Below are 72,089 nucleotides of genomic sequence, written 5' to 3'. Positions count from 1 at the left end.
ATCAGATGTGTTACCGAATTCATAAGGTGATGTATAGTATAAAACTTACATTTAAAATTCCTCTGTGCTGTTACCTTAAGAGACTTTGTATGTGGCGAGACATTTGGTTACCTTGAGAGAGAGTTCCAAAGTGAGAAAACGTCCTGTGACTGTGGTAGATCTTAGCACTCGGCCATGTGCCAAAAATGAGTTTAATATTCTAGTCCTGTGATGCATGACGTGACAGATACACAAAGATATTTTTCTAGTTGGTGAAAGAATACTTAAAGAGAATATCGTCTATACCATGGGTTTCCAACCAAATTTTCTCGAGGACCTCTCATCGAGCTTGAATGGTATCTTGTCATATCACAGTATCAACTACCTAAAAATGCCAAATTAAGAGTCTTTGTATACGTTTTCTATTTTTGGTACTTAGAAAAAACATTGACATATTCATTATTGTCTTTGTTAGCTGCAAAGAGGCAGCGCGCGAAATCTAACGGCATACAGCAGAACTATTTGCCTCTAACTAATTCTAGTTTTTGCGCAAGAGTGTGCTAGTTGGCTCTAGGAAGACGCTAGGCGCAGAAGTTTGCTAAAGCTCTTCTCATGCAGGAAGCGGCCAAAATAAAAATTCTGTTATGATACGAAATATATTTAATATATTTTTTTATTCTAATAGCATCTTGCGGAACCCTCTGGCATAGCTCGCGGACACCTGGGGCTCCGCGGACCACCTGTTGGGAACCACTAGTCTATACCATAATTCTGCACAGGATTTTCAATGCAAGTAACGATACTTTAGCGACATGAAAACGAGTGTATTGTCAGATTTCTTCTATCTTCGAAATAACTCGTATAAACGCCAAGAATCTACATTTCGCCTGAGAAATCCGACATGTATGGTCAACAACATCGCTGCCTCGGATTGGGTAAAGTAGATTTTTTAAACTGGCGGGTCTATGTGGGGGTGGATTATTCAGAAATACTGTATATATCCAAGTTGCACATGCTTGTTTCGCAGTGCACTGAAGTTACCTGCAAGGGCGGTCACAAGGAGTCGGCAATCGGAAGTACCCTATTAGCTCAGACATTGATGTGTACAAGAGACGCGTCTAGCTGTCTGATCCTGTCGGCGGTAGTAAGGGTTGACGAAGTGGCCAGTGTGTTGCGTCAGTGTGACAAAATGGTTCAAATGACTCTGAGCACTATGGGACTTAACTTCTGAGTTCCCCTAGAACTTAGAACTACTTTAACCTAACTAACCTAAGGACATCACACACATCCATGCCCGAGGCAGGATCCGAACCCGCGACCGCAACGGTCGCGCAGTTCCAGACTGTAGCGCCTAGAACCGCTCGGCCACTCCGGCCGGCAGTGAGTGCGACAGAAATGGACCTGTGTGCGTTATGTGAGACAAGATTCAAAATGTTGGACTTCTGCACTGGACGTTTTGATAACATCCATATTCCTACCGTTGAAATCATCCCAGGATGTCCTCCATGGCCTGGGGTGGTGCACTCTGGTGTACACACGTATCCATGACTGCGACTGGCGCTGGCGATGTACTTAGGGCGGGGGGCGCCGTGTGTGGCCCTTGGGACAGGAGGATGTGAGGATGTGCTAGTGTTTCCAGCTGTCTCTGACATCTAGCTTTCACAGCTTATTACTACGTACTGGATCGTGGTTTAAGTGTGTTGCATTTAGTGCTTCTCAATACAACGCAGTGAACTCTGTCTTGCAGGCTTGTAGAGAACCTTCCTCACCCCTTCCGATTGTAGTGGTGAGAATCAGTTTAGGAAGTCTATAGCACTTTTAAAAACCTAATCGCAACATTAAATTCCCGATTCATCAAGTTATTGTTTCCGAAAGTTGTATTGTGTGCATGTATGCGTTTAGTGTGGGCAGGCATCGTCGGTGCACCACAGCAAACAAGAGTGGTCCCCGATGACAAGTGATTGCTAGTTTGTGTGATCGTCATGGTTATTATTATTTTTTTCACGTGATATGTTTAGTGGAAACGTTGTGGTGGAGGAGTGTGCATACAGGACCTCGGATATATTTAATGCTACGATCTATTTGTGACAGAAATTTCATTACTTGATTTACACAATGTTTATGTGTGATACTGAAACGTTGAAAATATGTTTTATTAAGAAGAAGAACCATTGTTAGGTGGAAGTGAGTATTTTAAGCGATCTATTTGACTCCTGTAAATTGTTGAACAATTAATTTGACAGGGTAGTGCAAATGCATTATTTCACTCAATTTTTGATATCAAAGTTGTGTCAGCTTTCCCTATGTCTCCAGCATTAGCCAATGGGAATACAGTGTTCTAAGCAGAGACAAAAATCTCCATCTTGGTGTTTGGAGACGTTGGTTGAAACAGACAAGCATGGAGTGGCTTCTTGGGAGAGACAGAGACAGGAAGCGGGTCTGGAATTTGCTGATAAACAGAATGCTGCCACTTGATGCTTTGTCTGGCGGCCGCGAGATCAAAGGAGGCCGATATCCAGGCCGTGGTCGATGGTATTTAGTAATGTGATCTGTAATTAGGTAACTGGGCTGTTTTGACTTTCGTGGCGGCGCCCTGACGATAGACACACACGCGGGAGAGCCTAAATGGTGGCTACTATATCGCACTTCATTCCGTTCCCTTGTGATAACAGTTATTAGGTCATAGGGAGCAAGGGTGTGGAGGTGCAGTCACAATGTCTGCCCAAGAGGGGGAACCCTGCCCCCACAAAGTGATTAAATAAAATATATGTTTCAATACATTATTGAATTCGATTTGATTTTCGAGTCGTTAGATCCTTCTTCTCCAGCACAGAGTGAGACATTTTCCTACAATTTTTTCTGGGAGGAGTGGTGGAGGGGGGGTGGGAGGGGTAAGGGGATTGGAACATCCTCTGGTGGTGGCACTGTGCACTAGCTCAGTCGATCCTTGCATATCAAGGTGAGTGCATACAGGAAACTTTTCCAATAAGACGATACCTTCAATCTGCCACAGCGTAATTCTATAATTAGGTCATGTAGTTGTTGGATGCGTTCTTTTCCCACCAAATAAAAGTGTGTACCATCCCTCAGAAATTAAATTTTATATATAAACAGTATATTCTATGCTATACAATTGAATTTCCTGTCATGAGATCCTTTCTCTCCAGCACAGATGGCAGTTTAGAGTCCATGGCGGAATCCATTCTTAAACAGGCATTTGCCTTGGAACTATGGAGTTCTTGCGTGCATCAGTATTCTGCAGGTGTTTACCAGGTAATCAATGCTTTGTTTGGGGTGCTGTCCGACCATGAGAAGAAACAGAGAAAGAGTAGATATTTCGACAGACTGGCTAGATACGTGTTTGTATAGGAATTCCTCAGTGCTTTTGTTTGAGGGTTAAAAATTGTTCAAATGGCTATGAGCACTATGGGACTTAACATCTGAGGTTATCAGTCCCCTAGAACTTAGAACTACTTAAACCTAACTAACCTAAGGACATCACACACATCCATGCCCGAGGCAGGATTCGAACCTGCGACCATAGAGGTCGCGCGTTTCCAGACTGAAGCGTCTAGAACTGCTTGGCCACAATGGCTGACCTCTTCGAGAGTTAGTGAGACATCCACTCAGTCAGTCATGGAACACAAGCGGACACCTGCTAGCGGTGGCCGCTTCTCAGGCACTCGCTGGTATAAACTGACTCATGGCAGTATGTGTGGTGGCGTTCTGCGTGGTCCAGTGGACAGCGCATGCTATGTGATTGAATGACTTTTAACAGTGTAATTACATGTGATGGGTGTTTCATGACAGTATTCCTTGTGCGGCCAGAATAAAAAAGCTATCGATTTAATTACTTCTTATAAGACCTACATCTTCCCAAACAACAGAGAATGATGAACAAGGAAGAGCTAACCCCTGCAAACTGATTTTTTTTTATAAATAAACAATATACCCTAAAATTTACTTTTATGAGTTCCTTCCTATCTGCCACAGAGCCGCCAATTTCCAGGTACAGGAGGGGGGAGAGAGGGGAGGGGATGGACTGGGAGGTTTACCAGAGGGGGAGAGGTTAATTAATTGATCAATTTAACTTAGTCAATGAAACTGATAAGAGTGAGAGGGGGCTATTGGAATAACTCAGTCCTGAAAGTCTATCTGTATCTATGAGGGGGTGTGTGGTGGTTTGGTGGTTTCCTGGGGGGTTAGAAGGAGGATGGGGAAGGGGAGAGGTGGAGGATCAATAAGTTAAGGACCTGTCAATCAAATGGAAGGCTTATCCCCAGCACGTCATTGCCTGTCAGTCAAAAGAGAACAATAGCTTTGCCTCTGAGTGCAGACTTGCCCCTGATGTAGGCAACCCGCACTAACAAATTTGTGCTGATTTCCAGCTTGCCCTACTACTCACCATATGGGTTGGTTAGACGATAGGAAAACCGTGGCCTGGTCAGATAAGTCCCAATTTCAGTCGGTAAGAGTTGATGGTAGAGTTCGAGTGTGGTGCAGACCCCACGAAGCCATGGATCCAAGTTGTCAATAAGGCATTGTGCAAGCTGGTGGTGGCTCCATAATGGCGTTTGTTGTGTTTATATGGAATGGGCTGGGTACTCTTGTCCAACTGAACCGATCATTGGCTGGAAATTGTTATGTTCAGCTACTTTGAGATCATTTGTAGCCATTCATGAACTTCATGCCCCTGAACAATGATATCATGTCACTGGACCACAATTATTCGTGATTTGTTTGAAGAAATTCTAGGCCAATTGAATCATCTGGCTACCCAGATTGCACGATGCGAATCGCATCGAACATTTATGGAACATAATCAAGAGGTCAGTTTATGCACAACATCCAGCACTGGGAACACTTTCGCAATTATGGGTGGCTATAGAGGCAGCATAGCAAAATCTTTTCTGTGTGAAACTTTAAAATAATTGTTGAAGTTCATGCCACGTCGGATTGCTGCATTATCCTGGGCAAAATGAGGTCCGACACGAGAGTAGGAGGTATCCCATAACTTTCGTCACTTCAGTTGAAGAGACCCGTTTCTCCCTTGCTGTATTTGGGAGTGGAAATGGAAAGAAAATAACCAGCAGTGTTACAAGGTATCCTCCATCATGCACTGTACGTTGACTTGCGGAGTATACAACTAGATGTAGATGTATGTATAGATGTGCTCACACATTTGAAACGTTATACTACATTCATAGTAGGTGACAAGTCAACCACAATGTTACTGCAGTAACAGATTTGAGCTCAGGAGGCATAGAAGGCCTTGACCGCTTTAATTGTAAGAAATCAAGTCGATAAAAACATAAGAAAATGAGTAATAAAGTCGTTGTTAACCCATCTGAAAGCTTGAATGTAACAATACTCCACATGGCTTCTTGACACTGCTCAAGACTGTTGAAAGCATGCACTAAATTCAAATCATTTCCACTAATGCTTATCACTTATACTGTTTCGTTTTACAGTTCGTCTGTTCCATTAAAGTAAAATTGAGTGTGAATTCATCAGCTGCAAAAAATAGATATTATTGTGGAATACTGCAGAAATGAAAGTTAGGTATAATTTGGTTTCTACATATAAGGTTCAGAATATTTTACAGTATTACAGTGTACTTTGTTTCCTATCTCTAACTTGTTACTCACTTCAACCAAGTCCTTCTTAGCTGAGAGCCCAAAGACAGTTCAGAGTAAAACCAAAACCAAACCACACCCACTTATATCTAAAGAAATTATTGTAGGGTAAAAGACCTAAAAAGCGACCAATTTCACTTTTATAGGCTGTAAATGCTACTTTAACTTGCGTTTTAACTGTAACTCCAATATGGCACCATATGATTTCCGAGTCCCATATTGTATGGTTGTCGGAAATCGACTCGATAAGATTCAAGAATTCATGTATGTTCTGGAATTGCTCTTCTGGTTCACTTCAGTTGTACTTCAAAATAAATTTAAATTATCACTAGCTATTAATATACTTGTTTATGGCCCAAAAAGAGCACAAGATTCATGAGGAAGAATTCTAACAGACAGATGATGATGATGAGGAGGTCCCATATTCCGAGGAGCATAGGGGACGATGCAGGAGACCGCACTGCTGTACTAGGCAAGGTCCTCCGACCATAATGGGGATTAATGATGATTATGACGACGACACAACAATATCCAGTCATCATGAGGCAGGAAAAATCCCTGACCCAGCCGGGAATCGAACCCGGGACCTGTGAGCGGGAAGCGCTAACGCTACAGCAAGACCACGAGCTGCGGATATAACAGATAGACAGAACTCAATATAAAAAGTTTTGGTCTGAGCAAAACAAGATTCATTATCCTTAAGCATAAGATAATGAAATTATGGAAGTTGAAAGCTTCTCTGAAAGAAATGGCAATGTTAACATTTGACTCAGTTATCAGCTTGTTGCGAGAGTTGAACACATTTATTACTTCCACACACGCGCACTGAAACACTCGCGGACTGTCAATAAGTGCTTATACAAACTTAGCACATTCTAAGCACTGTCTCAGGCACAGTAGATACTGTGTCAAGGTGCTGCTCGTGGCAGCTCACTGATTCATCTGATGGCCTCGTGGCTTGTCTGCATAGAACAGTGGAGTCACTGGCTTTTCACCACCTGGTATATTCTGTCGACGTCTCAGCCGCTTCCAGGGGCTGCCTCAGGTTCATTTTTCTGGTTCATCAGCTGGTTCAGTACCTGGCCTGCTCAAATACGGTCTTACACGGTTAACATGTGCTATGATAGAGTAAACCAGCAAATGGACTTTTAATGTAAGCTGGGAGATGATTTCAAGGACTTTTTAGATCCTCTCCAAAGCAGTTTAAAATTCCAGATGTGACCCTTCTTCAGTAGTGGCTTTCCCAAATAAACTGAGTCTCCAACACAACATTTAGCTATAACAGCTCCGTGGTCACATTGAGTAGTTTTCTTGGAAAAGACTGATGATTTCAACTCTTTACACATTTCTATCTTCGTGTAGTTTTCTGACCAAGTCCCTGATGTGTTCATTGCTGTTGTCTTTTGCTGATGCTGTGAGGTCAAATGGCTAGGTGATTCACATGCCATAGCTGATTTTGTAAGAACTAAGTTGTGTGCTGGTGTGGATCTTTGTGTTATAAATGCTGAGTACATGTGGTGTTTACTGCCAACATAGTGACTTTTCATTTTCATGGGAATTCAATGAATTCTTTCCAGTTGGCAATTCACATCTGGATGAGATAGCATTGTCCTTAGCTTGTCAATCTTCAGTAACTTGCGTACTTTCTGTAGTAAGTTGGAAGTAAAATTGGAACCTTGTGAACTCCAAGTAAAAACTGCTCCTTTTTTCAGAAGTTGAGTCATTGGTAGTGCTATGTCAGCATACCCCTGAATGTATGGACAGTAGAAATTCTCATTGCTTTGTAATGGCTGAAATTCTTTCAAATTCATCAATTATGGATGGTTCTTCAGGGCTTCTACCAATTCTGAGTTAAGCTGTACTCCATTTGTGGTTACCCAAGATCCTAAATATTCTTCTTTAGGTACACCAAAATGCCATTTTGAAATGGATAGGGAAAGCGTGCAGTCTCTCAAATATGGCTCATAGTCTTTCAGAAAGTTATTGTGTGTCATGACTGAAAATGATAACATTGTCAAGGTAAACCAGATACTGAGTGAATGTCAATCCTCTGAGTACAGTATCCATAAGACATTGAGATATTGCTGGTGTGTTCTGAATACCAAAAGGAAGATGGTTATACTTGTACACACTGTAGGTGTATGATGTTTTAGATTCATAAACTGGATGTATCCTCTGGTTAGGTCACCTACAGAGAAGATTTTGCACAAACCAAGATAATCCAAAGAGTGAAAAAAATTGGGCAATGAATATCCAGTAACGTTTCAGCATGCATATTCATGTAATTGACACATTACCTGTACTTCTATTCTACTGTAGGTGGTTTTTCTTACAATTGCTGTGGATGATATCCAGAATGGATCTAATTGTCCTCTATGTACAGTGAAACCCGATTTCAACTGTTCCTTAAACATCTCTACAACTAAGACTTCTTGACTACAATCAATTCTGTACAGTCGCTGAGCAATGGGTATGGCTCCTCTTCTGAGTACAAGTATCTTATGCTGAACTAGGTGGTTACTGGAGGATTATCCTGTTCTTGAAAAGTATCAAAGTAACTAAGTCACACTGGTGAAATTATTTCCTGTTCCTCAGGCGATAAATACTATAATTTAGTAACCAGTTCTTGCTCGACTGGTTTGAGCGTTTCATCAGTTGATTTCTTCAGACTGTCATTAGGTGAACAATAATCTACTTTATGTACATCTTGCTCCTTGGTAGTTACTTCTACCACATCTTGTGAATCTACGTTTGACAGTGCTGTCACAACTGTTCCTCATGGTATCTCTACCGCTGCATCACTCACATAGCCATGCTTAATGGAACATGTAGTTTCCCACTCGAGTCTTCTTTAATGACTCTGAACAGTTCTCGCTACATAGCTCTGTCTCTGATCTAGCAAGTCGCCGCTCACTGATGGCTCTGTTAACAATAAATTACTTACCTTGTCACATCTTGTCAAAATCAGGGTCACTTTGGATAATAGGGATGAAATAATCATCCAAAACCTTCACGTACTACATGGTAGTCACCATGCCATCAAGGAATATTGCACTGGTTATTCCGTGACTGGACATTGCACACCACACACGTCACCTGTTGAGGGTGAAGAGACTTCTCGATCGCGAAATGCTGTTTCTCAGTCCTCAAATGCGCAAATATTACTTATTGACGAATCCATTCAAATGAATGTAGGTTTCGTTGCTAAACCGAACCATACAGCGCATGCTAACTCCCATTATATCACGCGGCCAACTACGCAATTTGAACGTCCAAACGCAAACCGTTCAGAAGTTATGACGATTTTATTTCATATAATTCAATAATGGTCACCCTTGGTTCCTGAGTGAGCTTCGAACACACAATGATCTGGTTGGCGATCAATTTGCGGTCTCCATAGCTCTTCAACAATTCGATGTGCCATTTGTATCGCTTCTTTAAATGTCTCACAACGTGGCAATCTTACTGCTTGGCCGCCTTCACCCTGTAGCCCATTGAAAAACGTGTCTGATGACCTTCGTCCAGCTCCAAAGAATTTTGCATCATTGTGCGAATAGTTCTCACTGATCTCATACATGTTAGCATTAACTTTCCAAATTCGATCCACAAAATGCCCAGTTGATTCCCCATCCAAAATATGCATACTGTGGAGATGCTCCCTGTAAAACCATGCTATGTTTTTGCTCTTGTAAAAGAGCTTGTTTAAATTCTTTGTAGGTAGCTGAATGACTACACGTGGTATCAAATGTGAGTAAATCGAATGCATCGTTTTGGATTCACAGTTTTGCCACTGCTAATTTGTCTGTGTCACTCCAGGATTCTAAATTTGCTGCATTTTCCAGTTTACTAAAAAGCACATGAACGTCCTCATCTAACCTGCTACAGAGGACTGGAACCGTTGGGATTGAAGAAAAATTCTTGACTACCACTGAGTCCATTGTGGTTCCATAAGTTATACTTCAAGAGCTGCTACTTACTTACCCCAAATCACTTCTATTGTCGGCATTTGCTTTTAATTGCTGAGGTTCTGAACGTCATTGGACTATAGTAGTCAGCAAATCCACGTCTTGGGCTGATTATCAAGTTACTTTAGTTATTAAAAATTTGCCATCCCTGCCATTCACATGCACACCAAGCAAAGCCAGTATCTGCAGCAGTACTACCTTTACTGTTGGATGTCGCTCCACTGAATCGCCAAAGAGAAGTGCTTCAAAGGGAGAATAGTGTCTGTATCGGTGTTGCACTAGTTCCATGTATGGATAACACAAACGAATTCCTGCAAATTCTCTCCTCAGGAATAGTGATGGGTAAAGGAACACTGTGAATCCCACTGCTGCCAAGTTTTATAATGGATCTGGTCCAGGCTGAGTGGTGGTGGGGTGTGGAGTCATCAGGGTGAGCAGATGATTAGTACCCATAGCCACAGTCAACGTGATATATATGCACACTCTAGCAGTCAACGCCCCAGTGGCCCACTGACCTGAACAACGTGGACTAGCTGTGACTGAAGACTGGAACCATTGGGGTTGAAGAAAAATTCTTGACTACCACTGAGTCCATTGTGGTTCCATAAGTTATACTTCAAGAGCTGCTACTTACTTAACCCAAATCACTTCTATTGTCGGCATTTGCTTTTAATTTCTTAGGTTCTGAACGTCATTGGACTATAGTAGTCAGCAAATCCACGTCTTGGGCTGATTATCAAGTTACTTTAGTTATTAAAAATTTGGCACCCAATAATATGGCACCCAGCTGGCAGGAAAACCCCACTTTTATTCTGTGTGTAAGCTGTATTCGCTACCAACGACCTGTATGTGTAGATTTGGCGGATGCACTGGAGCATGAGTGTTCATGTGCTCTATTTCCATGCTCTGACTGTATGCAAGTTACAGTACTACAACATGCAACTTCTAGTTCAGCTTTTTGTTAATATAAACATTTAAGAATTTAGAATAGTATGTATCGTTTAATGATTTACTATCATTCATTACTTGTAATGGTATGCCCAGGTTCTTGAATTGTGTGTATTGTGTTTTATCTAAGTTCAGTGACACTTCATTTGCAATCAACCAGTCATTAATTTTTGAGAAAGAAATTATTCACATTTTCATGTGTTCAGGTCTTGATTACAATACTTTTTTCGTCAGCAAAGAGAACTATTTCAGTTTGTTGTATATATGATGAGACATCATTTACATAACACAAGTACAATAATGAATCCTGTACTGATCCCTGTGATACAGCTGTTGTGCTTATGACCCAGTCTGAAAATGCTCTTTCGTTGTGTACATTTCCTGGATTTGTTCATTTGTCACTGGCAATGCATTGCATCCTGAAGCACTCATCCACTTAGTTTGATGAAAACCAGTTACCAGCAATATTCTCTGATACCACAATATTTGAGCTTATCTAAGAGAACACATGAGAAGTCTTAGAAAATATCGTATAATGATAATCTGACATTTAAATTTCGTATAACTTGACACAGGAACTGAAAAATAGCGTGTTCTGTGTAGAGAAACTATTTGAGTACTGTACAAGTAGTATTAATGTCAAGGACATTGGGAAGAGAAATAATGCAGAATTAATTCAATTGAATCACTTTTAATGTGTTGCTACAGTACATCATACCATTATATACTGGTACCATTACTGCTAAAAAAATGGGCCTGGTGCAGTGCCCATCAGTCCCACAAGAGTCTGAAAGAGCAGGATTGCATTCTGCACAGCAGAATGAAGCATGTCTATAGGTAAGCTGGCTACCTCTCTTGATATGCTGCGCTTTAGATCAGCGCATGTGTGAATGTTTCCCTGGTAAACCCTGTCCTTCAGGTAGCCCCACAACCAGATATCACACAGAGTGAGATCAGATGATCATGACGGCCAAGCATTTGGAAACGATCGGCTGATAATTCGATCATTTCCAACAATGGGGCTCCATCTTGCACGAAAACTATTGCGCTCAATGCGTCTCTCTCCTTGAGGGTGGATATGACATGCTGGCGAAGCATATTGCAGCAACACTGGCCAGTCACACTGCAAGTCTTTGGTCCTTGAGCGCCAACTTGTGCAAAAGAGAATGGGCCAATGATGAATGTAGCCGTGAAACCACACCATTCGGCGATATGTTTACCATAGAGAGGATCTTCATGCACAGTGACTGGAGGTAAAGATACCGACACTCGGCACTTCTGTGTGTTCACCTCACCCATCAGAGAAAAATAAACTTCTTCTGTCCATAGGACAGTGACTGGAGGTAAAGATACCGACACTCGGCACTTCTGTGTGTTCACTTCACCCATCAGAGAAAAATAAACTTCTTCTGTCCATAGGATGGTCAACTTCCATCCTTGAAAGGAAGCAGAGAGCAAAGTCAGTACGTCGCTGTGAGTCCTGTGGTGTAAGATGCTGTATGATATGGATCTTGTATGGATACCATTTGAGAAGGGTCCAAAGCACCTTCCATACAGTGGACCATGGCATGTTCAACTGTCATGACACAGCACGCACACTACCTGACGATCAGGAATTGCGCGAAGCGTTATCTGTCATAGCAACAGCGATTTCATCAACCATCTGTGGCACAACGATCCTTGGCCTCTTCTTGAGGCGACACCCAGTTCTCCAGTTGATTCGAACTTCTTCATCATGCTCCGCACAGCACGTGGACAAAGAGGACCGTTCCATAATCCTTTCAGCTGGCGATATTCTCGAAGTGCAACTGCAGCATTACTGTTGTTTTGATAATAGGTTCACCAACAATGCCCTGGTCCTTTTGTCCAAGCTCATGTTGACATGTTAACAAGTGCACTGCGACTGGTCAGGTGTGTGAGACCATGAATCGCGATGACTGATCACGGCACCTGGTGGCCATAGTTGGTACTCGACTGTGACACTGTGACGCGTGGAAATCATGTACCCTATAATCTGGACATTAATGCTACCTAGTTTGGTACTCGTACGGCAATTAGTTTTCTTGTTATAACCTGTTAAATAGACAAAGTTTAATTGTGACCACCTGGTGTACGCGAACAGGTATTTATTATTTTACTTAAGATATACCAGTATTGAACTAAATGAGAAAATTTATTTTTAAGGTACTATCGTTACTTACACCCTAATTTGCATTGGCATGGGATGGAATGTTTGTGATGTGGCTGTAGGTATATAACATTGCTTCTAACATGTAATCTACTGCATTGTTCTTTGAACTGCCCATTTTAGTCTTCTGAGCTAGTTCTAAGAAGTGTTTATTAAATACACTGGAGGATGCATGTGCAAGTTTTCAATGCCTAGGAAACTCATCAACAGACTTCGGCGGGGTAAGTTGTCGTCTTGAGGTCAGTCTCTTGCCCGTAAACAAATGCAACATCTTTGAAAATTTGAAAAAAAAATGTTTTTAGTGGACGACTATAGAGTGAAAAAAAGTGATTTACACTTTTACCACACTTACCGTTCAGCTGGTGGCGTATTGAATGCTTATCAGAGTAAATATTAGTGAAAAATTGCATCGCGTGCATTTCTTGAAAGGTTTACATTGGCAAAAACGAGAGAATTTGTGACTAGTGTTACATTATTTTGGCGATCTGAAGAAGTGAATGCGTTGCAGGTATATCTACAGCCCTCAGTCCATGTTTTCAAAACAACAATAGTACTGCCTGACATGAAATTTCTCCATCGCCTAGTATTTTGCAGGAAATAAAGAAATAAACGGGTTGACACCTCTTCCGTTTTTATACATAAATGTATAAAATCTCTTTGTCACATTTTGTTTATTTTTACGATGTAGTGCTTATGTATACGGTTCTGTAAGACCAATTAATTTGTCGAAATGGTAATCATGTGAAAGAACTTTTGTTTTATGTACATGTAGCGTAGTTAAGAAATTCAAACTGGCCAGTGCTACTAGTCCTACGTTATCTCAAGTTCTGTATATATTTCAACAACCATTGTTAGCCCAATTACTGGAACATTCTGCATTGAGCGAAAAAAAAAAAAACTGCTAGAAAAAGTTGAAAATAAGCTTCACACTGATGACGTGAATGTAATGAGCAAACAATGCCTAGCAAGTAACCTTTGTAGTCGAGACAGCAAAGAAGAACCCTGACAGCTCCCGTTGCTGTTACCAGCTATCAACTGCGAAGCACTAATGTCTGCAGGCGAAAACAGAAGCTGTTTCCAGAGTTGTGACTACACTGAGGCAATGTTATTGGGACTTAAACAAAATAGTATTACTTTATTGGTTGAGGTAGGCAAGCAAAACTTTCCTGGCCAGCCTATTGCAGCTCTTGGGGATCAACTTACGCGGACTCAACTATACATACCTGCTGAGTGTACAGGGTTTTGTGCAAAGAACAGGTTTTTGAGAATTTGTGTCTTGATTCGAACACACTTGTAACAAACAGCATAAAATGAATAGCAACAAAAAATCCTAAATGTGAATCACAGAGCAGGCACCATGCACAATCATAATACCTTCCGTTTATCTGCCTCCACTATTGATGAACTGATTTCACCAGCAGGGACTATGTCACAAACAATGAAATAGTTGCAGTTCATTTATTACTTGGTCCATTGCTTCCTTCCAGTTGTTTTATTGGTCTGATCCCATAGCTTCTTGAAGTATGTGTGCCTCTTCAGACTCTGTTAAAGTTGAAGCCACATAATCTTCGTACCTTGTAGAAGGTTAGTGTTGATTGATCTTGTAGGCATATTTAAGTAATTTCCTTTCTTGTTGCATCTTCATCAGGAGTTTCTATAGTCACTGGAACAGACATGCCTTCCTAATAAACTAATGTCTCTTCTTATGAAATGATGTCTTGTGACCTGATTTACTTTTCCAAACAGACTGGAGGGAGTGCAAGGGGCGTAGCAGTATGTTCATGGTCCTGGAGTCACCATTGGGTGGTCGTAGTGCCTACAGTGATAAACTGTTTTATAATGTAAGTTGTCTTTGGTGCAAATTGTGCGTGATCAGAAGATCATTGTACAACGGGCCTAACCGAATGAGGCAGTGCAGGTGTTAAGTCATTGACCACATATTCAGGAGAATGAATTTTGCTCTGTCAAACCACCCTGCTTTAGATTTTCCGTGGTTTTCCTAAATCATTACCGACAAATGCCAGTGTGGTTTCTTGAGTAAGGCCACGGCCACCACACCTTCACGTTGATGATCCTTCTGGAAAATCTGAAATTCACAGGGAGTTATATTTTACCAAAAAAATTAGGGAATTTCATAACACCATCATGCTCCCCATACCTGGAATTGTCAGGTCTCCCCCCCCCCCCCCCCCCCCAAGTTTGTGTAGCAACCTTGCATTTGTAACAGCTTTCGTATAGTCTTATTGTATGTGTTTATGAGCTGTCTGTTTTCATTGTATTGTGTTGGCAAAGCCTGTACCATTGTGTGATGATCCCTGGACGAATAAATAAATAACAAAATAATACGCCAAATACAATGACCTTCTATATCATTAAAACCAACCAAATTTTCTTTTGCAGCATTTTGATCTGTCTTCTTTCTCCATTGCTTACGAGCATGAGAGCAGCAAACTGATCCTATTATATGCATTTGGTTTGTCGTAAATTTCTTGCCGTACCACAATTGCATTAACTGTAGCCTTCCATACCATTTTGCCAGCTCACAACCAAACTGTCACTTTGAACCTGACCCAGGCCTTGTGCTGCATTGCATGCTGGTATGTCACCATAATTAAACTACATTCAAAAAATGTTGTTAGTGTTCTGTCCCTTTTCTGTTTGGGCTTTTACATCACACACCGCACCGCATCACATCACTGGACAAAGTCGACATCTGGCTTTGGTAGTTTCACTTGGCATCAACAATACATATGGTGATAACCATAGGCGCATTGGAAGGTCCTATTCGATTTGAAATACATATGGCTAAATTTATCAATTTGGTCCAAAGAGACTGTGGAAACTTACTATGATCATGAATCCATCCTGTGACAATAATGTCAATGAGTCACTATTGGAATTGGCCGACTCGTACAAAATCTTAGGTGTAAGATTTTGTAGGGATGTGAAATGGAATGTTCACATAGAGTCAGTCGTGGCTAAAGCAGGTGGTGGACTTTGGTTTATGGGTAGAATAATAGGGAAGTGCAATCAGTCTACAAAAGCAATTGCTTACAAAACATTCAAGTGACTGTTTCTAGAATATTGCTCAAGTGTGTGAGACCCGTACCAATTAGGATTAACAGGGGATATTGAGTGTATACAGGGAAGGACAGCACAAATGGTCACAGGTTTAATATACACTCCTGGAAATTGAAATAAGAACACCGTGAATTCATTGTCCCAGGAAGGGGAAACTTTATTGACACATTCCTGGGGTCAGATACATCACATGATCACACTGACAGAACCACAGGCACATAGACACAGGCAACAGAGCATGCACAATGTCGGCACTAGTACAGTGTATATCCACCTTTCGCAGCAATGCAGGCTGCTATTCTCCCATGGAGACGATCGTAGAGACGCTGGATGTAGTCCTGTGGAACGGCTTGCCATGCCATTTCCACCTGGCGCCTCAGTTGGACCAGCGTTCGTGCTGGATGTGCAGACCGCGTGAGACGACGCTTCATCCAGTCCCAAACATGCTCAATGGGGGACAGATCCAGAGATCTTGCTGGCCAGGGTAGTTGACTTACACCTTCTAGATCACGTTGGGTGGCACGGGATACATGCGGACGTGCATTGTCCTGTTGGAACAGCAAGTTCCCTTGCCGGTCTAGAAATGGTAGAACGATGGGTTCGATGACGGTTTGGATGTACCGTGCACTATTCAGTGTCCCCTCGACAATCACCAGTGGTGTACGGCCAGTGTAGGAGATTGCTCCCCACACCATGATGCCGGGTGTTGGCCCTGTGTGCCTCGGTCGTATGCAGTCCTGATTGTGGCGCTCACCTGCACGGCGCCAAACACACATACGACCATCATTGGCACCAAGGCAGAAGCGACTCTCATCGCTGAAGACGACACGTCTCCATTCGTCCCTCCATTCACGCCTGTCGCGACACCACTGGAGGCGGGCTGCACGATGTTGGGGCGTGAGCGTAAGACGGCCTAACGGTGTGCGGGACTGTAGCCCAGCTTCATGGAGACGGTTGCGAATGGTCCTCGCCGATACCCCAGGAGCAACAGTGTCCCTAATTTGCTGGGAAGTGGCGGTGCGGTCCCCTACGGCACTGCGTAGGATCCTACGGTCTTGGCGTGCATCCGTGCGTCGCTGCGGTCCGGTCCCAGGTCGACGGGCACGTGCACCTTCCGCCGACCACTGGCGACAACATCGATGTACTGTGGAGACATCACGCCCCACGTGTTGAGCAATTCGGTGGTACGTCCACCCGGCCTCCCGCATGCCCACTATACGCCCTCCCTCAAAGGCCGTCAACTGCACATACGGTTCACGTCCACGCTGTCGCGGCATGCTACCAGTGTTAAAGACTGCGATGGAGCTCCGTATGCCACGGCAAACTGGCTGACACTGACGGCGGCGGTGCACAAATGCTGCACAGCTAGCGCCATTCGACGGCCAACACCGCGGTTCCTGGTGTGTCCACTGTGCCGTGCGTGTGATCATTGCTTGTACAGCCCTCTCGCAGTGTCCGGAGCAAGTATGGTGGGTCTGACACACCGGTGTCAATGTGTTCTTTTTTCCATTTCCAGGAGTGTAGTTTTAGGCTTCTGTGGCCATTGTTACATTCAATAAATTTTTCTGGGTTTGTGACCACATTGTCAGTATATATAAAACTACCATCATTTCAGTCTTTGTTGCAAGCGACCTTCTTCAGGGTGTTTTTGTTTACTGCTGAATGAGGAACCTTCATTTCTTATATACCTGCAGACGTGGCTTTTATCTAATTCTGATAGGCTGTTTAGGATGAATGGGAGGGATGTTAGAATTCTCCATTGGTGGTTTTTTTTTTTTATTTCTTTTCGCTGGTGGAAACCTGATGTTTTGATTGGTGTGTGCATTACTGCTTGTGACTGTTGGAAACTGGCGAAAGCAAAGCCAGGCAGCAGCTGTGACATGACGTTTTCCTGCTTTCCAGCGCCGGCCGAGGCGTTCCAGTACTCTGTGCACCTGCGGCTGCTGCAGTCTCCAGCACACCTGTTTGTGTTGCTTCACGTGAGCTATCATCACATAGCTCTGTTATTGCTGGCAGCCAAATGTCGGAAGTCGGTACCTGTCTTCTCTGTTCATGTTGGCTGGTCGCTTGGCTATTTCTATTGCCTCTCTAACCTTCCTCCTGAAAGTAAGAGGCTGTGTTGCCAGTACGCGTGCTGCACCAGAATCAATTTGTTTGCCGCACTCATCTACATCCATACTCCGCAAGTCACCTGACGGTGTGTGGTGGAGGGTACGTTGAGTACCTCTATCGGTTCTCCCTTCTATTCCAGTCTCGTATTGTTCGTGGAAAGAAGGATTGTCGGTATGCCTCTGTGTGGGGTCTAATCTCTCTGATTTTGTCCTCATGATCTCTTCGTGAGATATACGTTGGAGGGAGCAATATACTGCTTGACTCCTCGGTGAAGGTATGTTCTCGAAACTTCAACAAAAGCCCATACCGAGCTACTGAGCGTCCCTCCTGCAGAGTCTTCCACTGGAGTTTATCTGTCATCTCCGCAATGCTTTCGCGATTACTAAATGATCCTGTAACGAAGCACGCTGCTCTCCATTGGATCTTCTCTATCTCTTCTGTCAACCCTATCTGGTACGGATCTCACACTGGTGAGCAGTATTCAAGCAGTGGGCGAACAAGTGTACTGTAACCTACTTCCTTTGTTTTCGGATTGCATTTCCTTAGGATTCTTCCAATGAATCTCAGTCTGGCATCTGCTTTACTTACGATCAACTTTATATGATCATTCCATTTTAAATCACTCCTAATGCCTACTCCCAGATAATTTATGGAATTAACTGCTTCCAGTTGCTGACCTGCTATATTGTAGCTAAATAATAAGGGATCTTTCTTTCTATGTATTCGCAGCACATTACACTTGTCTACGTTGAGATTCAATTGCCATTCCCTGCATCATGCGTCAATTCGCTACAGATCCTCCTGCATTTCAGTACAATTTTCCATTGTTACAACCTCTCGATATACCACAGCATCATCTGCAAAAAACCTTAGTGAACTTCCAATGTTATCCACAAGGTCATTTATGTATATTGTGAATAGCAACGGTCCTACGACACTCCCCTGCGGCACACCTGAAATCACTCTTACTTCAGAAGACTTCTCTCCATTGAGAATGACATACTGCGTTCTGTTATCTAAGAACTCTTCAATCCAATCACACAATTGGTCTGATAGTCCATATGCTCTTACTTTGTTCATTAAACGACTGTGGGGAACTGTATCGAATGCCTTGCAGAAGTCAAGAAACATGGCATCTACCTGGGAACTCGTGTCTACGGCCCTCTGAGTCCCGTGGGCGAATAGCGCGAGCCTGGTGTTCTGCTACCGCTGACTTGGTCTTCTGTCTTAGTGGGATATGTCTTTCATGTTCAGGTACCTGGGTGCTGACGGGTCACCCCAGCGCCTACTGATGGGTTGCCCCATCTTGCCTACATACAATAATCCACATTCGCACCTGATTTTGTAAACTCCAGCAGCATGTAGTGTGTCAACTGGATCATTGGTTGTGCGAAGAACATCTTTTATTCTGTTGCTGCTTCAGAAAGTCAGCTTGGTGCCTGCTCGACGAAGAATTTTGTCCACCCCTTCTGTGACATCTTGAACACATCGTAATAGAGTGATGTTTTGTGCTTCCTTTTGCTCTCCACTATTGCCTTCATTCTTTTTGCCGTAATTTTATTTATAACTTTCATTCCATAACCACTGGCACAAAAAATTGATTTGAGGTTTTGTAGTTCACCCTTTTAGATGTTCCTCATCGTTGAATCTGTGAGCCCTCTTGGTTAAAGTGTGCAGGGCAGATTTCTTCTGCGTAAGTTGATGATGGGAGGAGGCATGCAGGTGCCTGTCAGTACTGGTTGGCTTCCTATGTACTCTATGACCCAGTTTACCGTGAGGCTTCCTGTAAATTTCCACAATGAGGAAAGGCAGCACCCCATTCTCTTTTATCTCCGTAGTGAATTGGATTCTGCTATGCTGTTGGTTGAGGTGTTAGTGGAAATTTCATAGTTCTTCCTCTCCATGTGGCCAGATAATGAAAGTGTCTTCAACATATCGGAGCCAACATTCTGGGCATAATGGTGCGGACTGGAGTGCTGTATCTTCAAATGCTTCCATAAAGATATCTGCTGCGATAGGCAAGAGAGGAGAGCCCATAGCTACACCATCTGCCTGTTCATCAAATTCCCCCTACCACCTGAAATAGGTGGCGCACTAGGTCACAGGTATCAGGTGCCATGCATTCCTCTAAGACAGTCATCGTGTCTTGTACCAGTACATTCATGAATAAAGACTTCACATTGATGCTAACTATCAGGTCTGTGGTCGAGATACACTTTTCTTGTAGCACAAAATTGGTGGAGTTCTTGACGTAAAGGAAAGACCTCTTTGTGGACCTTCAGGACACCATATATTCTTGGTGTCTGTGGAACTTGTGTGACGAGTCTTCTGGCCGTGTCGAAATTCATTCTAGTATGCTTTAGCAGTGCTTGTGTTGAATTGATTATCTTGGCCGTCGGATCTCCATTAAGTTTCTTATAAATGGGTTCACTCAAAAGATCCTCCATTCATTTGTTATAATCTTCCATGTCCAACACAATGGTTGCATTTCCCTAGTGTGCTCCTTTTATTACTAAATGAGAGCTGTTCTTCAGTTCTGCAATAGCATGACATTCCTTCTTGCTGATATTTTGTTTCGGAAGATTTGCGTGGGGTCAGGACCCATACTGTTTCTTGTCTAATCTTCTCCGCCTCAGCTTGCGATATCCGACGAATTGAAACCTCAACAGATTCGGTGATGTCTTCTTTCAGGACTCATTTGGGTACAACTGCAAAATTCATCCCTTTAGCCAGAATTTGTGTGGCTGCATTTCTTAAGATGTGGCTGGAAAGGTTACCCACCATCCACCGAGTGTCCAGCATCAGTCCTTCCTCAGTGGTTTTCTGCTGCAGTTTATCGAACTTCCTCATCTGATGGATGGTGTTAACTATCACTCAACCTTGTTGCCTGTTGAAAGGTTAACATGTCGATCTCCCAGTCATCCATGTCCAGCTTTCCAGCAAGGAAAAGGTGCAGTTACTTTCAGGAGGAAGATTAGAGAGGCAATATAAATAGCCAAGTGTCCACCAAAATGATTAGGGAAGACTGGTACCGACTTCTGATGTCTTGGCTGCCAGCAATAACAGCACTACGAGCCTATAGCTCATGTGAAGCAACACATACAGGTGTGCGGGAGACTGCAGTGCTCGCAAGTACATAGAGTACTGGCACGCCTCGGCCAACGCTAGAACGCAGGAAAACACCACCATGTCACAGCTGCCGCCTGGTTTTCCATTCGTCAATTTCCACCAGTCACAAGCAGTAATGCAAATACCAGTCAAAACATCAGGTTTCCACCAATGTGCTCCCTGCTGCCGTTGGATAAGCAGCTGCAGCAGCAAGTCGTATACTCCTAGCTCACTCATTTGTTACATAGTTTAATTCTTAATTTCTTTGCATGTTTTTGGTACTTGCATTGTTTAATTCATAAATTTCGGGCGTATTATAGTATTTGAGAGTTGTAGCATCGTGTTTTAGTACCTGAATAGTGTAAAATCGCGTAGTCTCCTTCCGCCGCCGAGCAGTGTGTCAGCAGTGCGCAAGTAGCAGCATTACTGCATTTACTGGGCAATCTTGTATTTTAATAACAGTTTAAATTTTGTGTCGATTTGTTTGCGCTCTCTGTAGATTAGTTCAGACGTTCTTTGCACAACAGTTTTTAGCATGGATAGGGACTGCAACAGCTGTGTTCGGATGCAGGCTGAGTTGGCATCCCTTCGCTCCCAGCTTCAGGCAGTGTTGGCTTCGGTCACACAGCTTGAGGCTGTTGCCAATGGGCATCATTGTGGGGGTCCGGATGGGGGTTTGTCGGGGACGGCCAGCTCGGCCCACGCATCCCCCGATCGGACTACGACTGTGGCTGCCCGGGACACTGCCCGCATTGAGGCTGATCCCTCACCTGTGGTAGAGTGGGAGGTCGTCTCAAGGTGTGGAAGGGGGCGAAAGACATTCCGGAGGGCTGAACGGAAGGCCTCTCCAGTTTGTCTGACGAACCGGTTTCAGGCTCTGTCTCAGGCTGATACTGATCTTCGGCCTGACATGGCTGCTTGTCCTGTTCCAGAGGTTGCCCCTCAGTCTGCAAGATCCGGGCGGTCGCAGAGGGTGGGCTTACTGGTAGTTGGGAGCTCCAACGTCAGGTGCGTAATGGGGCCCCTTAGGGATATGGCAGCAAGAGAGGGGAAGAAAACCAATGTGCACTCCGTGTGCATACCGGGGGGAGTCATGCCAGATGTGGAAAGGGTCCTTCCGGATGCCATGAAGGGTACAGGGTGCACCCATCTGCAGGTGGTCGCTCATGTCGGCACCAATGATGTGTGTCGCTATGGATCGGAGGAAATCCTCTCTGCCTTCCGGCGGCTATCTGATTTGGTGAAGACTGCCAGTCTCGCTAGCGGGATGAAAGCAGAGCTCACCATCTGCAGCATCGTCGACAGGATTGACTGCGGACCTTTGGTACTGAGCCAAGTGGAGGGTCTGAATCAGAGGCTGAGACGGTTCTGCGACTGTGTGGGCTGCAGATTCCTCGACTTGCGCCATAGGGTGGTGGGGTTTCAGGTTCTGCTGGATAGGTCAGGAGTCCGCTACACACAACAAGCGGCTACACGGGTAGCAGGGGTTGTGTGGCGTGGGCAGGGCGGTTTTTTAGGTTAGATGGCCTTGGGCAAGTACAGAATGGGCAACAGCCTCAACGGGTGCGGGACAAAGTCAAGAAATTCAGAGTCCAAGCAGCAATCGGTATTGTAATTGTAAACTGTCGAAGGTGCGTTGGTAAAGTACCGGAACTTCAAGCGCTCATAGAAAGCACCGAAGCTGAAATCGTTAAAGGTACAGAAAGCTGGCTGAAGCCAGAGATAAATTCTGCCGAAATTTTTACAAAGGTACAGACGGTGTTTAGAAAGGATAGATTGCATGCAACTGGTGGTGGAGTGTTCGTCGCTGTTAGTAGTAGTTTATCCTGTAGTAAAGTAGAAGTGGGTAGTTCCTGTGAATTATTATGGGTGGAGGTTACAGTCAACAACCGAGCTAGGTTAATAATTGGCTCCTTTTACCGACCTCCTGACTCAGCAGCATTAGTGGCAGAACAACTGAGAGAAAATTTGGAATACATTTCACATAAATTTTCTCAGCATGTTATAGTCTTAGGGTGGAGATTTCAATTTACCAGATATAGACTGGGACACTCAGATGTTTAGGACGGGTGGTAGGGACAGAGCATTGAGTGACATTATACTGAGTGCACTATCCGAAAATTACCTCGAGCAATTAAACAGAGAACCGACTCGTGGAGATAACATCTTGGACCTACTGATAACAAACAGACCCGAACTTTTCGACTCTGTATGTGCAGAACAGGGAATCAGTGATCATAAGGCCGTTGCAGCATCCTTGAATATGGAAGTTAATAGGAATATAAAAAAAGGGAGGAAGGTTTATCTGTTTAGCAAGAGTAATAGAAGGCAGATTTCAGACTACCTAACAGATCAAAACGAAAATTTCTGTTCCGACACTTACAATGTTTAGTGTTTATGGAAAAAGTTCAAGGCAATCGTAAAATGCGTTTTAGACAGGTATGTGCCGAGTAAAACTGTGAGGGATGGGAAGAACCCACCGTGGTACAACAACAACGTTAGGAAACTACTGCGAAAGCAAAGAGAGCTTCACTCCAAGTTTAAACGCAGCCAAAACCTCTCAGACAAACAAAAGCTAAACGATGTCAAGGTTAGCGTAAGGAGGGCTATGCGTGAAGCGTTCAGTGAATTCGAAAGTAAAATTCTATGTACCGACTTGACAGAAAATCCTAGGAAGTTCTGGTCTTACGTTAAATCAGTAAGTGGCTCGAAACAGCATATCCAGACACTCCGGGATGATGAAGGCTTTGAAACAGAGGATGACATGCGTAAAACTGAAATACTAAACACCTTTTTCCAAAGCTGTTTCACAGAGGAAGTCCGAACTGCAGTTCCTTCTCTAAATCCTCGCACAAATTAAAAAATGGCTGACATCAAAATAAGTGTCCAAGGAATAGAAAAGCAACTGGAATCACTCAGCAGAGGAAAGTCCACTGGACCTGATGGGATACCAATTCGATTCTACACAGAGTACGTGAAAGAACTTGCCCCCCTTCTAACAGCCGTGTACCGCAAGTCTTTAGAGGAACGGAAGGTTCCAAATGATTGGAAAAGAGCACAGGTAGTCCCAGTCTTCAAGAAGGGTCGTCGAGCAGATGCGCAAAGCTATAGACCTATATTTCTGACGTCGATCTGTTGTAGAATTTTAGAACATGTTTTTTGCCCAAGTATCATGTCGTTTTTGGAAACCCAGAATCTACTACGTAGGAATCAACATGGATTCTGGAAACAGCGATCGTGTGAGACCCAACTCGCTTTATTTGTTCATGAGACCCAGAAAATATTAGATACAGGCTCCCAGGTAGATGCTATTTTTCTTGACTTCCGGAAGGCGTTCGATACAGTTCCGCACTGTCACCTGATAAACAAAGTAAGAGCCTACGGAATATCAGACCAGCTGTGTGGCTGGATTGAAGAGTTTTTAGCAAACAGAACACAGCATGTTGTTATCGATGGAGAGACGTCTACAGACGTTAAAGTAACCTCTGGCGTGCCACAGGGGAGTGTTATGGGACCATTGCTTTTCACAATATATATAAATGACCTAGTAGATAGTGTCGGAAATTCCATGCAGCTTTTCGCGGATGATGCTGTAGTATACAGAGAAGTTGCAGCATTAGAAAATTGTAGCGAAATGCAGGGAGATCTGCAGCGGATAGGCACTTGGTGCAGGGAGTGGCAACTGACCCTTAACATAGACAAATGAAATGTATTGTGAATACATAGAAAGAAGGATCCTTTATTGTATGATTATATGATAGCGGAACAAACACTGGTAGCAGTTACTTCTGTAAAATATCTGGGAGTATGCGTGCGGAACGATTTTAAGTGGAATGAACATATAAAATTAATTGTTGGTAAGGCGAGTACCAGGTTGAGATTCATTGGGAGAGTCCTTAGAAAATGTAGTCCATCAACAAAGGAGGTGGCTTACAAAACACTCGTTCGACCTTTACTTGAGTATTGCTCATCAGTGTGGGATCCGTACCAGATCGGGTTGACGGAGGAGATAGAGATGATCCAAAGAACAGCGGCGCGTTTCGTCACAGGGTTATTTGGTAACCGTGATAGTGTTACGGAGATGTTTAACAAACTCAAGTGTCAGACTCTGCAAGAGAGGCGCTCTGCATCGTCGTGTAGCTTGCTCGCCAGGTTTCGAGAGGGTGCGTTTCTGGATGAGGTATCAAATATATTGCTTCCCCCTACTTATACCTCCCAAGGAGATCACGAATGTAAAATTAGAGAGATTAGAGCGCGCATGGAGGCTTTCAGACAGTCGTTCTTCCTGCGAACCATACGCGACTGGAACAGGAAAGGGAGGTAATGACAGTGGCACGTAAAGTGCCCTCCGCCACACACCGTTGGGTGGCTTGCAGAGTATAAATGTAGATGTAGAATGAAAAGAAATAATAAAAACACCAATAAAGTATTCTAACATCCCTCCCCTTCATCCTAAACAGCCTATCAGAATTATATAACAGCCATATCTGAAGGTGTATAAGAAACAAAGCTTCCCATTCAGCAGTAAACAAAAAGACCCTGAAGAAGGTCGCATGCAACAGGGACCGAAGTGTCGGTAATTTTATATATATTGACAATGTGGTCACAAACCCAGAAAATTTTTATTGAAGGTCACAGGTTTGTTTAATCAGTGGGAGAGTGTCACAGAGATACTGAAGGAACTGAACTGGCATACTCTTGAGGACAGATGTAAACTATCCCAAGAAAGTCTATTAACAAAGTTTCAAGAACCTGCTTTAAATGATTACTCTAGGAATATACTACAACCTCCTATGCATCACTCACATAGGGATCATGAGGATGAGATTAGAATAATTACTCCATGCACAGAGGCATTCAAACAATTATTTTTCCCGCACTCCGTATGTAAATGGAACCGGAAGAAACTCTAATAACTGTACAATGGGACACACCCTCTGCCATGCACCTCACAGTGGTTTGTGGAGTGTAGATGTAGAACCACAATGGTAAGAGTTTCCGTTGTACTGCAGCCATTTTACTATGGACTATACGGGATTGTCAGGTGTTGAACATTGTCCTCTTTGTGAAGAATTTCTTAGACCTCATTGTTGTCAAATTCTCCTCCATTATCTCTCAAAATGACATCAACACAATGTCCAATATACTCTGCTTCAGCTGATAGTTATCTTAATTTATAAATAATCTCGTATTTTGGTGGTGATAGTGGTTTCAGAGCACTCAACAGTTTGTCATCAGCACCCTTACTAGTTATTGACACACACACACATCATGATTTTGAACAGTGTCTGTTCTCATGCACATTGTGGTTCACCCTTGGCAAGACAGTCCCTGAAAATATTTACAGTGCCTCAATCACTGCAGTCTAGTGTGGTGGATGATCCAAACTTTGAGCAGATATTCTGGAATTGGACACTTGTGACCAAGTCATTTGGGACCCATACATCCTAAGTATTTCAAAACACAGGCTAAGAAACCAGGGATGGAATAAACTGATCCTTCGGCCTTTTCAGAAACTTGAAGCGAATTTAAGCTTTACAGAAAGCAGAAACTAGTTCTGTAGGCTAAAGTTTTAAAAAATTGTTTTCTTTCATTTTGAAATATGTCAGGGAGCCCTTGCATATGCAGATTAACCTGTGCAGGGGAATGTGCTCATTTGTTCAACCTGTTTTCCCTAATAGTCTTCATTATTTGATTCCTGGAATAGGTAACAAATTATGATTCTGAGGTGCAGAGTCCTGAAGACAGTGGAGTTGGTGTAAAACCATCACAGTAGACAGTTTCTCATCTGCACTGACTCTTTTAGTACCCTGCACTCTGCCCAACAAATGTCTCTAGTAGAAAAAAATGATCCATACTGTCAGAGATATCAGAATGAATCCAAGCCAAGAAAAGAAAAGGTATGCTGATGGGTACTGGTACACATGGGGTAATTATAATGTCGACAAAGCAGCCAAGGAAGAATGTAGAGGAGATGTGATTTGTTGTTTGGGGGCCGCCTTCACACTATTATCTCATTGTCAAACGGAAGGATCATTCACCAAAGGGAAGTGGTTTGAGCTGGTAAACAACAAACTGTGATCAAATTTGCAGTGTAGGCAGGGTGCACCTCATGCCAGCCACACCGATGGAAAGAAGTGATGCTCACCACATTATGAATGGGATATTATTCACCGAGTTTCATACTCCAGTGGGATGACCACTGACATGTGAAGCATGTGAAATACCACTTTCAGTACAACGTATTTTAACTCCATGTATTTCATAAGTTGATACGAGGGCAATGCCGAAAGTTTTTAGCAGCCCGTAAACTGTAAGGCAGAGGATAATGGGGTTGTTTTCATTCGAAAGAGCGATGTTTTTCGACCTTGGGATGTGCGCGCGCAGCCCCTGGCTAGCGGTGATCCCCCCACAGTGTGGTAAGAAAGCACAGGCAGTGCTGAGTTAGAGACGGTGCAGAATGGAGCTGTTACGCCGTGACTTTCGCGCCATGATTTTTTACGATTATAAAAAGGGTTTAAGTGCCGAAGAATGCCATTCTTCTTTGCTGCGTGTTTTTGGTGAAGCTTCCCCTTCTAGGGCCACAGTTGGACTGTGACAGCTGTGACTCCTGAAAACATTGATTCTGTGAGGAAAATGATCAAAGAAGATTCACATCTTATATTTTGCGACATTGAAGGAACCCTAAATATTGGATCAACAGCAGCACAGACTATCGTTCATAGTCACTTAGGCCTTACTAAGAGATGTGCCCCTTGGCTGCCACGTTCCCTGACAGAAAGCCAAAAGGAGGCGAGAGTGGACTGGTGCCGTTTCATGCTCAAAAAATTCAATGGAAGGAAGTCCCAAGACACCTACAATATCATCACAGGTGATGAAACGTGGGTCTACCATTATGACCCTGAAACGAAGAGACAGGCTTCAGTGTGGTGCTTTCCAGGGGAGGAACCAGCCACAAAAGTTCGACGAAGTCGGAGCTCTGGAAAAAAGATGGTGGCAACTTTTTTCACAAAGATCGGGTATCTCACCTCTGGGACCTTGGACACACGTCGTATAGTCAATGCTGAATTGTACGGGAATGATTGTCTTCCAAAAGTCATCGCCAATTGGAAGTCACAGCATCCAAAGTCCAAGAGTGGGCACCTTCTGCTGCATCACAACAATGCGTCTGCGCACAGGGCTGCCAGAATGATGGACTTTCTGGAGAAGGGAAAAGTGTGAGTGTTACCCCATCCCCCCCTATTCACCTGACCTGGCCCCCCTGTGACTTCTTTCTGTTCCCTAAGACTAAGGAAAAAATTCGAGGGCAGCAGTTTTCATCAGATGAAGAGGCCATTGCATTGTACGAGAGTGCACTAAGTGACATCCCAAAAGAAGCTTGTACTGACACATTTTATAAGTGGTTTCAGAGAGTGGAAAAATGTATACATGCTAATGGAGAGTATTTTGGAAAGTTGTAAACATTTTTTTGCAAATAAATTTTTTTTCACACATTCTGCAAAAAACTTTTGGCATAGCCATCGTATAAGGGCAACCCTCAGCTTAGCTGAAGATCTGTCCTCCTTTCTAGCAGACAACAGCATCAGTCCGCCACACATTTTAAAGCTTAGTGAATTTTTGTGCTATCTTTTGTATGTGTTAGGGAAGGGAGAGGATGTCAGTGAACTCTGTCTGGATTGTTTGGTTCTTGTTCTTTATTAAGTGATCAGCCATCCACATATGTAAGGTTCAGAACTGAAGTGGACTAAGTCCATTTAAGTCAATTTTGAGAGAAAGGACTGTAAAAGTAAACCACTTGAATTATTTAAATCATTTGGCATGTTTGTTTAAATGGACTATTATGCTGTATTATCTATATTACTAAACAATTAAAATGGTGCATGGTCTCAGTTGCAGGTTCCATATCTAATGACTTACAGAGCAACAAAAATTTGATTTTCAATATTTCAAATAATTAATGACAAAATTTAAAATTGTGTTATAATCTACTCATTAAAAAGTAGAATGCTAAGTTAACAGATTTACACAGTAAGTCGAGTATTAAATTTAGAGACTGTGTATATATATCTTGAGGTAGTGTAACTTGAGGTATGCAAATTACTTACAACATACTCAACCAGTATTTGACTATGAGAGCATTTAGTGACTTCCAACAATTTTTTCCCACAATTGCAAAATTTCAGAACTTTTTCTTGCAGGCACGCCTTCACAAAATAATGAAAGGGAAAAAGGTTTGTTGCTTACTGCATATATGCTGTTCATGCAGTAAAACTTCTGCATTAGGCGTGTCATTTTAATTTGTTACTTCTTTACTAATAATTCTTCACAGCATGTTTTGTAGACATTATCCCCATATACCACTGAGTGTACCTGCAAAATATATCATTTTGTGACACACAGTTCAGCAGATGTATCATAAACATTTAGATGTATGAAAAACTAGCTTTTCTTCAAACTGAGTGCAAATTACTCAGACTGTACTCTTGTAGTGTTTCATTATGAGAGCATTTTGTGACTTCCAACAATATGTTGAGTCAGTAGGTGTGTTAGATTTCAGTATTTGTGGTAGGAGAATTCCACATCAGTTCAGCGCAGAAAAGTAAAATTGTCAAATTGACCATCTTAGATTTCTTTCAGATTTGGTACATCCACTGATCCAGATAAAATATGTAAACCTATCAGTTTGCAGAGGTATGTGACTGTGGAGTCGCTTGTAGGGTGCCTAAATGACACTGCGTTCTCGGAATGCTGTACAACAATTCAAGCAAAACAGATTAATAGTTTTTATTACAATAAAGATGCTTTACAATGCGTAACTTTGAATTTACAGCGGTGTCGCAAGCAATGGGTGACATACAATCAGTAAAGGTCCTTTCCTGTATACAAGGTCCATGAAAGCAATTGATGTGGATCACACATCACTGCTATCGTAGTGTTCTCCACTAATACTGTGACACTGTCTGGCCGAGGCTGGCAGGAGCAGCTCTTATATTCACTTTGTCTAGATGCCACCCCTGTTGTGGTGACGGCCTAGTCAGCATGCTATTGGCTGATGTTGTCTCAGCATCTTGTCTGCGGTTGCGTTTTTCATCTTCGTGCCAGCGCTTGTCGATATGCCAGGACAATTATTGCAAAGGAAGTTACAACTATGAAGTTTGGAAATAATGTGAAACTTACATGTGTCTTTCTCAACACAAATGAATATTATTCTGGTTCTAATCCAGATACAGCAGTGAAAGTTATTTCAATGAAAAGTTAATGAGTAGAGCTTTACATTAATATGCAACACAGTGGGTTTCTAAGAATTTTCACATTCAAGGCCATTATTGACCTTAACTTTTGACCTTGAATATCTCAAAACACCCCACCTTAAAAAAGCTACACACACACACACACACACACACACACAATCAAATACCAGAAGGTAGTGTGTAAATATGAAAGACAAATTATTAAAAAATTCAATTAATAAGTAATAGTATACAAAAATATTGATTGTATTATTGTAGTGGTATTATGGACCATTTACAGTGTAGCTTCAATGAAAAGGCAATAAAAGGTAGTTACGTCTCATTTCACAAGTCTCTAATTAAATTGCTATGTTCACCAGATCTGATGCAGGGAGAGAGTATGTCCTTCCAGTCTTTTGAGAATGTGACATCTTCTGATAACACAAAAGTCAGGCATGGCAGCAAACGCAAATGATGGAGATGGTCCACGTGGATGCATGAAGCTGGCCTGTACTTCATCTGTTTCTTCATAAGTTTGTAAGTCATATACAATCCACCAAGGACTGTCATACATACAGGCAACAAAAACCCTTTTTGTCATTTAACAGAATTTCTGACCGCACAGCAAGCACTGACTCTTCTCTGCTCGTTAAAGAAGCAGAATATGTCTTTATTTTTACTATACCTTTGTCAATATGTATTAAACAGTGAAGCTTATGGATACCAGGAATCGTTTTCTTGAAACGTTGAGTCAGCTTGGCAGTGGTTTAATCATGATGGGAAACTGATTTATGATTGAAGACACGTGAAGGAATATTTTCTTTGCACAACTGAAACAAATGTCTTGGTATAAAACTCTAGTTTTCATGAGGTTGCTTGAATCTGGCAAGTGTGGCTAATCTATTCGCAGCCCTTGCAGCCTCATCGCATGATGTATTTCATAAGCATTTGCATCTCTGTAGTTAATTACAAACATATGAATTGTAACCTGTGAATGATTCCAGTAAAATTCCTGTACTTCATCCTGAATGGCGAAGTAATAATTTTGTACAAAATCACAACTGCAAGATGCTCAATTTACCTTGAGTGCCCCTTTAGTGATTTTAATGATGTCAATGTTGATGAGTGATACAGGAGTGTAGTAGGAGCTGCTACAAACTTGATGGAAGCACCTCAATAAAATCTTCTTTTGATTTTGTTGTGGACCTAGAACTACCCCACTTGTAGTCAGCCAACACTTGTAGTTAATTTCCTCATTGGAATTTTACCGAACAGTTCAAACAGAACTGTCTTCAGTGATGTCTTTGGTGCTTGCTCCAATGCCATATATGATGCTGTTTTCTCTGCGTGCCTGCTTCAGCTTTCTGATGGCCAGGCTTCAAGCAGTGCTTAGCTGCAGGCCATTGTCTTTACTGAAGGTGTTGTCAGAAATTTTTAACTTGATTGCTTCTTTTGTAACACTGTCCCAAAAACTAGTAGTCCATGTAATAGCAGATGTGTCTGCAAATGTAATACGGTGTCCGTTTTCTAAAGCACGTTCTGCCACCGCTGATTTCTCAGGATACCGTATGTGAAAACATCTCTCGTGTTTCACATGGTGCTGTTCAATAGTATGTACAGTTTGTCGGATATAGAACTGTCCCCACCCACACAGTATTTTATATATTGGCATTCTTAGTCGGACATTGTCTTTCTCATGCCTCATTAGTTGTCAAATTTTAGCTGGCACCCTAAAAACTGTATTGATTTTATGCTTCTTTAGAAACCAGCTAATCTTTCCTGTTATTGAGCCACAGAATGGCAAGAACGCAAGCTTCTTTGTGCCCTCCTTGGAGGTCTTCTGCTTATGTTCCTTCAGCAAGATGGCTTGCTAAATCTGGTGGTTGTTGTAGCTGTTTTCTTTGAAGACTTTCCGTGAGTGGCTCAGCTCTTTCGGAAGGCTTTCAGAATCTGAAATGGCTTCCACTTGATGCACCAATGTCCTAGGAACCGAACTTTTCTGCGAAGGGTGGTGACAGGTGGTAGCATGCAGATATCGGTCTGTCTGTGAGGGTTTCCGATAAACAATGTGGCTGAGACAACCGTTTTCTTTCCAGTGGACGAGGATGTCTAGAATAGGCAAGGCACCATTTGTTTCTACTTCCATTGTGAATCTTATGTGATTGTGGATGCTGCGTGATGTGGTTGAAAAATTCTCCCAGATTTCCGCAAAAGCGTTGTCTTCGTCATGATAAAAGTGACTAGGCCTTGCAGGAGCAGTGTCCAGGGCAATGTTCTCAATGTACTCCATGAAGTGGTTGGCTATAACTGGCGCTAATGGGTTTCCCATTGCTACGCCGTCCTGGTTAAAATAGTCTCCATCACATAAAAAATTGATGATGTCAGAGTGTGCTTAAATAAATCCAAAACAGTGTCATCAAATAAATGGAGAGCAAATCTTAAGAGTCTTTGATGGGAACCTGCATGAACAATGACACCGCATCAAAGCTAACCATCATATCTCCTTTTCCTAGACGCAAGCATTTAATTCGACTGATGAAGTTGTATTTTTGATGTGGTGTTCACAGTGATCAACCTGCAGAGTAAGGAGGTGGGCCAGATGTTTAGTTAGCCTGTACTTTGGTGATGCACTGGTGCTTATGATGGGGTGTAGAGGAGTGTGCTTCTTATGAACCTTAGGAAGGCCATACAAAGTAGGTGGATGAGGTGCATGAGGGATAAGCTGTTTAAGAACATTCCCTTCCAATGAGGGCCACTTTAGAAGCTGGATGTTGGGTCCCTTGAAAGTTTTTGATACATGTCCTTCTACAGAATCGACCAGATCTTAGTGTCATAGGCAGATCATTCGGTAATGATGGTTGCATTGCAATTGTCTATTGATAAAACTATGATGAGAGAATTGTTGCGAAACTCTTGTAAAGTTCGAGGTTGGTGGCTTCGATTTTAAAAGAATGTGGCTCGTTTCGTGACTGATTTCTTCTGCAGTTTCACAGGGAAACTTACAAACTGCTCTGCTCCACACCAGTTATGATGCCAATGAAAGGGATACTTCTTGGAGATGGTGCTAAGTTAAGTCCCTTCCTGAGAGCTGACATGTCGACGTTTCTCATCATCATTATTGTAGTGGCGCGTTCTGTTCTTTTTCCTTCTGTCCCAGGCTGTTCCTGTGAAAGCAGACTGAATTTCCCCTTCTGCCTTTTTCCTCTGCAATGACATCTGTTGTGCTGCTGTGGCTGCGCCAATCCAGTCCCAAGCTGAGAGCATTCTCATTAGCCGCAGTTGGATGGCTATTAGTTTGCAGCCATTTGCATCCAACTGGTTTCTCACGTGATGTATCCTCTCTTGCAACAAAGAAACACTATTGCTCATACAGCACACTACTCCCTTTGACTTTTAGATGGAATCCTTGCAGACAGAGTAAATATGAGAAGTCTTTTGCCCCTATACTTCCCAGATCTGTCACCATCCAATTATTTCCTTTGGGGTGTACCTAAAACACTTGTGTATAAAAATAACCCAAAGACAATAGAGGAATTGAAGACAACAATAATTGATTATCTATATTTGATTACATGTGAAACACTGGTAAAGGTGTTCACAAATAATGTAAATGTGTTGAACTATGCCTTCAATAAAGAGAAAAACATTTCCAGCACCTACTGTGACATTGATGAGTACAGTGTATTTAATTGTAATGATGTTGAATCCCATCTCCCAACACAACCGCAGCCACTAGCAGTGAATCCTGGCCCTTATCTTGTATAGTTGTAATTTTATTTTTGATCACCAAGACTGTTTTTTCAGTGTTGTTCAGATAGCCACTTGAAATAGCCTTGGTGGTGAAAACTGGTCATGGTGATTGAAAATAAAAGTGTAGCTGGTACTGTTATCTGAGTCCAAGTAATTACTGCCATTGCAGACCCTACACCATCATGTTCCAAATGCTGGACAAGAAATTAATACAAGATACAGGGTGTTTCAAAAATGACCGGTATATTTGAAACGGCAATAAAAACTAAACGAGCAGCGATAGAAATACACCGTTTGTTGCAATATGCTTGGGACAACAGTACATTTTCAGGCGGACAAACTTTCGAAATTACAGTAGTTACAATTTTCAACAACAGATGGCGCTGCAAGTGATGTGAAAGATATAGAAGACAACGCAGTCTGTGGGTGCGTCATTCTGTACGTCGTCTTTCTGCTGTAAGCGTGTGCTGTTCACAACGTGCAAGTGTGCTGTACACAACATGGTTTATTCCTTAGAACAGAGGATTTTTCTGGTGTTGGAATTCCACCGCCTAGAACACAGTGTTATTGCGACAAGACGAAGTTTTCAACGGAGGTTTAATGTAACCAAAGGACCAAAAAGCGATACAATAAAGGATCTGTTTGAAAAATTTCAACGGACTGGGAACGTGACGGATGAACGTGCTGGAAAGGTAGGGCGACCGCGTACGGCAACCACAGAGGGCAACGCGCAGCTAGTGCAGCAGGTGATCCAACAGCAGCCTCGGGTTTCCGTTCGCCGTTTTGCAGCTGCGGTCCAAATGACGCCAACGTCCACGTATCGTCTCATGCGCCAGAGTTTACACCTCTATCCATACAAAATTCAAATGCGACAACCCCTCAGCGCCGCTACCATTGCTGCACGAGAGACATTCGCTAACGATATAGTGCACAGGATTGATGACGGCGATATGCATGTGGGCAGCATTTGGTTTACTGACGAAGCTTATTTTTACCTGGACGGCTTCGTCAATAAACAGAACTGGCGCATATGGGGAACCGAAAAGCCCCATGTTGCAGTCCCATCGTCCCTGCATCCTCAAAAAGTACTGGTCTGGGCCGCCATTTCTTCCAAAGGAATCATTGGCCCATTTTTCAGATCCGAATCGATTACTGCATCACGCTATCTGGACATTCTTCGTGAATTTGTGGCGGTACAAACTGCCTTTGACGACACTGCGAACACCTCGTGGTTTATGCAAGATGGTGCCCGGCCACATCGCACGGCCGACGATTTCCTGAATGAATATTTCGATGATCGTGTGATTGCTTTGGGCTATCCGAAATATACAGGAAGCGGCGTGGATTGGCCTCCCTATTCGCCAGACATGAACCCCTGTGACTTCTTTCTGTGGGGACACTTGAAAGACCAGGTGTACCGCCAGAATCCAGAAACAATTGAACAGCTGAAGCAGTACATCTCATCTGCATGTGAAGCCATTCCGCCAGACACGTTGTCAAAGGTTTCGGGTAATTTCATTCAGAGACTACGCCATATTATTGCTGCGCATGGTGGATATGTGGAAAATATCGTACTATAGAGTTTCCCAGACCGCAGCGCCATCTGTTGTTGAAAATTGTAACTACTGTAATTTCGAAAATTTGTCTGCCTGAAAATGTACTGTTGTCCCAAGCATATTGCAACAAACGGTGTATTTCTATCGCTGCTCGTTTAGTTTTTAAAGCCGTTTCAAATAGACCGGTCATTTTTGAAACACCCTGTATGTTGATTATTCAATATGTGTTCTACCCGTTACTTTATACTATCTCAAGGGTATTGTTTTTAATGCGTATGGCATCTTTTATCATTATTAGTTCTTTTAATACCTTTTTTTACTTTACTGCTTTTTGTTATAGAGTCAACACTCTTTGAAATCACCTGCAAACCCAAGAAGTTTCAGTAACTTAGCGATGACAGTTATACATGACTCAAAGATAAAACCTAAGCGATCCTTGGAATAAGGATGCATTGGACCACATTGAGTGTGACAGTTTCAAGGTATATTAGTGAAAATAAGTCTTCATTATGTTTGACATATAAATGATAGATGGTTGGAAAATATGTAATTGCATCTTATTTGTTTCTTCAGTATATTATGTATCTACATTATTGCTGCCCTCTGAAGAAGTATTTTCTGTCAAAAATGTTGGAATGTTCTTTACATTACATCCTTCTGGTTGTGGTTTGAACAGAAAGAATGTATTGGGAACAAATTCAAAGTACTGGGATTCATAATCAGAATTCGCTCAGAATCAATTCTGGCAGCTGTGAAAGATTTGATTGTATAAAATGAATCTTTGAAGATTTAATGTTGTTTACATTACTGGTAGAAAAAGTCTTCATTCTCTTTATCTATCTACTTTGTAAATAAGTATTTCATAAGTTATATTTTTTAACTCATTGATTGCCATTATTTTGTCACTCTTAATTCTGGAAGAATTTCCTTTATTTTAGGGTGCAAACATATATAACACATTTTTATATTTTTTAGTGTTTTCAGTCATATCAAATTTATACATTTTCAAGCAAATGATTAGTATTTATATGCACTGGACTTTGTATTAGCCACATGATATGACATATCCTTCACTTTTACTCACAACAGTAGCAATATATTAAGATCATCAGTCGAGAAACAAGCACTTTGTGTGTTAAATCATAAATTTGTGTACAGCAAATTTAATTGAATTCTTTTTGTGTTATCAGGAGGAAGAAAGGAAGATTAGAGTTTAATATCCAGTCAACAGCGTGTTTGTTCCAGACAAAATGTTATCAGAATTGAATTTCCTAACAAAATTATTTCTTGTGAACACGGCTTCATAATAAATGAAATTTGTAAACTGGATTTTCTACCCTCAGTAAAAGTTGTGTTTGCATTACTCGTAGTAATATATACTTTAATATTTGTCATCTAGCAAAACAAGTAATCATAAAAAAATCAGTAATTACTCATTGCTGCAGTGTATGGTGGTTTCTGTCAGGTATTAGGGCATATTATTTCACTGCCATCCTAGTTCCACTTCCTCAATCAGCATATGACCATGTGCAAGTGGTAGGTAGTGGTTGAAGAAAGGATCAGTACACAATAGGAGTGTAAAAATAGACAGTACCAGATTCAAATATGGTATAACACAGGTAAATGGCATTTCTACTCTCTTTTTATAGGAGGACACTGGCCACCAATGACAATGTTCATGCTTTTATAAATGTTTCAGTAGATATAGTCCACTTTTTTGCGTCTTGTTTCGATACTGTTCTTAAAATATGTACAGTATTTAAGTGAAAATTTAGAAAGCTGATTCTTCATATTCATATAATTTCCTGTTGTTTCTGTAATTTATTTCTTACTAGTTAGCTGGACAATGATTTTTTTTATTACACTGGATGTGCCAAATATATATTATGCAAACATTACTTTCCTCTTTTGTTACTCTGCCAGTGCTTTTGATTTAACATATTTTGTCATATCTTTCCTTAGAGGAGAGATGCAATAGTTGTAAAGTGCACATAATTAATAAATTTTTGGCTTGTGGTATGTAATAGTATGCACAATTAAATTTTAGAATGTTTCATAAGGAAATATTGAGAAGAATTGTTTGGAAGTTTGAAGTTTTTGATGCAGCATTTTAGATCATCACAGTTTGTAACCTCACTTATTTAGACACTGTCAGAATCACGGTGCCTTCATGTGCATATTTCTTCTGTAATCTTAGTAAACCCAGTTGTTGCATTTCCAAAATAATTTAGAAAGCTACTGCTCAGAATAAACCACCAATAAAGTTCCGTAGCACATTTGGCAATCAATGTAACAAGCCTTTTGTTACGTACTTCTGATACCAATCAGTAGTACTGAGTTCTTCAGTTTTTGGCTTGCACAGAGTGTGCTAATCAGTTATCTTTATCAGTCAGATGCATATCATCCTGGTCAATTAAATTTAAGTTTTGATGTCTCAGATTGCACTGTCTATAGCAGAAATACTAGTCCATTTCACACACCCCTCCCTCATCTATAATTGGGCCTTCTTATTTAGTTACAAATTTGATTTTTGTTTAAAAATGAATATCTGTATGAAGTATGAGTGCAGGTGCTATGATAGCATTATTGACTATCCTGTCGCTATGAGTTTTGTGTGTCTTGTAATGGATGTTTTTAATGTTTATGCCCAACTAAATTATAATTGCAAGAGAGAATACAATATTGAGGAAATTACTTCTGTTTTGATTTGGTGTAGAGAAACAAATTGATTAAAGTTTTTGAACATAATCTCTGTTTTACTAATTTATGTGTGTTGAAAAAATAGATAAATAAGTGCTCCAAACATTGTTTTGATCATAGTTTTCTTTTCAGTTATGCAGCAAATAACTGGTTGGTTACAAGACGTGTTGTGCTGGATCAAGTGAATTATGTTAAAGCATGTAATTTGAATACTCTTATCCTTTGATTCATTAGTTTTGTATGAAATTATCAAGATTATTACAGTTTCATCATCCCTGTATTTGGATGTGAGATTATTTCTCTGTAAATGAGGAGACTGCTTAAATGTTTTTTCTGTTGTAGTATTTTATGAACTATGCACTATTCTTGTAAGGTTTGTATTCAAAATACTCTTTATTTATTCATTCATTCAGATTCAGTGGGACTGTCTGCATTAAACTGTAGTTTGTAGAATAAAAACAGCATTTATGAATGAGAGTAAGTGGTTGTGTAGTTATATGGTTGTTTTCATGCAACTTTAAAATCAGTTGCAGCTCACCACGGTGTACACTAAGCTATAAAAATGTATTTTTATATTTCTTTGTGCCTTTTTGAAAATTATTAATGCTTAGGTATGAGTATCTTTTCACATCAATAGGCACAAAATCAATATAAAGAACTTACATTCAGAATAAAAAAATGTGCCATAAAAGCAGACGTAAAATTAAATCTGAAAATTTGAAGTTTATCACCTGAAACTGAAATTTACAAAATGGATTACAGCTTGGTGCAAAATAATTACAGACATTTGTCCGGTTCTAAATATTTTTTTTTTCTTTTTCTGTTATCAGTTTATTTAGTTAATATTCATGATTTTTTCATTTTATTTTCTTGTTTGGCCTCTCTTTCTTAAAGTGATGATTATTTCCAGTTCCAAAAATTAAGAAAAAACTCATTAATAGAGCAGGCTATACTTCATTGTACATACAAATAACATTTATCATTTTAAATTACTTACCTAAAGATCACAATTATACAATTATATCTGCATAGTCTCTCTATTGCTGCTGTTGCAAATCAGTAAATCAATTAAGCTAATGATATAATTGTTTATGTTTATTTCCTTTATTACTTGATTACAGGTGTACTTGAGTCAGAGGAAGGATTGAATGTCAACAGATACGCACAAGAAAATTCTTATCAGCAATTTTTGGACATATCTCATAGTACTGTTCTAGGTGCTCCGTACACATGTGATGGTTGTGGTAGAGTATACAGTCACTGTAGGAGCCTCTGGAGTCACATTAGACATGAATGTGGGAAAGAACCTCAATTTCCATGCCCTTATTGCCCACTACGGTCCACAAAGAAGAATAATTTGCGTGTACATGTGAGAAGGAAGCACAAGGGCTATGTAGTCCCTTAATTAATTAATTAATTAATTAAATATGCTCTTAATATCAGTAAGATATGCCTTTCATGCCTGTAAGTGCTCCTTTATTTCATACTGATTGCTTTGAGTGGCATATACTTCAAAATTGTTCAATTAATTTCAGCATCACAACAGTGAATCGTGAATCTCCTTCTGTTATTCAGCTGATCCCATGGAAGTTGAATATGTGATTTATTAATTTAGCAGTATATTTTGAACTTATTTTGTATCTTGTAATTGACACGTTTAGTATCAGAGTACTGAAAGGATAACCACAAAAGCAGAGACATTTCATTTGGTTTTGAAGGCGAGAACTCGAACGTGGAAGGAGAGAGATTTGCTTTGATATGTTATAGCAAAAGATGATTTGTGTTTGCTTGTAGACATACGTGTTGTTTTCATCCCCAGCAAAATTATTTGTGTTTTACTATGTGAAACGGTGTAACTAGTTGCAGCTCTTAAAGAGAAAGTAAGATTTTCAGTCGACAAACTAACAATTAGAAGACTGTGATAGAATTTACCAGACTAAACAAAACTGTTTATACATGTCTCAGAGGGGATGTCGTAAGGCACAATGAAAATTAGATGGGAGATATACTTTTATTTATATATTTATTTATATTTATTTGCCCAAGAATAATCTCACAATGATATAGGAATTGTCAAACAATGAGTACATAAATATGCTTTATGAAGATAGGACAGGTGGCTGGCATTAAAAACCTAAGATCATTAAGAAAACAGAGCAGAAACTTATGTTGGCTGGACATAACATTTCATTTCATGTCACAGTGCATACTAAATAGATAAAAATGTACAAACATTGAAAGATTTCTTTAAATGATTGTATAGTTCAAGAAATAAAAAAGGGCTCAGTTGCAATTCCAAGCAGTCAGCATACACTGAGGTGACAAAAGATATGGGACAGCGATATCCACGTATAGAGATGGTGGCAGTACTGCATACACAAAGCATAAAAGGGGCAATTCATTGGCAGAACTGTCATTTGTAATCAGATGATTCATGTGAAAAGGTTTCCGATGTGATTATGGCCCCACAGTGGGAATTATCAGGCTTTGGACGTGGAATTATAGTTGGAGCTAGATGCATGCGACATTCCATTTTGGAAATCATCAGAGTATTCAATATTAAGAGATCCACAGTGTCAAGAGCATGCTGAGAATAGCAGATTTCAGGCACTACCTCTCATCTTGGACAACACGCCGGATGATGACCTTCACTTAAAGACCAAGAGGAGGGGAATTTGCATAAAGTTATTGGTGCTAACAGAGAACACTACTTGACTACCAGTGCAATTGCCTTTGCTAACAGCATAACGTCACCTGCAACACCTCACCTGGGTTCGTGACCATATCGGTTGGATCCTAGACTACTGGAAAACTGTGGCCTAGTCAGATGAGGCCTGATTTCACTCTGTAAGAGCCGATAGTAGGGTTTGAGTGCAGCACAGACCCCACAAATCCATGGACACAGGTTGCTACCATTCCATTCTGGTGGTAGCTCGATAATGGTGTGAGCTGTGTTTAACGGAATGGACTGGATCCTCTGGTCCATCTGAACAGATCATTGACACTACTTCGAGACCATTTGCAGCCATATAGATGACGAAGTGCTGTGTCACCACCCACAGTTGTCCATGATTGATTTGAAGAATATTCTGGACAATTCAAGTGAATGATTTGGCACCCATATCAGCCAACCTAAATCCAATCAAACATTTATGGGACATAATCAAGAGGTCACTTCCTGCGCAAAATCCTGCACTGGCAACCCTTTCACAATTATGAACGGCTATATGAGGCAGCATGGATCAATATTTGTGCAGGGTACTTCCAACGACTTGTTGAGTCCATGCCATATTGAGTTGCTGCAATATGCTGGGCAAAAGGAGGTCCAACACAATATTATCAGGTATCCCATCCCACAACTTTTGTCACCTCATTTTACGTAGATTTATAAGCTCTAACCAAACATTGCTACAGTTAACAACTGGAAAGAAAAGTGGGAACATCTTTCAGGTAGAAATGGGGATTGCCTAAACAAAATTGATTTTGTGATTTATATTTGTTTATTCTTTTTTTTTGGGGGGGGGGGGGGGGGTGAGCTTGTCCGTAAGAGTCTTGTAAAATGCTGAGTATTTTATCAGTATGCAGCATGTTATTAATCATTGGGGGGGGGGGGGGGGGGTCATGTTGGTTAGAGTCTTTTGCGAAGACTAACCAGTATGCCACCTTTTCTTTTTTGAAGATGAGCAGGACTTTAAATGTAGCCATTTTGTGTTAAGTCCAATTTCAGCAAAGTGGTGCGCAACTTAGCCAATGAAACCATTTGTTAGGATGTTATTTTTGCAATTGTTCGGTGTTTTTGTGATATGAGGCACGTACCATTCAACAATATACACAAAATTTATAGTTCAGCTTGTGAAATATTCCTCATTGAGATTGTTATGCTTCTTTATTGATGATATTGTATTTTACAGACTATAAGATGCACTTTTTTCTTCGGAAAATTGCTCCAAATATCAGATGTATCTTGTACTCTAAATTAATATAAAAACGTTCAGTGTTTGATTTAAAATTACCACCAGTCTTAAAAATGGCCATATATTTAGTGCTGCAGGACTATACCATTGTCCTTTCATGTTGTGCTGATAGTACTGGGTGGCCCAAAAAGGATGGTCGGATTTGAACTGCGTAGTACCATTGAAAGGTGAGGAGGGGGGACCACTGCCGGCCGTCTGCAAGTCGGCCATTACACCCAGTTTGCCACGAGATGGCGCAGTGGACGGTCGAGCATCGTGTTTTTGCTGTGGAACAGTTTCTCAGAAATGATGAATCGTTTATTACTGTGCAACGATTGTTTCGACAACGTTTTGGTGTAGCGCGTGATGGACCCATTCCAGATCGCAGATCCATATCACGTTGGGTGACTGCATTCCGGACAACAGGGTCTGTCAAAAGTGGTAAATCTACAGGGCGTACACGTACGGCAGTTACTCCACAGAACATTGATGATGTTAGAGCGTCAGTGCTGCAAAGCCCGCGTCGTTCCACTAGGCGTCGTGCTCAAACTTTAGGCCTCAGCCGTAGTTCGTTGCAGCGTATTTTAAGCCGTGAGTTACAGTTTCACCCATACAAAATTATGATCACGCAAAAGCTGTATGATCGTGATTTTGAGCAGCGAAGACGATTTTGTGAATCAATGCTTGACATTTTGTACTCTAATAATGATGTTGTGCTTCTTATGTCAGATGAAGCCCATTTCCATTTAGACGGCTATGTCAATAAACAAAACTGCCGGTATTGGGCAGCAGATAATCCCAGAGAATTGCACCAAAAGCCTCTTCATAGTGCTAAGGTAACAGTCTGGTGTGGAATTTCAAGATTGGGGATTGTTGGTCCTTATTTTTTTGAGGAGAACAACGCTACAGTCACAGTGAACTCGAAACGTTACGTTAACATGCTACGTAGCTTTTTGGTGCCGAAACTGCGAGAGTTACATGTAAATCGAGATCGAATTTGGTTTCAACAGGACGGGGCCACGGCCCACACAGCCAATGACTCCATGTGTGTTTTAAGGCGGATGTTCCCCCACCACATCATCTCGCGTTTTGGAGATGTCCACTGGCCCGCGAGATCACCTGACCTCTCAGCCTGTGATTTTTTTCTTTGGGGATACCTAAAGTCAAAAGTCTACGTACAGAAGCCCCGAAACTTAATTGATCTGAAGGAGGCAATCAGTGCGGAAATTATGGCAATTCAAGAAGAAACAGTAGTGAAACTGATGGAAAATTTCGAGGAAAGACTTGTGGAATGCATCACCGAGGAAGGACACCATCTTCCGGAAGTCATTTTCCGTACATGATTTTTTGTGGTTAGTTCTTGTAATTGGGTGCCTGGGAGCATTTAGTTACGTAATTGAATAAAATTAATTTGTAAAACTGATGGAGTTATAGTTATTTAAAATGTGACCATCCTTTTTGGGCCACCCTGTACTAAACTTAATCCAGTGATCATTTTCAAGTGCAAAACAATGCCAAAACCTTCTGAAATTCTCCAGGTATTGTTTTTCATGTACATTACAAGGGTTGGGTGGACAAGGCTGGTATGGAATTTTGCATTAACAGTGTGTGGAAGAGAAGGAAAGGTGCTTTATTGAAGAGAGTTCTCTTCTTGTACTAGATCAGTTTAGTAGTCATTTGAAAAATTCTGTGGATAAGACAGTTGTGGTCTACAGTGAGCGAAGACATTACTGTTAAGTCTTTCAAGAAGTACTTGGAATCTAATAATAATTTATTTTTAAATTGCTTGAAAATGAATGTTTGTCTTATAGTCTGTAGCATCTTATAGTCTGTAGCATCTTATAGTCCATAAAATACAGTAGTTCGTGTGCTCATATCACATATATTTTATGCTTTGTCATTGATAGCAGCAGGAAGGTACTACCAAATTTTGAACTGGAGTATCAGTCCTCTTTGAACAATTCTGTAGATAAATGATTCCTGGACCTATTAAATGTATTGTTTCTACAGAGGTATAAAAACACCATAGAAATTTATCATCATATGACATTTATAGACAAAACACCAATTTTACTGACTATTATAACACATAGAAAATGAAATTGACAGTAACTTTTTTTTCCAAAAGGAAGATGTAATTCAGTTACCATATGATCTGTACCCAAAGTATAAGATTTGTGGAGTCTGTTTCTTTTTCTATTTTAAGATTTTTTTGAATCTGTGGTACAGCAAACAAAAATAATTAAAATAAAGTGCTTTGTAAATTAATTGTTCTTGTGTTTTTTCGGCATATTGATATTGAAACAATGTGCAATAATTCATGGAGTAGTCAGCTGCTTCTTGAAAACAGTGATATGCAGTAAGTGATTGTCCAACAATTATGGTCTGTCATAGCAAACCTATAAAAGGAGCTTTTGCCGGTAAGTAATAGTTAATAGGGCCGTGCGGAGTGGCCACGCAACTTGAGGCGACATGTCACGGATTGTATGGCCCCTCCCTCCCGAGGTTTGAGTTCTCCCTCGGGCATGGGTGTGTGTGTGTGTTGTTCTTAGTGTAAATAGTGTGTAATTCTAGGGACTGATGACCTTACCAGTTTGGTCCCTTAGGAATTCACACCCATTAGAATATTAGAAAACTGTAGAAACTGTAGTGAAAATTGCAGTTCAGTGAACAAATTGGAACAAATCCATTAAATGTTATGTTCTATATAGCTGTTTTATGTACACTTGTTTTTTGAACTCACAGCAGTAAGAAAGATAGATGAAGTTGATAATAAAACATCACTGCTGAAAATATGCATCCGTTCAGGAATGTTCCCAGCAGTTAGTTCATGGCAAAGTAACTGAGAAAAATTAAGAAAAAAAAATAGTTCTTCAAGGAATCCTTGGTTCTGAAATTTGTCTTGGCTTTTAGCCATCATGAAAAATTATTTTGTGTAAAGTACTGACTATCTTCTAAGGAATTATAGAATGGTGTGATTTTTAAGATGTTCTAGTTAGTTGTTTTCTGTCATTTCTTACAATAAGTATTTGAATTGATGTCAAAATAGAATTAAATATAGTGCCTTAACCATGTGTATCCTAGATTTACCCACTTTTCTCCTGCAGCTTTGATTTCGGGGAAATTGCTGGCTATTAGAGAAACAAATTCACTGAGTTGTGCACATACTGTACAGTTTCATTCTGGTAATTATTGCAGGGATGTGACTACAAAAATTGTACTGTAGAATATTCATACTACTTTCACCTCCCCATCTCTCTTTGCTCACACACAAGTACCAGAATAAGTCTGTCATTTGGATAACAATATATTCCCTGTGTCTGTGTCTTCATGTCATTTTAGACTAAGAGACATCTCTCACAGACCTCATGAAACAGCTCCCACAATGATTTCTGTTGTATCAAAGAGATGAGTGCACATAATGCATTAGGGGACTCCAGTATGAATTACTACAGCAGCGAAGCTGTTCAGAGTATGTTTTGGCAACTCCTTCAGCATTGCATTTACTCGACCCTGTGCACCACTGTGGGATTCGATTAGCGACAGGAGCTTTTAGGATGAGTCCGGTGACCATCGTACTGGTAGAGGCTGGTGTCCCTCCACTGCAGATCCGACGTGCGTAACTGCTCGCCAGTTATGCAGCACACATTCATAGTTCCCCTGAGAATCCAAATTACTGTCTTCTTTTCCTGCCCGCAGCAGTCCATCTCCCGCATCGGCGGCCCAGGTCGGGGCTAACGATTGTGGTTCGCATGCTGTCCATTATCTCTGAACTGGAGTCCTTCCCTTTACCACCTCTACTTGCGATCTGTTCATGTACGCCTCCATGGTGTACGCCTCGGCCACAACTTCGTCTGGACCTTTTGCATGGCCCTAAGGACTTCATTAACCCTGCCGCTCTCTGCTGTCACTTCCTCTCGACTCTTGTGCTCTGAGGCTCTGAAGTGCTTTACACTGATGGCTCAGTGGCTGATGGTCACGTAGGCATCACATATGTTCATGGAGGACATATTGAGCATCACTCCTTGCCATTTGGCTGCAGTGTTTTCATTGCAGGGCTTGCGGCCATATCTCATGATCTTGAGTACATCTGCTCATGCCCTGGCGAGTCATTTCTCCTGTGTACTGACTCATTGAGCAGCCTACAAGCCATTGACCAGTGCTACCCTCGCCACCCTCTGGTAGCGTCCATTCAGGAGTCCACCAATGCCCTGGAAAAGTCTCGCTGTTCCGTGGTGTTTGTGTGGACCCCAGGACACATCGGAATCCCTGGCAACGAACTTGCTGACAGGCTGGCCAAACAGGCGACACGGAAACCGCTTCTGGAGATAGGCATCTCCAAAGCTGACCTGCGTTCTGTCTTACACCGCAGGGTTTTCCGGCTTTGGGAGACGGAATGGCATAACAGCACACACAACAAATTGCGTGTCATTAAGGAGACTGTGAATGTGTGGAAGTCTTCCATGCAGGCCTCTCGCAGGGAGTCAGTTGTCCTCTGCCGGCTCTGCATTGGCCATACATGGCTAATGCATGGTTACCTACTCCATCACGAGGACCCACCTCAGTTTCTCTGTGGCTCCCAAATGACAGTCATCCACTTCTTGCTGGACTGCCCACTTTTAGCCGCTCTGCAGCAGACTTTTAACTTTCCCAGCTCCCTGCCTTTGGTGTTGGGCGACAATGCCTCCACAGCAGCTTTAGTTTTATGTTTTATCCATGAGAGTGGGTTTTATATTTCTATGTAGATTTTAGCACGTGTATTTTTGTCCTTCTGTGTCCTCCACCCTAGTGCTTTTAGGGTGGAGGTTTTAATGTGTTGCAGAGTGGCTGGCTTTCTCTTTTTATTCTCGTGGTTCGCCAGCCACTGTAATCTGCTTTCATGTTATACTCTCTTTTGTTTCTAGCATATCTCTGTTGTTTTCTTGTCCTCTTTTGTTCCTCTTAGTGTTCGTTGCCTTTCCTTCATTCTTGTGGCTATGCCTTTCTTTACGTTTTGTGTTATATGTTTCTTCCATTTTATACTTACACGTGTGGCATTGTTTTATTAGGAACAATGGACAGATGACCTCATAGTTTGGTCCCTTCTCCCACCTTTAAACCAACCAACCATCACATGCAGCACAGGTGACGAGGAGCTGTTCCCCTGGAAGATCACGGATTCAACCCCTCCTACTGGCATGATGAAGAAGGTATCAGGATTCATCAGACCATGCAATGCTCTGCCACTGTACCAATGTCCAGTGCGAATGGCCACGTGCCCATTTCAGTCGTAGTTGCAATGCTGTTGTGTTAACATTGGCACATGCATGGATTGTCGGCTGCGGAGGGCCATCGTTAGGAGTGTTCGGTGCACTGTGTGTCCAGACAAACCTGTGCTCCGCCCAGCATTAAAGTTTGATGTTAGTTCTGCCACAGTTTGCCACGTATCCTGTTTTACCAGTCTGCCCAGCCTACAATGTCTGACATCCGTAATGAGAGGTGACCGTCCAAACCCCTGGATGTGATTTTGCTGTATGTTGAAAGTGCTCACCAACAAACTGTTGTGCACTTTCCGAAATTCTCATGCCTAGCTATCACAGTCTGATTTTCATGCCTAGCTATCACAGTCTGCCCTCAGTCAAACTCGGATAGATTAGCCGCCTTCCCCATTCAGACAATGGAAACTCCAGGCAGGAGTATCAACAATGTAGGGAAAGATAGATTGCTAATTACTGTAAAGATAACGTGCTAAGTAGGAGACAGGCACAATTAAGACTCTTACACATAAGCTTTCGGCCTCATCCTTTGTCAGGAAAAGAGAAACACACACCATTCATTCACCAAACAAGCAAACCTCTTGCACACACAACCGCCAGCTCTGGCCAGAATCTATCTGAGTTTGACTGAGGGCAGACTGTGATGGCCCGGAGGCTCAGCATGATAATTTAAGAAACTGCATGACCTGTTGGCTGTTTGAGGCGTGCTGTGGTGAGTGTGTTGAACACGTGGTGAAACCTAGTTGAAACCACGTCCAGGCGTTGTGGCGTTGGATGGGCACCCCTCATTACAGGTGTCAGACATTGTAGGCTGGGCTAACTGGTAAAACGTGATAGGTGGCAAACTGTGACGCAACTAACATCAACGTTAATGCTGAGCAGAGTACAGGTGTGTCTCAACACACACAGTGCACCGAACACTCCTAACAGTGGGTGCCCACAGCCATGACCCATGCATGTGCCAGTGTTAACTCACAAAATCGGCAACTACGACTGAAAAGGGCACATGACCATGGAATTCTGACCTGAGCTGCCAAGAGAATGGTGTGTGTTTCTCTTTTCCTGACTAAGGCTGAGGTCCAAATCTTATGTTTAAGTGTTCTTTAATTGTGCCTGCCTGCAACTTAGCATGTTTCCCCCTAGTCAACATGCCTACTGATACTACATGCACCGTGTGTGTGTGTGTGTGTGTGTGTGTGTGTGTGTGTGTGTGTGTGTGTGTGTGCGCGCGCGCGCGCGTGCATGTAGGTGATGCTGCTATCACCCTGGATAGGTTTATATCGATAGCAGGTCGGTGGTCATAATGTTCTGGCTGATTAGTGTATAACAGTGACTGTGACAAATTCAGTCTAACCTTTTTGTTCTAATTGGAGCCTCCACACACACATATATATCCATCATGAAGCTGTATGCATAGCTGGGACACATCTGAAAAGATGACAAGTCTCCTGCATCCATTGTTGTTGTTGGTTGCACTTCTTTTGGCACGCCTCTCGCAGCCCCTTTCCTTGGCATGGCAGCAGCAATTTTTGCTGTTCTGACAGTCTGTGTCACTCCAGACGTAGCTATGCTGTCTTTGTGGATACCTGTCTTGCTACGAAAAGTCCATTTATTGACACAAGATGCATAACATGGCTCTATAATTCTACATGACAAACAAAACAGTAGGACTGTCCTGTTCGACTCTAGTTGTGTGGGGTTGATGAAATCCTGCATGTAAGTAAGGATGGACATCATGAATCCATTGATTCCGTTTTCTCATATCATTCATGGGGTCGTGACCAGTGTGAGCAGCAGTATTACAGAACAATAAGCCACTATCCTACCGCTTTTTGTTTTTTGGCACTTTTTGGTAGATAGTTCTCTTTCTTTTATGAAGCATAACATAATCGGTACGTGATAGAGTATGCAGAAGACATTATTAAGGGTCGCAGAAGTGGATTTCTCTCGCCTTGATATTTCACCTCTACAGGACATGCTGCAAGGAGTCTGATGCATGTGTTATATTGGGTCGAATGAAGTGATGACCATAGATGCTGGAACACACAGAGGGACCGCAGCATGGGATGATTGCCAGCTTAACCAAAGGATTGTTATGAACTCATACAGCTTCACTCACAGTGTTTGATGCTGAAGTTCTTCAGTGGTTGTGGACCTTTCTGTGCCAGTCCTTCAATGTAATCTACTGCAGGCTAAGCTTCTGTCAACCATGCCATTGCATTGGCTTGTATTTGTCCAGAAACCACAAATATTTCATACTGCAACATACACTGAGGAGATAAAAGTCATGGGATACCTCCTAATATTGTGTTGGATCTCCTTTTGCCCAGTGTATTGCACCAGTTTGAAGTGGTGTGGACTCAAAAAGTTGTTGCAAGTCCCCTGCAGAAATACTGAGCCATGCTGCCTCTATAGCCGTCCATAATTGCGAAAGTGTTGTTGGTGCAGGATTTTGTTCACAAAATGACCTCTCGAATACGTCCTGTAAATGTTTGAGGGGATTCAGATTGGCCAGATCATTCGCTTGAATTGTCCCGAATGCTCTTCAAACCAATCACAAACAGTTGTGGCCCAGTGACACAGTTGGAGCAGAGGACCCAGCCCATTCCATTTTGACACAGTGTCGCCATTATGGAGGCACCACCAGCTTGCACAGTCCCTTGTTGACAGCTTGCATCTGTGGCTTTGTGGGGTGTGCACCACAATCAAACTCTACCATCAGCTCTCACCAGCTGAAATTGGGACCTATGTGACCAGGCCATGGTTTTCCAGTAGTCTAGAGGCCAGCTGATATGGTCGTGAACCCAGGAGAGGCACTGCAGGCAGTGTTGTGCTGTTAGCAAAGGCACTCACATCTGTCATCTGCTGCCACAGCCCTTAACACAAAATTTCACTGCACTGCTGTAAAGGATATGTTCGCTATATGCCCCACATTGATTTATGTGTTTATTTCATGCAGTATTGCTTGTCTTTTAGCACTGTTAACTCTGTGTAAACGCTGCTGCTTTTGTTCGTTAAGTGAAAGCCCCTCGGCCACTTCATTGCCCGTGGTGATAGGTAACGCTTGAATTTTGGCATTCCCAGCACACTCTTGACGTCACAGATTTGAGAATATTGAATTCCCTAATGACTTCTGAAACGGAATGTCCTATGTATCTAGCTTCAACTACCATTTAATGTTCAAAACATGTTAATTCCTGTCGTGCAGTCATAATCATGTTGGAAACTTTTCATGACTCACCTGAGTACAAATGACAGCTCTGCCAATGTACTGCATTTTCAGTTCTTGTGTACGCGATGTTACCACCATCATATGCTTATTGCTCTCCCATGATTTCTGTAACCTGGTATACATGTGACTGCTATCACAGGTGATGGGAGAGCCAAAATCCAATGTTTTTGAGCAAGTCATGCTGTAGTGCATTCTGCAGTTATGGCCCCTTACCTGTTACATGATACTATGACGGCCACAGTCTGATAGCTTACAGGGATGGGCATAACTGCAAACAAACACTTAAATGTGATTTCATTGGATATGACATTTTAACCTATACTCTGCACTGAGAACTGCATTAGGGAGGCTGTAGAGTTAGCAACAAAAAATCTATCTTCCTTGGCGATGTATTATCTTGATGAATCCTCTTGATGAATCCACCTTGGAATCAATGAGACAGTTTACTGGTGGCACCAGATGCATTGCTATTGTGGACTTCGAATGGTAGCCAAACCACTCTGCCTGGTGGACTAGTTTAAATTATCCTCATAACCTTTTCGTTTCCAGTGTGTTGTATACAAAACACAGAACAGGTAACTTTTGTCTGCATAAAGAACATGTAATGCCAAAGACACATGTCAGCAGTTTGTTCACGTTAGTCAAGGTATCACTAACTACTACAGTGAGTTTCAGCACCCTGTGTCAGCAGTTACTGAAGTTAGCCATTGCTTCCCTAATGCCTGCAGTGGAAGAACAGTTGAGGTTCAGTAAGTGTGTTTTTATTCATTTTTCCATGTCCTGTCTTTCTTAAACTATTTGTATCTTATTGTCAAGGGACTGTTAATGGAATATTAGCCACCTGCAGCACTAAGATATTACTTTTCACTATTTTGTAAAATGAGTTTCACATGTGTGCTGGCTGTGGCACAGTGGATTTGTATCTTATAAAAATGTTTGTTCATTTGTAAATATTCAGCAGTAATGTTCTATCACTGTTGGCACATTTTACTATTATTGAGTGGTAATAAGTGACGTAGTTACAATAATAACAATAAATAATAATAATTTTAATAGTAAGAAACTAATGATTTGATTAATGTAATATAAGTAAATATTTTTCTGTAGTGTCAGAAGATGAGATACTTCATGAGCTGGAGAAGCCTTCACTTTTATGGGAATCTGTCAGAACTTGATGAAATATCAAGTGATGATGAGGGAACTACCTTTGCATTTCTTTATTTACAAGGAAATATGCGATACAATACTGGAAGGTTATGGTTTTTTTTAAATATTGATGGCAAAGTTGTGACAAAATTGCCAAATATAATACCTGCAGTTTGTATTGTGACTGGGTGTTAGAGTTTGTAGTACTTTACATCTGCTGAGCTGTTGAACGTCTTCATTTGAACATGGTTGTCAGATAACTGGTATTGTGCAACTAAGTACAACTCTAATAGAGAGTAAGCTCCAGCCCGACAATGAAATGAGAAAGACATGCCGTGATGTAACTGACCATTCCATATGAGGAGATGGACAGATTTCTGTTGCAAAATGGCATGACAACAAACCAGTAGTCCTTGATATGTCTGCAGAAGGCAAAATGCCCGTAGGACAAAGCAAGTGGTGATCTAAGAAAGCCAGACAGTATATCAGCATCAACAGACAACATGTCATTGAAAGCTACAATGAAAATATGGGAGATGCTAATTTATTTAACAGCATCATTGCAGCATACAAGCAAACTGTAAAAACTAGGAAGTGAACAGTATGTTCAATATCTTTCTTTTTTTATTTTTATTTTGCCAGTGCTGCTCTTTGGATTGAAGGAAAGGTGGGACCACAATGCTATGAAAATTAAGAGCAAAGAAATAATGGATTGCTTCAAGTTCAAGATTCAGGTATCAGAGGGGTTGGCCCATGCTGAAAAAGAGTACATGACACCAAAAGAGTGTAGTGAAGACGATGTAGATGCAGTATCTAATCCTCCAACGAAACAGTAACTCTCACTCCCCCATCTCAGCCAACAAAAAAGGATGACAGGAACATTACACATACCAGTGACTGTTAGTGATGAGGGTGATCGTTGCAGAAGGCCTGGTTGCAAAAGTGTAAGAGCAAAGGTCTGGTGCCAGAATGTCATTTCACTTGTGTCTAGTAAAAGAAAGCATACCACATGATGTACGACCACAAATATCGTGTCTCACAGAATAACCTCTATATGAATGTATAAACTAGTTTTCAGTGTGCTATGATGTAATCAAATAATTTTTTTGTACTAGGTTCCTTTTCATAACAAATTTCAAAACATAAAATCAATATATTACCCAATTACATTTTTACATTTTCCTTACCTGGACTGCCTGTGTGTCATATACAATACATAGTTTTTGGAAGATATAGCAAATAATTTTTGAAAACAAATATATTTTCTTAACCTTGTTGATCAGGTGATTACATGTTATAGTAATGTTTGATGGATAAACAAACTTTCATACTAGTAAAACTGATGAGAATAAATATCCATTGATAATGGAAACCCTTCTTATTGCAATAAATACACAAAACAGCTACAATCAGTTAATTACATTTGATAAGGCACAAAATCAGAGGTTACAGTTGAATGTCCAATTGCTCAGGCACAGAGATGCACAAAAATTTCAGTTCAAGTCAAAGCCAAGGAAAGAGAGATACCAGCCTGTAATGTGGGTGCCATCATAATAGTTGAACAAGTAGTTAGCAGTACATTACACGAGAGACTGGCAGATGGTGTGTCTGGGACACCTTATAAAATCCAGACTACAACATAGTGACGCAGACGGTGATCACAAGCAGTGCACTTGTGACTGAGTAATGCTTATCCGCTGTACCCTCTAGCCATAGGCACTGTGGATAAACTGGCACAGCATCCAACTGTTGTGCAATCAGATACAGCACAGTGGATGAACTGGCATGGCATTTGAATCTACCACACTGTCAAACACAGCAGGTAGCATCAGATTTTGTTATGCCATCTATGCATTTTCCCTATTTGCCATGTGCAGTTGAGTTGTTAAAATTATGAACTCAGTGCTTTGTATTTATTTGTGATATCAACTCACAGTAGCGTGCCGTCATAGACTGCATCTTGTGAAAAATGATGTTAAATTAATAATATATTTTACAGAAGTGAAAAATCAGATTAAACAGCATCTAGTTTTACATGATTATGATACGGGAAAAAGTTTGATGTTCCAACAAGTAATCCCTTTTAGTGAGTACAACATTTTTCCCTCTCTTTGTGCTAAGTACACATTTGGGACACCAGTAACACCAATTATTATTTACATCCTGAGAACCCATATTCATTTTGCACCATTTTACAAAGTACTCAGTTACTCAGGATATTACTAGAGAACATTGGAAGTTATATTCAGTGAGTGAGTGACCATTGTCTGTTGAACATGTTATATGGAACATATTATTTATAATCAAGAATAAATGATAAAACTGAGTACATTGGCTAAAATAATTAGAGTGCTTAAAAGAAAGTTAAACTTTGTTCTGTGAACCACACATGAAATAAATAGTAACCTTCCAAACTTATTCCTGTTCCTTACATCAGTGGTTCTACTATGCTTTGTATTGATGTCAGTAAAAATTGGAGCTTGTTTTTCTTTGCTTTGGGGAGGGAGGGGGTGGGGAGCAGTGCAGTTTTGAAGACTGTGGGAAGCATGATCTATTTCTGGCCTTAACCTCAGAATCAAGAAAAACTTGGAACCAGGGTGTGTTGGCCTATTTTTGTTTTGTTGTTAGTATAACAGTTTCCCAGGCAAATAGCTGCAATCTTTGTGCTTTTGTGATTGTGAAATAGAATATGATAAATGGCTTATTCAACAAGTACTGCAGTGCATCACAATGCATAGCAATGTTGCACATCTCAGAAATCCAGTGATATTTATACAATACTCTTTAGCATACATTCTGTAGTAGCCTGTACTTCCTAATATTTTGTAAATTTAAATATGATTGGATTATGTGTTTCAAGAAAATGTTCTCTTCGTGATTATTCATTTATTTTACAGATTTTGCTCACCAGTAACATTGTACTAAAACTCAAGACAACATTTACTTTATACTTCCATGATTGTATACCACTATACTAGAAGCAGTTTATGGCCTCTAACATAACTGTTTCCCTGTTTACACACATGCAGAGGACTAAAGGCGTGAAAAACACAGACTAAAATTGTGTAACTGTTCCCATGAAAACAAGACGTGTCAAGGAAATTTGTGGTACATGTTTAACCACCAAAATAGCAATGCATGCTGTCATGCACTGCTTCTGATTTAGTGCCATAAAATGATTAAAGCAGTTAAAATCTACATTGTACAGTACAACGCTGTTGATGTATCAAGGCAAAACACACCTGGTGAAGAAAAGGAAACACACATCAGTTACTGGCAAGAAAAAAAATGTGGTTATGTTTTAACATCTCATTGACCATGGAGTGATTAGGAATACAAAGTACAACTTAAGGTTTGAATAAAGATGAGGCAGAAAAGAGGCTGTGGTCTTTCCAAAGAATCTTAGAATTTACATTCAATGCACTAAATTTGGATGTGTATATGATTGGTTTCTGTGCTTTGGACTTGTCCAAAAGAACAGATACCAAATTTGTGTTTGATTGCACAGCCAGATGGTTGACTGAGGATTTGGATGCTGCTTTTGTTGAATACAAGTCCAGTGTCTTAAATGTTGATCCACCTCACTCTAACCAATTTTCCATGCGTTAAACTCAGAATGTCTCATAATTTGCAGTCAGATATGGTGTTTTCAGTCAAGAGTCTTTGAAAAAAGTGAATTAGAGCTGAATATTTAAAGAATTATAATGTTTTTAGTGCAAAGATATTGTCATGTCCACTATCTTTTACAGAATTCTGCAACAATTGAATGTCCTTATATTTATTTTTAGTAATGTTAACATATTGATGGCCTTCTTTAGGAGACGCTTTGGAGTTGAGATTCAACAAATTGAAATCTTAACTTGTTGAACCACATTAAATTTTTGTAGTGGATGAATTTGTTAATCTAAACAGATTCTTGTTGATTAATATGTCCCTAGTGTTTACTGTAACATTCACAACACAGCTTTTAGTATTTGTGATAGAAATAAAATTCACACATACTATATCACAAAGTGGTTAAACTTACAGGAGGTAATCTAGGTAGTATAACACTGGAACTAATTTACATGTGTATGTTTCAGGTGAATGTGATTATTCCATCACAGCATCAGAGTATTTAAATGAGCAGGCATATTTATTTCGACAAAATGAGGTCATATGTCCACGGTGTGGAAAGGAATACAGATTAAGAAATTCTTTTCTGAAGCACATCCATTATGTGTGTGGAAAAGAGCCACAATTACAATGCCCAAATTGTCCAAAAAGATTCAAGACCAGGAGCAATCTCAACCAGCACATCAAAGCTGTGCATCCAAATGTGGAGATCCGAATCACTGAACAGGAAACTGTACATCAATATAGAGAATAATTGGGAAAAAATAAATCACTTTATGAACAGAGATCCTACATAATAATTATTTCCGTTTTTCTTACTTCCACAATCACATAGTTTATAGTAATTATAGTTATGAATTGTTCTGTACATTCAGATTGCCTAGCAGATAGAGCATTGACCAGAAAAGATAGAATCCTAGACTAAAGTTCCAGCTTGACAGCAAATCTTAATTTGTCACCAACTGTATTTCACTGTAGAGTAATCCACTTTTACCCAGACTGATTTACTATGTTTCAGAATGACTGAAAAAAGTCTGACAAAATCAAACTATGAAAAGTCTCGGATGGAATAACAATCATATGGGAAGGATAGGAGCTACTGACCACATAGAGGAGGTACTTAGTCACTGACAGACACAATGAAAAAGACTGCAAAAATATCAAGCTCCCTTCTTCTGAAACAGTAAACACATGGACACATTCACACAAACACAACTCACATGCACATGGCCACTGTTCCCAGCCTCAGAGTTGCAGCAGCAGTATTTTGCCCTTGGATCATTTGGAAGAGTGATACTTCACATAAGAGTTAAAAAATGAAAATTAATTACATTGCCATTGCATTGAAATATGATTCTAAGTCAATCTTGAAACTTGCACATATTTGTCTGTCACTTCTCTCATTTCACATATGTCAACATGAATCTAACTGAAACAATGAGAAAAACAAAAGTAGAAACATTCTTATATTGGCCTACACACTCAAATTCCTGTGACAAATCTTTGTAGGTTATTCAGTGGTATTTTATGGATATTTCAGTTGAGGGACCTGTGGTCTCCAGCAACTCACTGTAAAGGAATAATGTACTTATGATTTATTCGGTTTGTTACCCCAATTACCTTGCTTCTGTGAAAGTGCCTTCACAGCAGTGAAAATGCTTCAATATGTAATCACCCCCAACATACAACACAATACACGGAATAATGAACCTGTGTACAGTAGCAAAGTAGTATGATATGGTTGCTGTTGCTGCAGGACCAGCATAGCTGTGTGTCGTGCCTCTTTTCCATTGTATTCAGTGAACCCATACACAAGGTTAATATTGACTCTCTCTTCCACGAGTAAACCGATCCGTACTTTTATGCAACTCTGTTGACATACAACTCTGTTAACATAACCCTAACATTGCTGTTAGAATTAACCTGAGATAGAACTGAGCATTACTGGAGGCAAGCTTGAGGCTGAAGAGCAAAGTGGATATTAGTAGTCAGCAACTAGTAATTTGGGTGAACAAATCAGTTTTAATTCCAAACATGACACACAGCACCTACTGTCGACACTTGCATTGTTGTGCAGATATTTTCAGTGTGATACAGATACAAATATAAATTGGCATAAAAAATTATATTAAATGCAATTATTCAATAATGTGTAATGAGAGATCACTGGGCCCTTATACCAGGATACACAAAAAAATATCTCTGAACAACTTTTGAAATTTTGTGTGGAGTCGAGGTTCACTCTGTATAACTGTTTTAACATGTCAATACAGTTTTTTATGTGTATAACTGTTTGTTAACATAAACAAGGTGTGATCAATTACGTAGTTGTGTAAAATTTGTCCCTGTAGGCATGGCTGTGCTGTACTGTTTACTAATATGTGACTTGTTTGAATTTGGCAAATAAATTATTCTCATTAAATTTCTTTATCCTCTTTCAAAGAAGTTCTTGATTTCAGTCCTCATTGTGACCACTTGTATTTAAAGTAGAAAGGTGTACTTTTGAAGTTACTACAGTCACAAATCTCTCTTGTGGCATATGCCCATATTAGTTTCATAGTGTAATTCTTCATTATTCATTGGAAAGTGGAGGGGTGGAGGCGGCAGCTTTTTTGTGGGTTCACATGCACAAACAACTTTTCCATTGCGTGCTACAGTTGGCATGACGAACAAAGGGAAGTTAACATGATGAATCGTGAGTCTGTCATTGGCAGCCATTAAGAAAGCTTATTTGTAATTTTAAGTGGTTCATAAATAAAGTTAGCTGGTATTTTGTTCTATTACGTAATAATTTAACCACATTGCTGAAATTCTCATCAGAATTGTTAATAAGACATACAAGAAGGTTATTGTAATGACAGATATATATCTCAGGCTGCACTACATGTCATTCAATGACAGCAGTTTTATTTTCTTGTTGAGATTCATTGGCTTCATCACTCACAACCAAATTGTCACACTACAGCCTAACCCAAGCCCTTGGATTCACTACAGTTTAGACTGTCAGCACATTTATTTTTCTTCCTGCCCTCCATATCAAAGTGCCAAAAGAAATCATTAGATTAAGTGATTCTTATAGGCTACCATATACTGTCACCATATTGATTGTGACCAGTGGAAACATATTGCCACCAAAAGCTTTCAGCCAAAGAGCCAGATATGCCGTAAGTGCACTCAAGCATAAATGTAGTCTCCTAGTGTGTTTTCATCTTTGGAATATAGGGAGCTTTCACAGCAGTGGCAATTCATGTAGTTTCTATCGTGTGGGTTCGCTAGGAAAAGCATCAAGCTGATCTCTTACAAGACCTGTCATATTTAGTCAATTTGTCAGCTCATTTTTAATATATTTGGTTGACAGTGTTACAGACCTTTAATGTATACATTATTTTTAGGTCATCAGTGTACATGATCAAAAATGTCGGTCAGTAAAGAAATGTTTTTGGTGCACATCAACCACCTCTATCTATCCAAATGTATCTGGGCGTCTGTTAGTGGACATTAATATAGGGTGTGACCATGTTTTGCCATTATGACGACTAGAAGTCTGCTGATGACACTTTCAGTGAGATATCTGAATGTCTGTGGAGGAATGGCAACCCAGTCTTCCTCAAGAGTAGAAATGAGAGCAGGTAGTGATGGATACTGGAGTCTGGAGTGAAGTCTAAGGTCTAACACATCTCAAAGGTGTTCCATTGGGTTCACGTCAGTTCTCTGGGCAGGCCAATTCATATCCATTGCCGCACAGGTGCTGCTTTATGACAGTGCATTGTCACCTGATACAATGAGTTATCATCTCTGAACGGATGATCTACTGCATGCTGTACATAATGCTGTGAAATGTGACCATGTCCTTCTGTATTTAGAGTTTTCTTAACCTCAATAAGGGGACCATACCCTAACCAAGATAAACACCCCCATACCATAACACCACTTCTCCTGTACTGCACTGTTGATGCAACATATGATGGTAGGTATTGTTCTCCAGGTGTTTGGCAAACTCGGACCTTTCCATCAGATTGCCACAGGATATAGTGTAATTCATCATTTCAAATAATTTGTTTCCAGTCATCCACTATCCAGTGGTGTTGCTCTTTACACCATTTCAAGCATTGCTTAGCATTGACTACAGACATACTTGGCTTCCGAGGAACTGCTCAGCCATTTTACCCCATTGTTTTTATTTTCCTATACACAGTCATGGTGCTAGCCAGACAGCTGTAGTGCTTTGGAACTCATAAGCAGTTGCTTCCACTAATTTCATGCAAATTTATTTATTTATTTTTACAGCCACCCTCTGCAGTACTTGAAGGTCCCTGTCGGTCAGTATATGAGGTCTGCCGGGTCTGGGTTTAGCTTTAGTTGTTACTTCACAGTCACATCTCTAACACTCATCTTTGGTGGATTTAGAAAGGTTGATATGTTCATGATGGATTTGTTACTTGGATGATGTCCAATGACTAGTCCACATTTGAAGTCACTGAGCTCTCCTGACTGACCCATTTTGCTATTATTGCTTCTCTTCCGACATCACAATATTCCCTCACCACCTTTCATAATGGCAGGTCCACCTCTTATGATATCTGGTGGCCAATTGCGCATTAGGTAAGTGTGTCCGGATACCTTTAGTCTTACAGTGTACACTCCTCAACAAAAGAGAATGAAGAACCCAAAAGACATGGTTGGAAGTCAATGTAACTTTGTACAATCACACACCAACAGCAAAAATGTAAATTATTTAGAGCTGCTATTCTGTGTAGCAGGTAAAACTGCTACCATAGTGCACAAGTGTTTATTTTTAGTGTTACCATGTGTGGTAGAGTATATAAAGACCTTGTTCAATGTCGGATGTTGAGTGGCCCATTGCAAAGAAAACAGAGATGCTGCATACACAGAGTGTGACAATGTTATCAGTACCAAACAGAGTTTGGAAGGGCCTTATTGTGAGCTTCCATTTGGACAGCTGTTTGATCATTCAGTATCCAGATGTGGGGGGCATTCATATGTGACAGAGGCACAGTGTCAGACTGCATAGGAACATGGAAGGCAGGCATATTTGTCAGACCACTGCAAGGAAGCTTTACCATATTGTGCATCAAGCACATCGTAGCACCTTCATATCTGCACCTGCCATCTTAGAACAAGTAATGGACTCCGTGCGACATTCTGTGTCATCCTGTACCATTGGTTGGACACTAGCAGCCAACTGGACCATGGAGTTGCTGTCCCATGCATAGGCTGCACAGTACAACAAAAATGCCTGCATTTGGAGTGGTGCTGTGACCAGAAGCATGAACTAAACAAATGGTTGCACATTGTGTACAGTGATGAACTGTGATTTTGCACTATTCTGGATGACCACCATTAGCAAGTATGGTGGCAACCTGGTGAGCGTTTCCATTCCTCCAATGTTTTGGAGAGGCGAAACATTGTTACTCCTGGTGTCATGGTGTGGGAGCCTTTGGCTTGAACTTGGCCATGGCTGGTAGTTATTGAGGGCACTGTGGTGTGGTGTTTCCTGCTTTACCTGCATTGCTGGAAATTATGCTTTGAAGCATGGCATTGATGATGACAGGAGCAAAATAGGAGTGTCTGTACTAAAGGGGAGCAGCTGCAAAATGTGTCTATTCTCCATGGTAAAACTAGTCTGTTTATATCCTATGGGATGTATGGCCACTCCTGCAGTAGATCAATAATACCTTGGATTACAGCCTAACCATGGAACACATGTTAATCGTTAATTTACCCCAGAGCGTTGTGGAGGTGACTTGTAAAAGTAAGCTGTCAGATTCTGGGGAGTTGGAGCTTCCCCGTACATCAGCCTCTGTAATCAACTGGACAAGAAAAAGTTTTTTTTTGATAACGTAAAACAGGAAACTTGACATAAACAATTTAACATCCAACTTCCTGGCAGATTAAAACTGTGTGTCGCACTGAGACTCGAACTCGGAACCTTTGCCTTTCGCAGGCAAGTGCTGTACCATCAGAGCTACCCAAGCACAACTTACGCCCTGTCCTCACAGCTTTACTTCTGCCAGTACCTCGTCTCCTACCTTCCAAACTTTACAGAAGCTCTCCTGTGAACCTCTCAGAACTAATACTCCTGAAAGAAATGATATTGCGGAGACATGGCGTAGCCACAGCCTCGGGGATGTTTCCAGAATGTGATTTTCACTCTGCAGCAGAGTGTGCACTGATATGAAACTTCCTGGCAGATTAAAACTGTGTGCTGGACTGGGACTCGAACTTTGCCTTTCGCGGGCAAGTGCTCTACCATCTGAGCTACCAAAGCACGACTCATGCCCCATTCTAACAGCCTCACTTCTGCCAGTACCACAAACTGTATGGGCTGTATGGGACAGGTCTTGCATCTAGGTCTGTTACAGGAATACGAGTCAAGAGGTAAGGGGTTGGGAGCAGGGATTGTGTAAGGATAGATGAGTACAGTTGCTCCAAGTCCTGGGTGGTACTGAGTTACGAGGGGAATGCTCCTCTGTGGCTGGACAATGAGACTTTGGGAGGCTGTGGGATACTGGAAAGATAAGGCATGGGAGATTTGTTTTTGTAGAAGGTTGGGAGAATAATTACGATCTGTGAAGGTCTCAGTGAGACCCTTGGTGTATTTCGAGAGGGACCACTCGTCACTGCAGATGCGACGATCGTGGGTGATTAGGCTGTATGGAAGGGATTTCTTGGTATGGAACGGGTGGCAGCTGTCGAAGTGGAGGTATTGCATGTGGTTAGTACGTTTGATATGGACAGAGGTATTGATGTAGCTGTTAGTAGGTAATGCCTACAAACAAACCCAGGATACAGCTATGAGCACACCCATGGCACCATCCTATGCCAACCTACTCATGGGTCATGTAGAGGAATTCTTCCCAAACACCAGAATCCTAAACCCCTGACCTTGCTCTGATTCATTGATGACATCTTTGCAATCTGGATCAAGGGTGAGGACATCCATCCTCATTCGTCAGAACCTCAACAACTTCTCCCCCATTTGCTTCACTTGGTCCCACTCAACCCAACAAACCACCTTCCTAGATGTTGACCTGTACCTCAAAGATGGCTACATCAGCACCTCTGTCCATATCAAACCTGCTAACCACATGCCATACCTCCACTTCGACAGCTGCCACCCGTTCCATACCAAGAAGTCCCTTACATACAGCCTAACCACCCATGGTCGTCACACCTGCAGTGACGAGCGGTCCCTCTCAAAATTCACTGAGGGTCTCGCTGAGGTCTTACAGATTGTAATTATCCTCCCAACCTTGTACAAAAACAAATTTCCCATGCCTTATCTTTCCAGTCTCGCACAGCCTCCCAAAGTCTCACCGTCCGGCCACAGAGTAGCATTCCCCTCGTAACTCAGTACTGCCCAGGACTTGCAGCAACTGTACTCATCTATCCTTACACAATCCCTGCTCCCAACCCCTTACCTCTTGGCTCGTATCCCTGTAACAGACCTAGATGCAAGACCTGTCCCATACAGCCTCCCATCACCACCTACTCCAGTGCCATCACAAACAACACCTATCCCATCAATGGCAGGGCTACCTGTGAAACCAGTCATCTAATCTAAAAGCTGAGCTGCCGCCAGTGTACTGCATTCTATGTGGGCATGACCATTAACAAGCTGTCTGCCCACATGAATGGCCACCGACAAACTGTGGCTAATAAACAAGTGGACCACCCTATTGCTGAGCATGCTGTTCTACACGACATCCTTCATTCCAGTGACTGCTTCACAGCCTGTGCCATATGGATCCTTCCTACCAACACCAGCTTTTCTGAATTGCACAGATGGGAACTCTCCCTGCAATATATCCTATGTTCCTGTGACCCTCGTGGTTCATTTTTCTCGCCCATCCAACCCCTTTCCTGTTCCCATTCCAGCACTACACAGCCCTGTCTTTTTTACTTCTCTCCTTTTCCGCTAATCCCACCCACCTCTCCTCTGACCTCCATCTAACCTGCTGATTGCACCTAGCTGCACTACTGTTTCTGCACCTCGTCCTTGTGCACTCCCCAGCAGCACTTAATTGTCTCCCACCCCACCCTGCTACCTCTCCCCCTCCTCACCCCAGCCTCCTTATCCCCATCCAGTTGCCACTTCCATCATGCACTGCTGCTGTTGCTTGCAGTGTGGCTTCAGATGCCAGAGGCTGCATTCATGTGTGTGTGAGTTGCATTTGCGCGGGCACGCACCTTTGTGCGTGTGTGTGTGTGTGTGTGTCCTGTCTATTTTCGACAAAGGCCTAGTTGGCCAAAAGCTTATATTGTGACAGTCTTTTTTGTAGTCCCTGCCTGCGATTTGGAATCCCCGCTGTATGGTGAGTAGCAACTTTCCTTTTCATAATATTGTTACATTTCATCCTGGATTTTGCATTGTTTGATTAAGATCTATTTCGGTGAATGTTGTGATTGAATGAGTGATTTTGGTCTGTGCCACTTGCTGTCGTGTCATGGCTGCATAGGTAAACGTAGGTTACTAATATGGTGAAAGGGGTCAAAAGACATCTGTCTGCTTTTTATTTCCTTTGTAAAAAATTCAGTTTGTAACACCTTTTCAACAGACTTCATGACTTTCCCTTATTTATTCTAGTGTTGACAATAATGTACAACAATTTACTGATTTTCCACAATTTCATGGAAATTTTATGAAATATATTATGTGAGGTGTCAGTTGCCTCTGCTGTAACTCCTTTTTAGAATATTACTGTTCTCATAATTACAAAGGTACTTGCATTGCATTTTATTTTAATCAGCTGTTGTTGCCTCAGGTGATGTACTTGGAAAGATTTCATCGCTGGACTTTAACATAACTTGTTAATTGTATTTCATGTGCGGCTGATGGTACTCGTCTCGTCAGTTAGTGGTTTTCTTTTGTCTGCAATGGGCATTTCAGTTACATTACATCAGCGTGCTTTTAGTAATGAAGAATTTTGTATATTCTGGAGAATTCTGATATTTCATCAGAAAGTGACTTATCGGCTCCAGATCATGATTTCTTTGGAGACCAACTGCAACTGATGATGAAGATAATGAGACTGAGGAGCAGTTGCTATCAGCAGATGTCTCCCCATCTCAGTTCTTTCACTAGATTCAGGACTCACCTGACATGACAGGATGTGGGCAGCTAGAAGTGATACAGAGTGGAAGGCTGCTAACATGCTGTTGCATGGAAAACGGGTTGCTTTGGACACCCAGAAGGAGAGAAGGGGCTCATTGCATATGCCTGCCACCAGGTGGATGACTCTGACATAAGTTCCTTACAATTTGTTTTTGATGATTCAATGCTCCCCCCCATGAACCATGGACCTTGCCGTTGGTGGGGAGGCTTGCGTGCCTCAGCGATACAGATAGTCGTACCATAGGTGCAACCACAACGGAGGGGTATCTGTTGAGAGGCCAGACAAACATGTGGTTCCTGAAGAGGGGCAGCAGCCTTTTCAGTAGTTGCAGGGGCAACAGTCTGGATGATTGACTGATCTGGCCTTGTAACACTAACCAAAACAGCCTTGCTGTGCTGGTACTGCGAACGGCTGAAAGCAAGGGGAAACTACAGCCGTAATTTTTCCCGAGGGCATGCAGCTTTACTGTATGGTTAAATGATGATGGCGTCCTCTTGAGTAAAACATTCCGGAGGTAAAATAGTCCCCCATTTGGATCTCCGGGTGGGGACCACTCAGAGGATGTCGTTATCAGGAGAAAGAAAACTGGCGTTCTACGGATCGGAGCGTGGAATGTCAGATCCCTTAATCAAGCAGGTAGGTTAGAAAATTTAAAAAGGGAAATGGATAGGAATTAGTGAAGTTCGGTGGCAGGAGGAACAAGACTTCTGGTCAGGTGAATACAGGGTTATAAACACAAAATCAAATAGGGGTAATGCAGGAGTAGGTTTAATAATGAGTAGGAAAATAGGAATGCGGGTAAGCTACTACAAACAGAATAGTGAACGCTTTATTGTGGCCAAGATAGATACAAAGCCCATGCCTACCACAGTAGTGCAAGTTTATATGCCTACTAGCTCTGCAGATGACGAAGAAATTGAAGAAATGTATGATGAAATAAAAGAAATTATTCAAATAGTGAAGGGAGACGAAAATTTAATAGTCATGGGTGACTGGAATTCGTCAGTAGGAAAAGGGAGAGAAGGAAACGTAGTAGGTGAATATGGATTGGGGGTAAGAAACGAAAGAGGAAGCCGCCTGGTAGAATTTTGCACAGAGCACAACTTAATCATAGCTAACACTTGGTTCAAGAATCATAAAAGAAGATTGTATACATGGAAGAAGCCTGGAGATACTGACAGGTTTCAGATAGATTATATAATGGTAAGACAGAGATTTAGGAACTAGGTTTTAAATTGTAAGGCATTTCCAGGGGCAGATGTGGACTCTGACCACAATCTATTGGTTATGAACTGTAGATTAAAACTGAAGAAACTGCAAAAAGGTGGGAATTTAAGGAGATGGGACAGGGATAAACTGACTAAACCAGAGGTTGTACAGAGTTTCAGGAAGAACATAAGGAAACAATTGACAAGAATGGGGGAAAGAAATACAGTAGAAGAAGAATGCGCAGCTTTGAGGGATGAAGTAGTGAAGGCAGCAGAGGATCAAGTAGGTAAAAAGACAAGGGCTAGTAGAAATCCTTGGGTAACAGAAGAAATATTGAATTTAATTGATGAAAGGAGAAAATATAAAAATGCAGTAAATGAAGCAGGCAAAAAGGAATACAAACGTTTCGAAAATGAGATTGACAGGAAGTGCAAAATGGCTAGGCAGGGATGGCTAGAGGAAAGATGTAGGGAAGTAGAGGCTTATCTCACTAGGGGTAAGACAGATACTGCCTACAGGAAAATTAAAGAGATCTTTGGAGAAAAGAGAACCACTTGTATGAATATCAAGAGCTCAGATGGAAACCCAGCTCTAGGCAAAGAAGGGAAAGCAGAAAGGTGGAAGGAGTACTTAGAGGGTCTATACAAGGGCGATGTACTTGAGGACAATCTTATGGAAAGGGAAGAGGATGTAGATGAAGATGAAATGGGAGATATGATACTGCGTGAAGAGTTTGACAGAGCACTGAAAGACCTGAGTCGAAACAAAGCTCCAGGAGTAGACAACATTCCATAGAACTACTGACAGCCTTGGGAGAGCCAGTCCTGACAAAATTCTACCATCTGGTGAGCAAGATGTATGAGACAGGCGAAATACCCTCAGACTTCAAGAAGAATATAATAATCCCAATCCCAAAGAAAGCAGATGTTGACAGATGTGAAAATTACCGAACAATCAGTTTAATAAGTCACGGCTGCAAAATACTAATGCGAATTCTTTACAGACGAATGGAAAAACTAGTAGAAGCCGACCTCGGGGAAGATTAGTTTGGATTCCGTAGAAATGTTGGAACACGTGAGGCAATACTGACCCTACGACTTATCTTAGAAGCTAGATTAAGGAAAGGCAAACCTACTTTTCTAGCATTTGTAGACTTAGAGAAAGCTTTTGACAATGTTGACTGGAATACTCTCTTTCAAATTCTGAAGATGGCAGGGGTAAAATACAGGGAGCGAAAAGCTATTTACAACTTGTACAGAAACCAGATGGCAGTTATAAGAGTCGAGGGACATGAAAGGGAAGCAGTGGTTGGGAAGGGAGTGAGACAAGGTTGTAGCCTCTCCCCTATGTTATTCAATCTCTATATTGAGCAAGCAATAAAGGAAACAAAAGAAAAATTCAGAGTAGGTATTAAAATCCATGGAGAAGAAATAAAAACTTTGAGGTTCGCCGATGACATTGTAATTCTGTCAGAGACAGCAAAGGACTTGGAAGAGCAGTTGAACGGAATGGATAGTGTCTTGAAAGGAGGATATAAGATGAACATCAACAAGAGCAAAATGAGGATAATGGAATGTAGTCGAATTAAGTCAGGTGATGCTGAGGGAATTAGATTAGGAAATGAGACACTTAAAGTAGTAAAGGAGTTTTGCTATTTGGAGCAAAATAACTGATGATGGTCGAAGTAGAGAGGATATAAAATGTAGACTGGCTATGGCAAGGATAGTTTTTCTGAAGAAGAAAAATTTGTTAACATCGAGTATAGATTTAAATGTCAGGAAGTCGTTTCTGAAAGTATTTGTATGGAGTGTGGCCATGTATGGAAGTGAAACATGGACGATAAATAGTTTGGACAAGAAGAGAATAGAAGCTTTCGAAATGTGGTGCTACAGAAGAATGCTGAAGATTAGATGGGTAGATCACATAACTAATGAGGAGGTACTGAATAGAATTGGGGAGAAGAGGAGTTTGTGGCACAACTTGACCAGAAGAAGGGACCGGTTGGTAGGACATGTTCTGAGGCATCAAGGGATCACCAGTTTAGTATTGGAGGGCAGCGTGGAGGGTAAAAATTGTAGAGAAAGACCAAGAGATGAATACACTAAGCAGCTTCAGAAGGATGTAGGTTGCAGTAGGTACTGGGAGATGAAGAAGCTTGCACAGGATAGAGTAGCGTGTAGAGCTGCATCAAACCAGTCTCAGGACTGAAGACCACAACAACAACAATGATTCAATGCTGGGCATCATAAAACACATTGAATCAAAAGCTCGGAAGGAAATAAATAACATAAATTGAACCATATAACTGGAGGCAATGATTGGTATCATGTATGTCGGAAGTGTCTTTTTTCCCTAAAAATGTTTCCTTGTATTACCTTTCGTCGTGTTTTGGGGCATAATTTATCAGGGATAAATTGACAAGTCATTTTCTGTGAACTTATCAGATCCATCTGCTTCGAAAAGAAGTAATCTTAAGCTTCACACACCCCTGCTGACAGTAGTGAAGTAGGAAGCAAGTGCTTTTGCTTCCACTGTTCTTATAGTGAAAATACTACAGTTGATCAGCAGTTACTTTGTAGCAAACTTAGGGGCAGGCTTACAAAGTTTGTGCCAAACAAATTCAACAAATGTGAACTTGTGTTTTGGATAGCTGCACACATAGCACCCAGATACTTTTGCAGTTCCTATCCATACCTTGGTAAGGAGAAAGGCCAACCAGCCATTGGAAGAGTATGTCAGTCTTCACATCATGGAGCCATTTCTAAATGAAAGAAGGAACATGACAACATAACTTCTTCACGTCCCTTCACCTTGCCAAGAATCTTCAACAGATGAAGATGCCATTAGTGGGAACAGTAAATAAGGTATACCCTTACAAAATCAAGCTGCTTGAAGAAGAACAATTCTGACTTACATTTCATCATTAACTTGACAAACACTGATAACATACTCTTAGCCAGACATGCACAATGGCTGCTAAAATTTTTCGTTATAAATAAATCTGATCCAGTTGTACTTGACAAACCACTACAAAACAAGGAAAACTAAGAGGAATTCTTCATAAAATTAATTAACATTAAAAAGGCCCATAAAAATGTGAGCATAAAGTCATACTTTGCATATAAGAAAGTCATACCAGTCATGCACAAAACCCAGCAAATTTTTCAAGTAGCATGCAAGATTCCATGCAGATGAGGCATGAAAAGGTTCTCTGAGCAAATAAGCTCACATTGCCATCCCAATGTAACCCATGAACCAACTGCAAATGTCTATATATTTGGCATGGGCTTAAGAAATTAAAATGAAGACATAAAAGCCATAAAATGTCAACTTGTGAATGTCAAAAGCAGCTTACCATATAAGTGCCCAGCAAGACCAATCAACAGACTACCAAACAAACCCCAATGGGACATCTGATTACACATAAACATCGCAGAGTGGCTGCTTGAAGATACATCCTGAAACCTGGGTCATATGTATAATTTTATCCAAATAAAGGATTTGTCAACTACAACTGGAGCGGATTTATTCATCACGGAAAAGACTGATAAATCAGAATGCACTCCAACAGTGTACCAAGCAACGAATAATATGGCCATCTTTATTCCCAGCACACAACATCCTGAAATAGCAATGAGCAAATGAGAAACCAGAAAAATTACTGGTTGCTCTAAGGGTTCATAAATATTCAACCAAGGTTACTTGTAGGAGGTAGCCAATGCATGTCTGTTACAGTATCCTAGACATGGCAGTGTACATGCATGGATCATGTAAATTAAACAACTAAAAAGAACCTGAAGAAGAACACATTCATTCTTCAGCTGGAAAATAAAATCACGAACAGGAAACAACAAAGAATAGGACAATAGCATGAAAGCAAATCAAACAAGGAAGCAGCTGTAGTACCAGACGAATCAGAAAAGAGAAAGAAGCGCAAACTGAAATGGGTAAAGGAAACAAGACCATGACATCTGTGAGAAGTGCAAAATAGCCATCTGCAGAAAATTCGTTTGAAATATATGTCTGCTCAAAGAGTCGACTACACACAAACGAGTGAAATAAATGTTAGGTACAGTATACATATCTTAGGAGGCAAGCAATACTTAGTACCTAAAATGGCAATGTAAAAGTGTTACAAATTTGTTGTAAAGCTGTAATTGATGTTTGTGCATTACATACAAATGAGTAGAAAAAATATAGTTCTTAGCTTAACTAAGCTGTAGATTTTTATTGCAACTCTCATTAAAGGCAAATGAACCCTTCCCACTGTTCTATGGGTATCACATTTTCTGCTGTTCTAATATTAAAGCTATAACTGAACAAGTGATATTTTGCTGTCAGTATTATGAAGTCAGTCTTTTAAAAGTGGTCTAGAGCAATTACAAATTTTTTTCATTGTACATCAAATAATGCTTTTGTGATTTTTTGTAAACAGCATTTAAAATGTCACTGCTGCCGTTAGTGTTTTTGGTGATACCAATAATAAAGAGACAGAGCAAATGCTTGTGCTGGGGAGGAATAGGAGAGGAAATTTGTGAGGGTTCAGTTAGTTTTTTAAATTACCTCGTTGCTGGTCTTCAGCTCCAAGCAGTCTGTGAACCTTGACTCGTTGATAAACTCTTCTTATGTCTGTTGAAGAATTCTACTTAATCCTAAACCAGAACTCAACAACCCTGATTTGTATGAATGCTCTTATTGTGCCCTTTATTATAAGTGGGATCTGAAGTTAATCAGTTAGGTACATCTCCTTTGAACCAACTCCAGTCTTCCAGAGTAAGAAACCAATGCATATGCACCAGCATTTAGATCATTAATCTTCTGGTCATTGGTATTCCATGACATCATGTTTCGCGCAGAAGATTCTTTGCTGCTGCCAATCACTCCACACATCATGATGCTGATCATTGCTTTGATATTCCTGGGATGTCTCATGTGGAATACCCCAATAACATAACAAAACATACAAAACAAGACTGGGTCCTTAGCAAATCTTCCCACAAAATAATTAAATTTTTAAATTCAGTACAATTTTTCTCTGTGAACAAATGAACAGATCTTCTGCTAATAATGATTGTTGATTTATATCCAAAATTGGCACCAGACTTCCCCCTCAATCAATGAAATTAGTTATTTTCAAAAACTTTGGCAACAAAACATCTGGGAAATCTTGTACCCTCACAAATTGGAAGTCTCCTTTTCAAAGGAACCATCCCAACATTTGACTTAAGTGATTTAGGAAACCACCTGCCCTACTGAATAGATGTTTAGTATCTTATCACTGCGCCACCTCACTCTGTATTCCCTGAGTGGAATATTCCCCTTATTAACTACAGTAATAACAAATTGCCAAAATTCTGGCGGGATGAAATGTGTTCGAGTCAGCTGCGTTTCTTCTTGAACGCACACTGAATTCTAAAATGGCTGATACATGTCAGTATTCTAGACTCCAGAGTCTAAAGAGTTCGTTGATAAATTTTGTTGCTAATTATTTAATAGATAGTGAAAGGAGAGTTGATCCTATGGCAAACAGGGCAATTGTTAAAAGTAGTTATCACAGCCTGTTTACTGCAATGAGATTAGCAAAGTAATGAAACGTACTCAATCTGGTGTGAGGAGCGAACAAATATAAGCTAAGTTTTTCATATTTTGAACTCATGTGCTCCCTGATCAATCAGGTAATACTGAGACCCAGCAGATATATGGTTGCGGAAGAAACTGGAAAGACAACACCAGATGAAATAGAATGTGAGGAGTTACAAGTGTCAATAAATATTTATGGCTCACTTCTTTCATTCACAAATAATTTCGCCAGTTTCCAGGTTCACCTTTTATTTCAGGAAGTAAATTAATATGTGAAAACTGCCATGTATTATAGAACTCTTCCTTGACAACTTAGATCATTTTTTCTGCTTCTGGCACTTATTTCAAATTTATTCAAAAACTAGTTTTTAACATAGTCCACAGAAGAATTTGTCAATTATGATATAATTCGATATTATGATTTGTCCGTTACGATATAATGATCTGAAATATTCTGTGCAAGAGCATAGTCGCTTGCCACTGAAATTTGTTTCCCAGACTGGTAGTGGTGGCCAGCAGTTGATTGTGTCAAGTGGAATTATGAGATTTGTGATGATTTATTTTATGCAGACAGATTGCTATGAGTAGACCAGCATTTAGTGTTTCCACACACTTGATCAGAATTGTTTTTGGCACATTTTTCAAGAAGGCATCAAATAAAGTAATGTGAATAGGTGTTGTGGCTAAAGCACACCAGCTCAAAGAAATG

The 72,089-nt window shown here is 41.1% G+C and overlaps 1 protein-coding gene across 5 annotated transcripts; it reads left to right on the top strand.

Moving 5' to 3' along the window:
- The first annotated feature begins 12,852 nt into the window (after positions 1 to 12,852).
- LOC126175181 (GDNF-inducible zinc finger protein 1-like) lies at positions 12,853 to 57,833 on the top strand. Of its 5 annotated transcripts, none has more exons than XM_049921771.1 (5): positions 12,853 to 12,937; positions 35,894 to 36,035; positions 38,386 to 38,453; positions 39,375 to 39,622; positions 55,922 to 57,833. In XM_049921771.1, the coding sequence occupies exons 2-5, from the start codon at positions 36,001 to 36,003 to the stop codon at positions 55,958 to 55,960; spliced, it is 390 nt and encodes a 129-aa protein (XP_049777728.1). In that variant the 5' UTR covers positions 12,853 to 12,937; positions 35,894 to 36,000; the 3' UTR covers positions 55,961 to 57,833. The 5 variants fall into 5 exon arrangements, 1 of the variants encoding a protein (XP_049777728.1); XR_007535535.1 differs by lacking the exons at positions 12,853 to 12,937; positions 55,922 to 57,833 and adding exons at positions 13,000 to 13,224; positions 39,789 to 41,763 and having other exon boundaries at positions 38,386 to 38,626; positions 39,375 to 39,695; XR_007535536.1 differs by lacking the exons at positions 12,853 to 12,937; positions 38,386 to 38,453; positions 55,922 to 57,833 and adding exons at positions 13,000 to 13,224; positions 39,789 to 41,763 and having other exon boundaries at positions 39,375 to 39,695.
- The last annotated feature ends 14,256 nt before the right edge of the window (positions 57,834 to 72,089 follow it).

Source organism: Schistocerca cancellata, chromosome 3 (genome assembly GCF_023864275.1).
Source record: "Schistocerca cancellata isolate TAMUIC-IGC-003103 chromosome 3, iqSchCanc2.1, whole genome shotgun sequence".
NCBI lineage: Eukaryota > Metazoa > Arthropoda > Insecta > Orthoptera > Acrididae > Schistocerca > Schistocerca cancellata.
Note: the sequence above shows the minus strand (reverse complement) of the source record. Positions and strands in the feature narration are given on the sequence as shown.

What these genes read in the sequence shown, in the direction of transcription:
- LOC126175181 (XM_049921771.1), top strand. Translation starts at nt 36,001, where the DNA reads ATGCATTGGACCACATTGAGTGTGACAGTTTCAAG. An exon ending in TTGAGTGTGACAGTTTCAAG is followed by an intron (nt 36,036 to 38,385) that starts GTATATTAGTGA and finishes TTTTCTTTTCAG; the next exon opens with TTATGCAGCAAATAACTGGT. An exon ending in AGAATAATTTGCGTGTACAT is followed by an intron (nt 39,623 to 55,921) that starts GTGAGAAGGAAG and finishes TGTATGTTTCAG; the next exon opens with GTGAATGTGATTATTCCATC.